Source organism: Sprattus sprattus (genome assembly GCF_963457725.1).
Source record: "Sprattus sprattus genome assembly, chromosome: 11".
Taxonomy (NCBI): Eukaryota; Metazoa; Chordata; class Actinopteri; order Clupeiformes; family Clupeidae; genus Sprattus; species Sprattus sprattus.
In genome coordinates this window covers 7,339,445-7,411,533 of record NC_137909.1, presented here as the reverse complement: position 1 = coordinate 7,411,533, position 72,089 = coordinate 7,339,445, and the positions used below count along the sequence as shown (strand labels likewise).

General features: G+C 42.9%; 3 protein-coding genes across 3 annotated transcripts; 2 read left to right on the top strand and 1 right to left on the bottom strand.

The window, feature by feature from the left end:
* The first annotated feature begins 14,952 nt into the window (after nucleotides 1–14,952).
* fgfr1b (fibroblast growth factor receptor 1b) lies at nucleotides 14,953–36,101 on the top strand. Its single transcript, XM_080847673.1, has 17 exons — nucleotides 14,953–15,468; nucleotides 20,603–20,801; nucleotides 26,658–26,744; nucleotides 26,959–27,131; nucleotides 27,747–27,870; nucleotides 28,103–28,293; nucleotides 29,317–29,461; nucleotides 31,553–31,743; nucleotides 32,082–32,227; nucleotides 32,341–32,462; nucleotides 32,652–32,762; nucleotides 32,875–33,065; nucleotides 33,318–33,440; nucleotides 33,623–33,693; nucleotides 33,932–34,069; nucleotides 34,331–34,436; nucleotides 34,757–36,101. The coding sequence occupies exons 2-17, from the start codon at nucleotides 20,663–20,665 to the stop codon at nucleotides 34,931–34,933; spliced, it is 2,235 nt and encodes a 744-aa protein (XP_080703799.1). The 5' UTR covers nucleotides 14,953–15,468; nucleotides 20,603–20,662; the 3' UTR covers nucleotides 34,934–36,101.
* A 19,274-nt stretch (nucleotides 36,102–55,375) lies between these two features.
* Nucleotides 55,376–56,779, bottom strand: stc1l (stanniocalcin 1, like; the record flags this gene model as incomplete). The annotated part of the gene is made up of 4 exons (XM_080847341.1): nucleotides 55,376–55,664; nucleotides 55,942–56,153; nucleotides 56,304–56,446; nucleotides 56,668–56,779. The coding sequence occupies 4 exons, from the start codon at nucleotides 56,777–56,779 to the stop codon at nucleotides 55,376–55,378; spliced, it is 756 nt and encodes a 251-aa protein (XP_080703467.1).
* Nucleotides 56,780–60,400: 3,621 nt separating this feature from the next.
* Nucleotides 60,401–70,291, top strand: rhobtb2b (Rho related BTB domain containing 2b; the record flags this gene model as incomplete). Its single annotated transcript, XM_080848134.1, has 10 exons — nucleotides 60,401–60,423; nucleotides 61,312–61,513; nucleotides 61,656–61,759; nucleotides 65,601–65,786; nucleotides 65,948–66,897; nucleotides 67,362–67,480; nucleotides 68,431–68,581; nucleotides 68,900–68,988; nucleotides 69,842–69,947; nucleotides 70,068–70,291. 10 exons carry the CDS (start codon nucleotides 60,401–60,403, stop codon nucleotides 70,289–70,291), a joined length of 2,154 nt encoding a protein of 717 aa, XP_080704260.1.
* Between the last annotated feature and the right edge of the window lie 1,798 nt (nucleotides 70,292–72,089).

Here is a 72,089-nt window from a genome sequence, read left to right as displayed (position 1 = left end):
AAAATGGCTCAACACACCATCTGCAGTCATGGACTTGTCTACGTCATGAAATGTATATGAATGTTAACACCCTCTAATCAGCACCTCTGATGTTAACAATGTTAACGCCCTCTAAACAGATCCCCCCAAGTGTCCTCCACTTTTTAGCATTGTTCAAAATGATGCAGTGCATGGAGCTGGGGGTGCACTTACACTTTAAATACACAAGTCATTTTGTCCTGTCAGGGGGGAGATTGTTTTGGAAGGAGACGGAAACTACATATACAAATGCACAGAACTGTGCAGGTGCAAACGTTGGAGTTAGAAGTTGAAGTGCGGAAACCGATAATAGATATGATATCTTTCTGTGTACACGGAATTAAGTCGACACATTTGAGTTTAGAGGAGGCTTCAGATGGGTGAATGTAGTTGAGAAGTCGAAAGTTTCTGCCACCCCTGGAAACAACAGTCAAGGCTGTTATACTCCAATACTGAGCTATCAATTAAGAACCATGAGTCAAACAGCTGCACCACCTTCTGAACCCATGGAAACCCCAGGGCGGGCCCATAATTAGCCTGGGGTCAGCCATACTCAGCAGTTAACTTGGTGTTACTCATCTCAGAGCAAACATGGAAGAATGCAAAGCAAAAGTTTGCTGGTAAAGTGAAATGGCCATGGTGCAGTGTGTAGGGGGACCATAGATGAAACTAGGTACACACAGTCGTTGTCTTGACCTAATGATGCCTTAGGTGAACAGACAATATTGGGCACTCCTTACTGTACTCTGGGGAGCAGATGGGTTTGGAGGGGAGTACAAACCAGAATATATCACACACAGACACATACACACACACACACACACACACACACAAACACACACACACACACATAGACACACACGGGGAAACACAACAGAACTGCACAATAGCATACACTTCTGATGGTTTAAGGTAATGTCTATCTGATATTTTGTTTTACCTCCGCATCCGCTATTTCATTCTCCCACTACCATATACTGTAAACAAAGCTTTCAATTGCCAATACAGCATTTCACATGTAAACATACCACCACCAGATGAGCACCTGAGCATTAGCAAATCTTCCCAGGCTTGACAGCATCACAATAGGGCTCAACAATGGAGGGCTTGTTCCACAGCAGCACAGAGCAGAGCGAGAGAGCCTCGTCTCTTTGTGATAATGGCTGTCAGAGAAGCTTTCAATAAAGTGGCCTGTTTCACAGTCACAGCCTGCCGGCCTGTCTCCTGGCTGGCTTTGCCACACTCTGAGAAATTCATTGTATCACACGCGCACACACACACACACACACACACACACACACACAAACAAACACACACACACACACACACACACACACACACACACACACACACACACACACACACACAAACAAACACACACACACACACACACACACACACACACACACACACACACACACACAAACACACACACACACACACACACACGCACACACACACACACACACGCACACACACGCACACACACACACACACACACACACACACACGCACACACGCACACACACACACACGCACGCACACGCACACGCACGCACACACACACACACTGGCACACACACACACACACACGCACACACGCACGCACGCACGCACGCACGCACACACGCACACACGCACACACGCACACACGCGCACACTCGCACACTCGCACGCCCGCCCTGAATCACTCTGGGGAAATTTAACCAGACCTCGGCTTTCATGAAAACACACCATAAACCCTCCCTGTGTCGCTCTTACTGTGGTTGCAGTTTTATGATTTGCTAAATTTAACACAAACTATTTTTCTTCTTCTCCCCAGACCAATATATTATCATGGATGAAAAACAAAGGCTTGGCTCAGGATGACGTCCCATACATTTCTGCAAAATGTACCTGTATACCTGCATTTTATGGCTCTGTGACATTAGTTCAAGAACACTACTAACTCTTTGCGTTGGGTTTCATGTAATCATACAGCCATTGGGGATTGGACCAGTGGTGCTTCTACGCATCTGTCATGTACTGCGGGTGTCTGATTAGCCTTGCCTGAAAAGCCACACATGTGTGTCCCAAAGAGCGGTGGGGAGCTGGCTTTCTCCCTGGTGCTGCCTGGAGCCCTTCCACCCCTAACAGAGTGGGGTGGGGGCATGGAGGGGTGGGCAGCCCACATCTGGAGCATGTGGCACCAGACACCACACTGGGCCGCAGGGGGAGAGGGGATGGGGTGGTTGATCAGAGATTGGGGTGCTGGGTGTTAAATGGCTCTCAACAGAAACATAGATATTTAAATACATTGGGATGTTTACAGTAAGTCTCTGTGTAACTAAACTTGCATGGAATATCCAATCCCATTTCCCTCATGTTCCCTCTCTTGGTTCTGTGGTGGGGCGTGGAGGAGCCTCTTTGTAAACACACAAATCTTCTCATCTGACAGGCCTTGTCAAGCCATCTCCCACCGTCCCACAGCATAGCCTCTACGTGCAGCAGACCAGCACACTGCCTCTATCATTCATGGCCATAACAGACCTGCCTCAGTGGAAGCAAGTGAGATTGTTGATGTGGGCACAGGCGTGATCATTTCATCTCTTACTTGTGCATTATATGACAGGATATCATCTCTAACTTGTGCATTATATGACAGGATATGATAACAAGGGCTGATTTATGCATTTTGCTGTTGCAAAAAAGGTGATAGGATGGAAGAAGTGAACAAGTGAGCATTTAAGGCCAAACCGCTGCTTAACTCCCATCTTGGAAAATCTCTGCCCTGATGCTATATGGGATGTGTGCACAGAATAACAACTCCCCTTTTCTAAATTTGTATGCGCCGCAATCAAATAGTTTTAACACAATTGCATACATACTCATTTAATCTATATCTATATATAATCTTATGTTTACATTATATAAGTTGTTAGTAGGTCTGAATCATTTAATCCTCAGCAGCCAAAGGGACTTCCTGTCCCCTGTAGGTGCCGGGGGTGGGGGGCATATTGTGTGTTTATGCCCAGGAAGGACTGTGGTGTGTTTGTTTGTCCAAAGCTCCCCCTGAGAAGTGGGTCCCTCCTTGAACAATAAACAGTGTTGATTGTCTGTGCAGACCAGCGCCCTGGTCTCCCAGCCCCGGCAATTTTGAGGTGCCCAGTGGTCTGCCCGTGTGCCCGCAAAGTCCTTCCTCAATTTGTCACCGGCACTAATCAGGGACTGCTTATAGGGGCCTACAGAAGAGAACCCTGCTGTCTGAACTGGTCCAAAGGTAAATTTGGAATCTCGCACTATAGACATTCTAATACACAAATTCTTATACCTTGCGTAGATTCATGCAGTAGATCTTGTCAAACACTGCTTAAGAGGTGTGTGTTCATTCTCTGACTTCATGCATTTTTGATCTGGTTTGGTTGGAATGAACTGTGCATAGATCACAGGGCAAGGCCTAATCACACATCTTCAGTGGTCATGTGTTTGCATGCAACAGGATATGCAGGAAAGGGGTAAAGAGAACACTGAATTACTATTGTTGATGGTTGCACCCACACATACTACACATATTGTAGAGTGATCCTACTGAAGGTCTACTAAATGTTCATGATGTGTCTTGCTGACTGCATATTGTAATGACAAAGTGAGAACTACAGACAAGAAGAGAATGGCATTGTGTTTTCAGTTCAAATATATATTAAATAAACATTATATTGACCTTTGAGCAGTAGCTGACTGCTTGAGGCCCCACTCCTCAGACAGGGGAAGCGCTGTGGTCCTGTCAGTGGCTGATGGTGAAATCCAGCCCCAGCAGGATCTGACCGGCGCAGCTTGCCGCAGGAAGGATGGAAAGTTAAAAATACGGACACATGGACAGCTCCATGGGCACGCAGCTCCTCCAGCTGCGCCTCAAGTGTTGCACATCCAGAAACCACAGACCCAGACCCTGAGGCTGACCCAGCCCAGCCCCGTGGCCCTGCCCGGCCTCAGCCTCAGCCCCAGCCTCGTGAGTCTCTCCACCCTGCACATGGCAGGCAGGGCAAGACCTCAAACGCGGGCAGCCCAATATCATGCCTTGAGCTCGTTTGCGAGCTGTGCAGAATAACAGAGCAATTACAGCGGGTGCCGCATTCCCTTCGCTTGCCACAAGGAATGAAGACAGAGCTGGCAACCTGCAGTGTCAGAGGAGGTGTCGTCTGCTGCTCAGAGCCTGTGGAGGCACTGATGTGTTCCAATTACATCATTTCTGAAAACTGAAATTACCTAATGAGCAGCTTTGCATGGCAACTGCGAATGTTTTTTGGCAAAATATTGGTAATATATCCTCATAACCAATTGAGCACACAATCCTGACCTCGGCACAACACCAACACCCCTACAGGCTTATTGCGAGGCAGGACCAAACAAGATCATCCGGACTTAAGGACTGGAACCACAGACCTACGTTCCTATGCTCCCTTTGTTCTTCAAGGTCTTCATTTTGTTTACTGGTGAACCACACAAGATTATGAATATGCAGTAACCCCTTGACGGGGGAAGCGTGTTATTTTCAGGAGATTTGCAACCCCGGTGAACTTTTGGGGGTAATGATAGACTCTTGGTTGAGAATTGAGCAAAAAATACACGGCAGTGCTTGCTATTTAAAGGAAGACCCTGAATGCGGTGGCGATGCATTCCCACATGATCTGCCAGGGCCTTGCTGTGCATTTCTCTGTGTGTGGTATGGTTTGAATAACCAAGATGATAGTCAGTGCCGATGTTTCAGTTGAATCTCCCAAGCATTACCCTTGCCTGGCAGAAGGAGGCGGAGGATGGCTCAGAGCAGGCGGAGGACATGAAAAACTGGTTGTCACTTAGGGGTTAAGAGACTGCAAACTGACATCACTGGCGTGATTTCTTGACCATGTGCAAAGCATACCACAATCATGAGCCAATTAATTGCTGAGGACTGGAGGACAAAATAAGGATACAAAATAAGGATTGAATTGTCCTAGGAATATGTCCAGTCACTTCTGTTATATTGCAACACCGAATACGTGATATTGCTCAAATGCATCACAGAAAGTGGAGAGATTGCCTCATGGTAACCTTGTTTGGACAGACACCTACACACACACACACACACACACACACATCCCATCCTGTTTCCACATTTCCAGTGCATCACTGGTCATCTTCAGTCCTGTTTCAACACACTTGCCTGCATTGTTGTGTGCACCATTGAACCCTCATACACCATCAAGGTAGCACCCACACTTTTATTGCCCATATGGATGCTTTGAGTCATTTCACCTTAACCTCAACAGTGATAAGAGTCCTATAATGGTACACAGTACTGGTTCGACAATACAATTATCTTCACACTATTGAACATATTTGACTTCTGAATATTCCTGTGACAATAATAATGTACTTTCACATTGTATTGATCAATAGTTTGAATCCTATGACTACTTGGGTTGGTTGGTAAAGTATGGAGTTGTCATTAAATGATACCTAAAATAAAGCACTGCAGCTCCAGGGCATGTTATGTTATAAAAATGACAGGAAGGAAACCATCAGACTACCCAGGCTAATCCTCCAGTAGTGAGAAAGTTAGTTTTGGATTCTAGCCTGAAGTAGCTTAGATAACTTCAAAATAAACCATATTTCACCACCACTGTTTAAGATATGAACTAATAAAAGGTCAGATGGACACCTTCACCTCATAAGCACTGTTCCTTTTTTCAAAGGATATTTTTACAGGTCAATCCTCAACCACCATCAAACTTACCACAAGGCTATTTCTGGCTCTTGGTGGAATCTATGGCTTCAAAGTACAATTTAACCCCAACACTGCTCTTAACCATTTTCCATGACACATCACACGTTATTGGTTTTCTTCATACCCTGTTGATATTCAAAACACACACATTTAACCAGAATTGAGAGAGGACCGGGACTGTGCGCTCAGCACCTAAAGTCTCCGGCCTTTTATTGTTGGCCCATTGTGGGCATCTGTGTTTGAGCGGAGACATCTATTTTAAAGCTGTCTGAATGATCCCTCATGGCGAATGCAGAGGTATTTACTAAAAGAACAAATGGTTTCCATTTAAATAACACCATGCAATAACGCAGTGGGGCTTGAAAAAAACATCCTCTTTCTCATCTCTTTCAAACTGAGTTTAGTTCATCCGTGTAAAAGTAAGTTAGAGACACCACAAGCCAAGGAATCTTGATGCCATTTCATCTGGCAAACTTTATTTGGACAGAAAAAGCTGAATGTTCCAGTCTTAGACAGCCCTAAAACCCACTTCCTTCTCAGGAAGTTGTAGTTAGGGCTCATCTGGATATTCAGAAAATGAACCGTGGTCAGACAGCTCTAGCCTGGCCAGCTATGAGGAATGGTGTGACGAGGCTTTGTGTGCTCAACTGTGGACGTCTTTAAACAATTGACACATGTATAGTTCAGCAAATGTGCCGACTACATGTTCCTGAAGTATGTAGACAGGGTATTGTGAAAATGAAAATAGTCTTAAAGTAGCTTGTTTATTGTCACCTTCTCTCAAATACACTGTGCCAAAAGGTCTTCAAAGGAGGAAAGATGACTCAGGAATTACTTTTTTCCTAAATTTGCCTGACCTTTAATCTAAAGCATTGTTTTCATTGGAGGTAACACAATTGTGAAATATCTATTTTGAAATGTTACTAGCTAAAATGAAATACTGTAATTGTATTAAATAAAAAATGTAATTGATAGAAATGTTTTTCTCGTTGTCTTTTTTTCTTTTGATTTAGCATAAAACAAAGCCCAATGGTTCACTGATGTCTGTAATCATAGGGCTAGAGCATTCTATTTCTTTAGTTCTGTTCTATTATTTCTTCAAACCCAGACTCACATATGCCATAGTACACAGAATTCACAACACTATACCTTTTAACTTGGTCACTCTGTGAATGTTGGTCTAGGCTACTTGCTTAGCTTTATAAGCTCTGCTTTTAGATGCGTAGTGCCTCCACCTAACTGATCACATGTGCTCTTGGACAGAAGAAGCTAGGTTAATGCCAAGTCAGTCAATGGTAGGTCACAAACATGATTTCATCCTGGCAAAAATGTTGTTGCCTGGATGTGTGGCCTTTTATATCCCCCAGTGGTCACATCTGTGGTGACACATGAACTCATCAAATCAAACAGATCATCCCTGCTGTTTCTGTTCAGAAATGATCAAAAGATCAAGACATGATGATATCAAATGATGCTGCCTTCTTTCATTTAGATCTGAAGATTGATATTAACGACTGAGTAACTGAAAAATAAATGATTCCAAGCCTGCAATTTCATCATCCTCACTGATGAAGATCACAGGATGTCAACCCTAACTTGACGTGAACGACAAAGAAGAAGGGAGTATCTGGACATCATCAACACTCTCGACCTGTTATTTGAAGGTCATTGTTGTGAAAAGATGCAAAGCATGTTATCATTATATTTCTGTGTCATTAATGTGCTTGAGTTACATTGCTGAACAACTCCTGCAGACAGTAGACATTACATCACACAGTTTTCAGACAAAGGTCAGGATTTCCATGAATGAAGAGGCGCATGAGCGATGTTTCTTTTTTTTTCTGGAAAAGACAGGAATGGTAAACGTCAGTGTAAGCTGTGGCTTGTGATGTAAATGTTCCCTTCCTTGTCATGTATGTGTATAACTATTATCTGGTGCAGATGTTCCCAAGAAGCCTTCTTCATAGAACCTAGGAGATATTTATGTGGAAAATTCACAGCTTTTCAAAGGAACATCTCTGACAGGATGGGTCCTTCCCATGCAGGCCGACATAGACTGTTGAATTGAATACAGACCCAGTCTCTGACGCCATTTTACTTTGTATGCCAATGTATCCTTGGTACTACCACCCATTTGCCCTCACATACTTTACACACATTTTAAAAGCAGATCTGTAAAAAGTCAAGTCCAGCAAGGGTCTTTTCTGGGTATAATCATGTAAGGATCCTGAGTCAAATTATACAGGGCAGGTATATTATCCATCTGTTATCCTTCTGCTTTGCCTGGTTTTCTGTGGCAGAGAAGTCACTCTTTCTTTGCTAATGCTAATGTACCCCAGGACACTGACACACATCTACCTCTAGAAGTACTGAGGAATGATAGGTTACCCAATATGTGTGTAAGGTAGAAAGTGGGCAACGGGTTAAGAGAGGGGAGTTTATATATAGAGGTAGAAATTAAGACTTCAAGGAGGTTGTTCATTTCAGGGAAACCAGATAGGCGGAGGCCCAGGCACAGAATGGAAAGGACTTCATTTATGGCCTGAATTGCCCACCTTGCCTTGGGTGTAAGTGAAGGGCAACAGGCTATAATTTGGCCGTGCTGTCTCATGCTGTTTTCCTCTGAATAAGACCTTTTAGTCATACTACTCTTACTGGATATTACGGAACTGTAAGCACTATTCCCCATAGAGCTAAGAAGTTTGATTAATGGTGCTAAATTTACCTAAGTGAGATTTCTTCACATGATTAGGTGCTATACCTCTTAGTTATCAGAAATACAGCGGATGACCTCAGATCAACAGCATTTTTTAAATTCTAATTTTAATTTCCAAACAAAACTGTATTATCCAGCAGTAATCCCAGTTCATTCCAAAATGTTTAAAAGTTTACTAAGGGGATCAAGTTTTTGATTTAAGTAAGGAAAGTAAATGTGAATACAGATCTCATTCAGTGCAGTAACAATTGGACGCATTAAACAACTGGATTGGACAAGACGCCTTTTGTAAGAGCTTAGATTCTCTAGAACACACAGTTCATTTACTGGTTTCTGCACAGATTCAGCATTTTCAGATCCTTTCGTCATTCTGCTGATAAAATATTTTGATGGTGTATGATATATGACCCAACCCTTCCGAAAAATGAATGGAGCCTGTCTAAACAGACAAGCAACAGAGTTAATGTTATATTCTACATATAAGCTTTAAAGCTTTTTATTGAAAATAATATATTCAGATCTATCCTCCACACTAATCAACAATAATTTGATTGGTAACTGTAATTGAATTGGATATTATGTTTCTCAGTAACTGTAATGGATTTCCATAACATTAATTTCGTCATTTAATTACATAACTCTGTTCCATGTAACTAGTTACTCCCCAACTCTGAACAAGCAAAACACAAAATATTGCGAATACATAACATATTCTGTTTGTATCACTCCACTTCACAGTGCTAACCTGCACCCAGCCTATGTCTTGCATGTCAATTTGTGCTATTATTATTGGTTATTGGTTATTGTGTATTATTATTATATCAGTATGGATATGATCATCTTTGATTCACTGTGATAGTACTCCCACTGCTGTGACTTTACTAAATCCTCATTGAGGTGCTAAAACAAAATACAAATACAATTCAACTCCTGTTTCTCCTTATGTGAACTGAGTGAGTGAAAGGACAGCTCAGTTGTCCCTATGTGATCATGAGGTCACACTTCTGGTTTGGTGTGGCAGTCTTGCATTAAAAGGGGAAAATGTGTCAGACAGAAAAAGAGAAAGCCAACCACACTGCCAACAACACTGCTTGTGTGGTAGAGATAAACACGCACTCATGAAGACCGGTGAGGCAGCGGGATTGGAACCGTGTGCAGAATGCTTCTGGCCTGGAACTTGGGTATGAATCATTTTAGTTATACACAGAAAAAGATGCTGAATTCCCTGTGCTATTGGTTAGAAACTCATAACGGCTAACCCTCTCCCTGTCACACACTCATACCCAACAACCTAGCCTTTGGCTTATAACACAACAGGGTGCACTACAGCCATTATAACTATACTATACAAAACTTAAAGACAACAACAGCAACAACAAATACACCATGAGCATTCCATCTATCGATACTTAAGAATCCTGAACAAGAAATACGGCACTTCACTGGGGTTTTTCAAGTGGGCACCTTCCTTCGTCAGTGTTTAGTTTACTAAGCCCACGACACCTCTAGAAGGCTCTAGTGTCCCAGACCCACCCCCCTTCATACTCACGATGGGTGAGACATCCCCACAACAACCATGACCAAATACCGGTCCAACCTGGTTCTTCAGCTATACTTAGGCCCATTTGCTGGTGGTTCTAAGTTTGATGAACTCCGCAGAACAAAGTAAGCAGATCTGAATATGGCATCTGGCAACCTTGTACACTGAAGTCTTTTTCTGCTATTGCCTTATGCTGGTATTTCACCAGTAAAGTCAAATGCAAGTTTGCTTTTATCTGGAGACATATTGTAAACAGATGCTGTTCAGTGACTGTGACGGGAGACACTTGTGTCTCGTGGCGCTGTGACATCCTTATGTCATTCCGTGTCTATATGGGTGTCTGCTTCTGCATAGGCTTAGTAGTCCTCCACCTCCCTCCATGCTGATGCCTGTCTCATCTCTCTCAGGGGGACAGTACACTAACACTTGTCAGATGGTGTCTGTCTTCAGAAGGCAGAAGGGGTGAGGCAGAAGTCTTGTGGAGTATTACTCTGCCACACAGACAGGCTGGCCTGGTGCTCGTCCAGGGCCTCCCTCGCAAGCCTAGGGTCATGGGAGGATACATCTAATAAACTTTCCACATTTGAAACCTCACCGACTAATCACCGACGTTGACATGTTCCTCTCGGTCTGTGGTAGGGGAATAAAACTGTGACAATTATAGTGGAGCTGGTAGAGAAGTTTAAGGGTTACGTGTCACATTTCAACACACACTCAAGTGGACGCTATACTGTATATAAAATTGCGTGGCACAAAAAATGTGGTCCTTGACAGTGAATGGACAAGTACGCGCATGCATTGTTATTCATTCTGGGGCAAAATGGGCAGCTGTCATAAAAGGGAATTTCCTTCTATTTAGGCCTCTCTTTGATATTCTGAACCCCTAATCTAGCTTCAAAGATTCTCTAGAACATTCTTCCTCCTTGTAAATGTCTCCCCTCCTAAGAAACTCAGGATGTGTTCTAGCTGATGGGTGAGCGAATTTTATGATTCAATGTGAATCACACAGTTCATTCACTGGTTTCTGCACTAATTCTGCATTTTCAGATCCTTTTGTCATTCTGCTGATACATTATTTTGATGGTGTAGGATATATGACCCAACCCTTCCGAAAAAGAAGTGAGATTTTTCACCCCAAATACGCTCCTAAAAATCAAAGTCCACCATATCCACAACAGTTTAATTATGAAATAGTTTCTTCCTAATTGTTTCATTATGGTAGATGGTGTTGGTTTCAATGCAGGCATAATGTCACTTAAAGCCATTTTGCCCCTAGATGCACTCAGCCTGCTCCTAAAGAAAATGTGGTTTGGTGGCAGATGGTAACTTGAACACCTCCCCACTGTTCCAGCAAGACATCTCCACTCCTCCATCTTCTTCTCAACGTTGCATCAGACATTCCGTGTGATTATTTTATTTTGGTTTGCATCTGGATGGGATGGGTTATACTGTATATACAAAATGTAATCTCAAGAGCATAACTTGCTTGCCAAAATGAATAAACAGCTTGTTATAAAATTGAAATTAAACTCATAACGATGGTATGCCGGTTATTTTCAGAGAAGCAAAACAAAGTTGTTGGAAAGCAGGAAGACATTTCATTCTCTAAAATGAAACATCTGGAACAGGGGAGGGAAACCACACCAAAAGTCATGTCGCCAGTGGTCAGTCACATGAGAGGACCTGGACCCTGTTGAAGCTGAATATTAGGGTGGCCATGACCTCCAACCCCACAGTAGCGTGCGCTCTAGTTTGTGGACGGGTGCAAATCTTATCCCACCACACCCTGACACTCAAGAAGCGCAGACAGGTAGTGACACCACTGTTGAGAGGAAATTAATCCTACCTACAAAATACTCATTGAAACAGCCACGGCTGCCCCAAGCCAAAAAAAGATTACCGGTCCTGACACTCACACGTAAGGCCATACCATGGAAGGTGCAGTGGACTGACACCTAGGCATTGTCTGGGGCTTGCGAGGGTCCTGGGGGCATGTTTATATTTCAAAATACCAGGCTTGCTTCACCCATGCTATGGTTTCGGTCTTGAACTTAAGACCTTTTATTTCTGCCAACATTGCGCATTTGCAACAGATTGTGCCGATTTATTGCTATGTGAGCAAATACATGTGTGAAATAGAGACTGGGAGGCTGTTCAACGCCCTAACACATCTATAAATACATTTAGTTTTACCTGTGTTTACGGCCATTTTAAAAAGGAATATTGCCCTTCCAGCTGGGCTTCGTGGCTGGCGCACACAAGAGGCATAAGCAGTCAATGTCACTGTTACCTTGAGTTAGACTTGTTTGAACGTCAGAGTGTGTTGTAGAACAACATATTTTAGCCAGCATTTGAACCCAGCTGTGGGAGCCAATAAATGTCCCTGAGCTGCTCTTGAAATGGAGATTGGGAGCTCATCCAAGGCTGTAGAGTTACAGGCGTTATTGATTTCAGGAAACCAAGAAGAAAAAGCTCTTATAATTACACTATACTGTGTCTCCCTTGACATAGTGTATCTGATCCTTGAATATGTAAACAAATAATAGAAATGTCCTTTGGAACCATGCACAGACATTTGTTTATTATTATTATTATCACATAAACTGAAAAACATAAATATTATGTACTTTTTTTATTGAAAAAAATCCTAATATTTAAATCCCCATTCCTCAAGATTATATCCAGCTTTTTCCGAACCAGTTCTACTTTCACTATGTTTAACCTTCTAGGGCTGACCAATCATGTGGACTTAACTGTGTCCAGCAGGGAGTGTCTTACCCATGCTGAACCTTAAGAAAGGGAATTCCTTTTATTATGAGCTCCTTTTAAGTTGTGCTGCTAACTAATGTATAGAGCTTGCAGCCGTTTAGAGCACACTCTTCTGACAGGTCTGCATTCTGACATGCAATTAATGACTCACACGTGCACAGCTTTCTCACAGGACTCAATGTAATTGGGGCCAGAGATCTCTCGAATGTTCATGCCATTAACGCAAATCCATGCTGCGGGCCTCCCAGTAACCCTCCTTCCATTCATTCCATGCACAGCCTGTCAGAAGTACAGAAAAGCTGATCAGCAGATGTGAGGTTACTGGCGTCTCCCAAACTGCCGACTAGGAGCTTTTTTTGCCTTCAAAGTCATCTATTCACCACATCAGACTCTATATAAAAAAACAGGTGGCTTACTTACTGTGTGGTGCTGATCCGCTAGTGTAGAGTACTTTAACAGATAACTAGACCTTGTCAAGTGGCAGTGTTAAAGAAGATTTAAAAAAAATCACCTTTCTAATTGTGGCTGTTGAAAGCAATGCAATCATCCGTCTGGGTGCCCTGTCATTCACCAGGATGGTTAGTACTGTATGGTACCTGATATCTTCTTCCTTAAGTTCAGGTTACTTTGCTGCTCCATTTGTTTTGGGTTTCACATGCTATGGCTCACCTCAGGACTCTCTGTATCGAGTCGTAAACACGAGCTGCTGGACCTAAAGGAAGTCCAAAACACTCACATTGGGGTGGGGAGGTGGTGGGGGGGTTCTGTCAGACCCAAATAGAGCTGCTAGATATGACCACAGGCATGGATATAGGGTTTGCACTGGAGGCTTTTTAATGCACGTTTCCTTTGAGCCAATCTTTCTCCAGCTGATTAGATCACATCTATTTTTGCCACTGCTTTGAACTTGCAATGCTGTTTTCTGGCATGGAGCACAATGGTTAATTCCCATAGTGGTCCCTGTATTAAAGCAATCTAAACAAAACTCTGACTTCCTAAAGTAGGGGGGTCTTTACCGTCAGCTCTGATAATAGCAGTTCTCTTTGAAATGATAGAAAATAAGAATGAATTGGCACTTCAAACCTCCTGAATACAAGCATACATAAGTACAAAGACTATTTAAACTGACAATGTGCACGTAAAACAAAGAGTTGTGGATAAAAATGATATCTGAATGTACTTCATGAATTCTTCTCAATGTAATTCAATGAATGTAGTATACTATAAATAATTCTTCATGCACTTACTGCATTCCATTCGCTGAAGTAGTAACCCAGCCTTTGTGGTAAAATGCTCTGTTCGGTATAAAAATAATTTTCAACAGAATGCAAAGTTCAGCATTAGCCTGCTGGATGGTTTTAATATAGTACCGACTGGCTTTCAAAAGGAACGGGGACACTATCTTTTCCTATAGCAGGCTATCATTTACAGGGTTAAACCCTCATTTCAGTAAATGCAAGACTGGTTATGGGTTTCAATCCATGTTGTGGGGAACTGTTTTATTTAGGGAAAGAGGAGACTCAATTAATGTCAGCAATTGGGTTACGTGCCACTTAGGGGATATTGATGAATTCAGGGTAATGAGTTGACTGTGCACTTATTGGACATAACCGTAAATGCACCCGTTAGTGTTTTTTGCAGTTCATAATTTTAACCTCCACAAGGCATCTGCATCAATTTACTAGAAGCTGTGGGGAATTGTTATTCCGGCGTTTAAAAAGGGTCAGGCAACTTCATTAAGGGTCAGACTTCCCTGTGTTTGAATGTAGTCCACCCTTGTGTCTCCGATATGTTCCTCATTGATGTTCTGACCTGAAAAGGCTAAATCATTTTAGGCCCAACATAGATACCGTCGATACATATAATCGATTTTTTTTTTAAATTAATGAATCAGTTTTTATTATCACATTCTTCATGGAATCAGCTTTGGAATTTTTCACAATTAAATGTGTATTTGGAGACGGTATACCAATACAGATGGCTGAGTAGGCCTACTGTCGCTGAGGTGTGGGTGGATGAGGACGAAGAGGGGGCCAGGTTAAAACTTGCTTCACTTTTGAACTCTTTCAAGTGGGAGGTTTCTTCGTGTATGCTAACAGCAGCGCCCTTCAGTGTATTACTCACACGGCCAGCCTGGAGCATGAGACAAGGTTGAAACGCAATCAAAGGTTGAAAGCGTAATAGTGAGGCTTGAAGACCAGCAATCATACACTTTTATTATGAGCTGTTAGTCTGTTTTGCAAGAAAAGAGACTGGTTTTAGCCCTGTTGAGAAAAAAATAACTTTTTTGCTCTATGAAGAGGGGGAACACGTCGCCATCCCCCTTCCAAGACAATAAAGCGGAGTTTTCCCACGGTTTTGTTAAGATGAGGTTCGTTGAAATGCGCATAGTTACAGTTTAATGCTCATTTATGCACTTTAATCCACTTACGGAACCTTTTGGGTTTATCAATTTACTCTCTAAGGGAAATACGCGAGTAGCCTAATGTTTGAACGGTGACTTTAGGTTTTACTCCGTTCTTCTCGATTTTCGTTATATGGACATTCCCGGAGGCATTGTGGCGCCCAGCATTTGCCACTCGAACTATTACGGGATTTAGGATTTGCTGCACTTTACAAGAACGCACAACGTTACTCTATCTCCAACTCATTGACAGAGAATATACGTGGATTTATTGGGTAAGTTCATTTGCGACTGTGTTCGATTTACAACGATGCTTACCATGGGGTTATTGTCACAAACACTTATTTTCGAATACTTAAAAAAAAGACGGACCTGTGCTAATGCGATGAGTTGCTATTGAGCTTTATGAGTCTCGTATTTGTTTGCCTTTCCTCTTCGAATGGATACGAAAACACACGGTCAAGATTGACGTTTTATCAACATACAATATTTTGGCTTATATTTATTCTGTGGGCGAAATACTTCCTAGTTCGCCTTCGATTTATGTACCCTACCCCATGACAACAAGTAAACGTTGTTGATATGTGCAACTCTGTTACACGAGTGTCGTGCTTAGTTAATATGGAGATACAGTATATATATGGTCCACAAACGCACAGTTTGCTTCCGAATTTGTTGCACATCTTTGGCTCTATCAGTTAGATCGTAATGAGGGAGCCTAATGAACAACTATGGTCGCTGGTGGATTTAGGGTGTGCATGTCTGCTGCATGTGGTCCCAGCGGTTTCCCCTAGACACATAAACATGCAAATTGATACAGTTCTGTTTATAAATGTATCTTGCCATGTTGATTTTAGAAGGCATGGAACGCTCTCAGCAGGTCCACACAAGATTGAGGTTTTAAAAAGTGTTTCAAATAAAACTTGGAGACTTCATCTTGTCGCAGGCTACAGCACTTGCTATCGGGGTCAAAGAGCTTATTTGGGGAATTATATTTGGCATAAAGTTATTTCTCTAATACTGCATTCGGATTGTGCTCCTTTCTTTAAATTTTCGAAATGAATGATGAAATTAAATCCAGCATCCTTGCAACTTGAGGAGCATAAGAATACCTCATTGTCTTGGCATTTGTGGTTATTTGCATACCAATGAACATGAAAATGGTCCCTGTGACGTTTTAAGGGGGTCGTCGATATGTAGACCTATTTGCTATAGTCTAGAAGAAATACACCCCAAAGTTGTTCGATTACTGATACATAATTTGATGATGGTCTCATGTACCGTTTTCTGTATTTCAGAACTCTGGTTGCCGTTTACATAGAATATTGGAGTGTCATTCAGTGCTCCACAGGTCTCGAACTAATTTAGTTATTGACTTCAATTCTCTATAAGCTATATTTCTGATGTTTAAACTTATTTTGGAGTGGTTGAGCTCTATCCAGCAGTGAATGCTTTCCTCATTGACAAACTGGTTGATTGGCCCAGTGCCGCTACACAGCGCATGGGATGAAATATGTACATGAGAAATGGTGAGAATTTTGGGGGACTTGCTTATGAGTGATTGGTGATTTCAGAAGGCAAAATTCTTTCTTTGTCTTCAGAGCTCTGGTAGCCTCAGGTTGGCATGAGGTGTTGGAAGTGTTGGCATGAGCCCCAGGCAGTTTCAGCACTGTTCAGTCTGTGAGTTTTAGCTAAGTGGCATACCCTTCCTTGGTATCTGGAAGGAGGCCAAATTGAATGACTAACTTTGCCTTGCACTGAAAGAGGAGCCCGCTCGGTTTCTGCACCTGGTCAGGCTAGGCTGCTCTCCCCATCCCCCGTCACCCCCTCCCCTTCCCCAGGTCAGTCACTGTGACTACCTCTGCCGGTTCCTGGGAGTGCCGATTCCCGCTAATGCTGCTTCAGTGTCATTTTCTGTGCTCTGATAAGACCAGAGGAATGGGATGCCATTCCTGAGCAAGCTCAGGGAGCTGTCTGTATAGTTCCAAGAGGGCGGTCTTACTCCTGCTGAAAGAAGATGTCTCTTACCTCAGTGGGCCACTGGAGTAATCATTGGTCCCCTTGGATATTGTTTGAGGGCTTTTGTAGATGGTCTGCACCAAGCACCATTTATGTATTTAGTTTGTCGATTATGTGTGTTAATTATTCCCATTAACCAGACAGATATAAAGTATGTGTTCAGTTGCATGTTCAGTAACATTGTCATTTATGCTGGATATGTTGAGCTTTACTTCATATCAGCTCTTAAGAGTTAAACTCTCAACCAATAGAAGGGGCCTTAAGCCTGGAGGTGCCATATAATGGGTGGCTTTAGGGGACTTCCATGGGAGTCTTAGCAGCTACAGGTGAAAGGCGACCGGATGAGTTATCGCAGACAAGGAGGATGGATGGGAAGAGACTAAGCAGAGACAGGCTCCCTGTCTCGGAAAACAAACACAGAGCTGAGGAATGTCATGCATGGATGCGGCAGTGCAGTAATTAAGAGCAAGGGCTTGGCTCACAGGGGGGTAGAGAGTAGGCCCAACCTTTAATTATCACAAAAGGCTTATTCACTGGCCTTACCCCCAGCTACCCCCACCCAAGCCAAGGTAGACAGAAGAGGGTTCAATGCGGTTGGGTTACAAAAATTGGGCAGTATGTAGGCCTAATATACTAATGGTTTTGTTAATGCTCAGTATTTTACTGCGTGTACATATATGGCATTTGAAGAATTGCCACAACTTCTAACTAATCCTTGTCTGATTTTGGTAACATGTAGACTGTGGTTTTTTTTGTAAGCCCTTCAGTTTTCTCCATTCCAGATTTTGTTCTGGTCTGTTACATAATTCAACCTTTCAATCACATCCCCACTGTAAAATCCCTCAGGTCTGGGACAGACATTTAAACGACTACTCATATATGAGCCAATAGGAGTAGTTCAAAACGTCTTGTTTCCATGGTTGTGAGGTACCTCCTGTGGTATTTTTTGCTCCACACAGGAAATAGACTTTGGCAAAGAGCCGTTCAGGTGGAGCTGACTGTGTTTCTATGACAGCAGGAACGGGAAGCCCGCTCTGAGTCGTGTGTATAGGTGAGGCACTCTGGAAAGGGACTTCAGGAGGGAGGGAATCTCATTCCGAGAAGAGGTATAAAGGGTTGTGGGGGAGAGTTGAATCTGCTTTCCAGAAACGACTGCCATTTGTAGGGGTTCACAGGACATGAGTAGCACTCCGCTCCAGTTTTTTTTAGCTGTTAGCCACTTGGTCCCAGGCCAGTCACGAATGAGAAAAATATTCCTGTTCACAAATGCTGGGCACAGACGGTCCTTTCCTAATCCCTCGTGTATGATGGTGAAATTCATCATCTTCCAGAAAGATCTCGCTCCTGCTGACGCCCATCGTGCCAGTTCACACTGGTGTTAAAACATAGGGAGAGAAACTGTGTGTGTGTGGGGCCAAGCAGCTGAGTGTGAGACACATCATTTGAGTTTAGGACATTTGGGAGAGGTAAACAAATCAAGGCTGGAAATAATCTGAAGTATGATTGTGCTCAGTCTCTGTTTGCCAAACCATTTATTGCCATTCCAATAATTTTGGTTAATGCAGTCTTGTTTTTGTTGAGACGTTTCTTATGTTGCCAGAAATGCATATAAGACAGTGAGATTTTACATTGGAAAGTCACAGCAGTAACTTTTTTTTCTCCATAAATCTTTGTGGAGGCTCTCATTAATTTAAGAGATTCTTAAAATGTACTGCTGGAGAGAGTTATGGGCACCTTCAGTGAAGTGAACTGCATTAATGATGTCTTCATAAACCTGCTGCACCCGGCCGCTTTGGCATTTTTCATCTAGGGTCAGAGCCCACATCGCCATTTTTATCACTGTGCAGGAAAACTCTGAAGGACGAAGACCCAAGTGTGATGAACACTTTGCCGTTGAGGCCGTAAAAATCAGGCCTCTGTAATGTATGGACACGCTTCATTCATCACTTTTACGAGTTCGTCTCAACAGGGATAGTGAAGCAGGGAAAGAGGAAGTTTATTTTTTACTTCTCTCTCCATTTAGAAGGAGTGGGGGGGTGGGCTGAGGCTCAAACGTGATGGGACATGAAGACATACGTCAATTGGGGCATGTCCCTAAACAGAGTTGACCTGAGGGTCCTGTATCTTTTTACAGCCACCCGCCTACACCATGAGTGCCACACAGTGCGCTGACATGAGTGTGACCTGTCTCAGCCCTGTTCACATGCAGTTAAGACCAGATATTTGGCCTTATGTAGACCTCCTCAGCATTCCTGTTCACTTTCCTAGAGAGATTTAGTTTCCCCCCAAATGTGGTTTCCAGAGACAAGAAAATAATATATAGAAATATTATTATAGATATAAGGATATAGGTACTCTGGGGAAAATAAGGGAAAGCATAACAAATGGATCTAATTAGAGTTGTGTGTGTCACTTTTTCTCAGGGGAGTTCTCAGAGGTAGGGGACAAGTGGGAGCAAATGGTAATTTGCCTAATGGTCGGAGGAGGGTGGCATTAAAAACAACTCTTGGATAGCGAGGGCTTTGTTGTGGGACGTTTGGTTTGGCCTGAGGCGTTGTTGGCCTCTGAAAGGAAACAAGTGGCATGCCCTAGGGGGGGACATTAACAAATGTGTGCTTCACACTTCGTAGACCACCTTTCAACGCCTACTCCCAGCTGCCCTTAGCAGCGCTGCTAACAGCTATTGGTTTATTAGCTGGCCCCAAGTTGGCCTACTCAGAGATCTTTCAAAACAGACTTATCTTTTAATCTTAACTCTTAAAATGTCTTATTTGTGAACAGGTTGTTGAAGCCTAAAACCACATCCCATTTCTTTCACCAGAGAGTGCTTTTTTATGCACAACAAATTGAAGCCACTTGTGCAGTCCTAGTGTGTATATTTTGGAGAAATGTACTGTAAAAACTCATTAATCTTCTTTGGCTTTAATAAGCACTGAAAGGCACTGTGGTTTAAGAGGAAGCATTAGTGCCCACCAGATGGAGTTTATAACTGGTTGCCTTTATGGTTTTAGCCAATCAGATGGATCTGGCCTTTGTACCCAGAGCTTTATGGATAGAAGGGCTGTTGTTGCTACTGGTTGTCAGTGGACGCTGTCAGGAGGAGACACTCACTGTGGCTGTCTCATGACCCTTCAAAGACCTTGAACTCACTGACTTTTGTCCATAAGCATTTTGAATTCAGTATGCTATTGTAGGCAGTGGGTGGGGGGGTCCGTCACTTTCAAACTGATACATTTTGAGATGAGGTGTGATCATAAACTATCATAGACATAGCAGGCGTAGCATAGCATTATTCTCTTAATAATCAAGAAGTCTAAATGTACATCTCTCTAATGAACTGATGTGGTCCCATTGGCTGTTTGATGCTTACGTGTTCTCTCCCCCTGACAGGTGACTCACCTGAAGCAGTTCAGATGGCCCTGTGCTGATCTGATGCCCCCAGCTGTCTGAATGCGTCGCCCGTGCCTAGCCTCTGCCAGCATAATGGGCACCCACAGAATGCTGCTGTCATGGAGTCTGCTCCTCCTGTGGGCCGTGCTGACCCAGCTGCCGACAGGGGCACAAGCTAGACCAGCCGTCACCGATCAAGGTACCTACTGACAGATCCCTGCACGCCTTAGGCCTCAGCCACTAGTGTGTGTGTGTGTGTGTGTGTGTGTGTGTGTGTGTGTGTGTGTGTGTGTGTGTGTGTGTGTGGTCAAGAATTGGGTTGTAGAGGTTGTACAAAGGGAGGAAGGGCATGGACATGCTATTACCTTTGCCCTGGAGTTTCTTCTTGTTTTCCTTGGGATTAGCCAGATGTGAATGTGTGGGGAATTGGGCTCTTAGAAAACAAATGCATTAACACACACACACACACACACACACACACACACACACACACACACACACACACACACACACACACGCACACACACACGCACAATTTAACAGAAGAATTTAAGGGTGCTTCAGGAATGACGTCTTTGTTTATCCTTCCTTCATTGGCTTCGTTTATCCACTTTATGATTTGGTTAAAATCCACTCTGGGGTTTAACTTTCTCTCATGTTGGATCAGAATCGTCTGGAAACTTGGAATTGGTGCGCTGGTTTCATTATCCCACGGCCCACTTGTTTAATTTTTCCACTTGTATAAGATGACAGTGTCTTTGTCAGCTCTTTCAATAAGTTTGGTCCAAACATGACTGTTCTCCAACAAGACAGTGAGACATTGAGCATGGCTCAGTTTCACAGCTAAGCCAAGATGAGGACATGTTATAGATATGGGTGCGTTTAGTACTGATATGTGTCAAATGAACATTCTTTTTTTTATAGCCTCCAGATTATTTTTGTTTTTGAGCAAGGGGGTTCTCGTGAATGATTTATGCCTGGCTCTCTCTTGAAATGGCTTTGGTCAAAAGTGATATGGAGTCGTTTGATGTGAAGCTAACAGAGGTCTCCGCCTTCTGCGGCAGCCATCTTGGCGGCTCCAGGTTCTCTCTGTTGCCAGCTCTGTTTTGATGTGGAGTTAACAAGCATGGCTGGAACTCATCAGGCCCCTTTACGCTTTCACGTTCCAGATGCTAATCACTTGCAGTTTTTCTTTTTTCCCTGGTCTTTTCCTTTTTTCTCTCACACGTTCTTTGGCTTTTGTTGTTGTGCATGCTTTCTGAGAAGTTGGACTGGGTCTCTGCTTGCCTCCCATGATGTTTGAATTACACAGGCTATATAGTCTTTGAACGACAGACTTGAAAGGATGAGCTCAGTATGTGAAAGGGTCTCAACCTCATGAAATAATGCCTCAGATTCACTGTGTGAGCTCGCAGTGCACACCCTGCTTTTCCATGAATGCCTTTTCCATGTAGCCTTTTCTTAGCAAGACAGACCCAATTAGCATGATAGTGGCTCCACAGTATGGTGATGGGGGACTGTACTCCCAAAGTCTTCGCTCTTACTCACATTTTATTTGTCATTCAAATTTAAGGGTTAATCGTTGGTTGATGAGTACAGCCCAGCAAGGATCGCCATGACTGAAATTGCTTGCAATTAAGAAACTTTACTGAGCGTAATTGCTTAAACAGAGCCAAGAGAATTATACCCTGTGCTTAAGTGCCAGTGTCTCTCCCAGTCCACTCTGGTTTGGTCTGGGTTGGAAGGGTATTTTCTGGTCTGTGTTTGAAGGGTGCCTATACTCGGGGGTGAGTACACAAGCACACAAGTGTGTTTGTATGTGGAAGCTGAATGAAGGTCTTTATCATAGGTTGTTCGTATGGAAGTGTAGGAATCTGGCTGTGTCTTTTGTGGAAGATGGGAGTGTGGGGGAGGGTCTTCTCCAGTGCACTTCCCTTTGTATTGTTCAGGTATTTGGTGTCAGGCAGGGAAGAGCTATCTGCCAGGGAAACTATAAATTAACGTACCAGTGGCAAGAAAAAAAAGGGAACACAACAAAAAAGGTTGGGTCTCCACCCTCAGGCTGATGTTCACCTTGGAGATCATGTTTCTGGGAATCATGGGAGTTCTCTCCGGCAGAATGAGCAAAGGGACGGGGATTGATGGTCGGCCTGAGCCAAGGGAGCAGCCCGGCTAGTTATCACGGCGATCTGTTTTCCGAGAGCCCAGGGAGTAGTCCAGCTCGATAGTCTGAGGAAGGATAGTCTTTCTCTGGGATAGCCCAGCGTGATACCGCCTTTTTTCACCCGTCACTTATGTGAAATTTGTGGTGGTAATTCACACAGCGTATCGGCACATTGAAAGGAAATGCTGGCTCACATCACCTCATGGCACACACACACACACACACCAGGTCACACCGCTTGAGTGACAGAGCACCCTAATTTCATGACTTGTGGGTTGGCAGGGAAAGAACCCAGCCGCGGACTTTCCACGTTTCCCTTTTGATTTGTTTTTCCTCTCTTTCGTTCTCTCTCTATCTCCCTCCTTCCTTTCTCCTGCCTGCTTTTACAGCAGTGTTGAATACTTTTCAGCAAGAGGCCTGCAAGCTGCAGTCTGGCAGTGCACTGCAGTATTTACTGCTCAGGCAGGAAATCCCAACAGCAATCCACTAGGCCGATTGCTTCCTCTGTGGAACCTTGGCCAAGTTCGATGCCGAACACCAAATCTGGTAGATTAACTACACCGTCACACACAATTGAACTAGCTGCATTTTGCAGTAGAGCGCAGTTTGTGCAGCCAGTCTGAAAATATAAAGTGTCACAAAGGGACTGTGAGCAGAAAAAAACATGGCAGGCATAACTCTGGGAGGTTTTGTGAGAAGAGTTTTAGGAAATCAGATGGTCTGAATTATCCCTGCTGAATAGGGACTGAAACTCAATCCTCTTTCTTTTCAGAGCTTGGCTAGTTCAGACCTGCAGTTTTAGGATGAACCTCAGGCAGGGGTGACGTGATGTTTGTCTGTGAATTTGAGCAGAATATTTTGGTTGGTCAGGCTGGCTCTGAAATGACATGCCAGCCCAAATAAAAACCTGACTCCTTTCAGACCGAACTCCCCTCTTTTTCCTTCCATGAAAGCATTTTTTTTTAGCTTCACACATGCAACCATCTGTTTTTCAGCTACATTTTTTTCTTTCTTTGTCAAAAGTCCTCATGTACATAATACCTTTTTGTCTTGCAATCCCGCAACATCCTGTTTTATTTCAGCGCACAAAAACATCTAAATTGAACTTGGGCTTGTTTCTTCAAATTATGGCGGGATTCCAGAAGCAAAAGCTGCTCTCAATTTCCGACCCTTATGCCACTCCATCTCAAGATTTTATGCCCTTCCCCTTGCATCATGCTCACCCCCAGTGTGTTGTTGACTGGTTCCAATTTTGAAAAGGGAACAGTTCGTGTTTGTTGTTCATGGTTGCTCTGTCTTGCTCAAAGTCCAGTGGTCTGTGCTTATGTTCAGAGATATGCTCTGAATACAGGCCTACACAGGCTGACTGAGAAGCTTGCTGCCAATTCTCACCCTTAATTACAATGCTTTGTATGTAATTTATGAAGAGGGGCTGTGCCATTGGATCCTTAAAAGTCAGATCCCATAGTATTGATGTTTGCTACCAAAGTAGGGTAAGATTGTGAGAGACTTTGGGAAGATGCATTTGTTGTATTCTCAGGAGTAAAGAGATGCATTTGAACATTCTGTTTTTTAGTCGGATGAGTGAAAGGATATAATCACAAGAGGTTTTAGCAAAGTAAATCCAACAAGATCACACGAAACACACTGATGCTGACTCTACTAGGGCTGTGTAGGCCCAAGCATGCGCACTCCCATCACTGATTTCTCTGCTCTGATAAGTCACTGGAATGTTTACCAGCAGTTCTATCAGGAAAAACTTCTGGAGGAAACGAGGTAGTATACTCTAGATTAACCCAAGGATGGAAAGGGTTTGTATGGGGGTTGGATTGGGGGGGGGGGGTGGGGGTGGTGTACACACTGTTTCCAGATCAGATCTAAATTTGAATTGGGAGAGACGTGCCCTCACTCAGCTCACTCTCTTCCTAGCCTCCTGCACTTCACTCAGGGTTTGGTTTTAAGCAGAAAGCTGATCCTACCCCCCTCAGCCCTTTTTCCTGCTGGGATTAAGGGGCCTGTGATCCAGGAAATACCTCCACTTGGCTCAAGTAGGGTTTCCATGACAACTGGCAGTGGGGCCTGCTGTTACAGGCCTCCATGCTTGTCTTTAAACACCCCCTCCCCTGGCTACTCCACCAGCCCCCTTCATTCGCCACAGGACCCTCCTGCATTGTTACAGACATTTTGTTAAGACAAAAGGAAGGGGAGTGGTTTGTTTGACAATTACGATGACCTTTGGCAGGATGGCTGTTTTGGTTTTGAATGAGTATTTTAAGGGGGGAAAAGTTGTGTGTATAGCATCAGAGCTTCTCTGGCTATTGTGTTTAGATGAAGAGACCAACTTCATTTCAATCTCAAATGGCTTTAATGAATAGGAGAAGTTAATCTTTAAACTGTTTCCTTTTCCCATTCAAAGTGCCTACAGTTGTGTTTCACCTTTTTCACTGACTTATGCTCCTCTGAAGTTTTTCTCCATTGTTTAAGATAAACCCAATGACTGAATTTGATTATGTTATGAATTTGGGACTTAATGATGTAGAGATGGATACATTTCAGAATGTATTTGATGGAGGGATGCATTTGTTTGTTCTCTCTGGCTCATGTGTGTTGTTCAGGGGAATCTTCTGGTCGGTGGTGGCTCTTTATTGTCTGGTGCACACTTTTATTTGGTGGCGTTTTTTCCTGTTTAGGGTTTTCCTCACTTGAGTTGCCATTGTCCCGCTAGTCTTGGAAAAAATACAACATCTTTTTTTCTTTCCTCGTCCCCAAAGCCCCAGACACCCAATGCATGCCATCTTTTGTTGTTGTTTCATCTACCACCAGTCCAGTCGGAGGTGAAAATGGAGCCGTACATGTTGTTCCCCGGGGAGCGCTTAGTGCTGCCGTGCCTTGGGCACGAGGAGGCGCAGCAGGAGGTCAGGTGGACCAAGCAGGGGGCACCCTTAGCGAGCGGAGATCGAATGCTGCTCCGCGCCGGCCAGCTGGAGATTGAGGCGGTGGTGCAGTCTGACTCGGGCCTGTACAGCTGCTTTATCCTTGGCCCTCTGGCCAACCACAGCGCCTTTTTCTCAGTGAACGTCACAGGTACGTGCCACACATGCGGGTGTAGGTATGTGTCAATGACCCCTGTGGAGCTAAGCCCATGAACAAGGTCACAAGGTCACAGATTGTGAAAGTCCGAGTGAGCTAAGCCCTTGAGCGGTTTCCTTCCCCCAACTGAAACGAGTCCTATGTTTGGTTAGGAATCTCACTTCAAGGTTCACTAGCCATAAATGGTATTTGCAAGGAATGCATTTGCCAGATATGCTGATTGCTTGTGTCAAGGCACCATCCCTAGCCCGGAGCCTGTGCACATGGGGCTCGGAGCCCCACACATGCACTCTTGAATCCAGGCCTGCTGAAGCCTCTGGCAGGCATCTGCTCATGAATCGCCTCACAGTAGGGCAGTGTGATGAGCAGCGCCTTGGAAGAGAAGCCTCCACGGTGACTCATGGTGTCTGAGTTTGTGTACGCCACTGACGCAAGTGGACAGTGGTCAGGGCCAGGCCTTCTCCACTGAGGCCACAGCTGGGAGAGGCAGGAAGACTTTGAAGGATATGTTTTTTGAACTGTGTGGCATAGCAAATATCTAATCAAAAGATCCTTAAATTAACATTTAATGTTTGTATTTTGTTATTTTTACACAAAGTATACACACATCTTTTAAACACCGTTATTTAGTGTTTAAAGATGATTATCAATATGGGAATTAAGTAAGATGCTTTGACCTTGCAAACCTATGTGTCATATGTGTATATTGTTGTAATGAGTGTCATAAATTTGAGAATGGAGGGTACTGAAAAAGAGGATACGTCTTCACTAAACACTTAATGCTTTTCTCATTATCTGCAGCTGATGCAGTGGCCTCCTCTGAAGATGAGGACGATGATGAATCTTCCTCTGAAGAGAACAAACTATCAAGCAGCCAGAAACTTCTACGTAAGTCTAAATGCACAAGCACATCTTTGTGGGTACTCATGTATAGAAAATATGTAAGTGTGTGAATGTATGTGAATCCCAGCTATGTAGTTCGTCATATGGCATTAGAAGCTATGAGTCATTTATTCATGTAAACGCTCCTGTTGCCTAACGTCCTATTCTCCTGCACGTCTCCTCTCATCCTCTCATCCTCTCATCCTGTCCTGTTCTTCAGCTATGGCGCCGAGGTGGTCTCAGCCTGAGAAAATGGAGAAGAAGCTACATGCTGTCCCTGCAAGCAAAACGGTCAAGTTCCGGTGCCAGGCAGAGGGCAACCCCACGCCTGGTCTCCGCTGGCTAAAGAACGGCAAAGACTTCAAACGGGACCAACGCATCGGTGGCTTCAAGGTGAGTGACCAACCTCTGCTCTCATCTCTTCATCTGACCAAGTCCTGACCAGCCCTAACCAATACTTAAAGCCATCTTATCAGCTTCATGCTGAACATTCAATCACAATCTGGATGTGTGTGTGTGTGTGTGTGTATGTGTGTGTGTGTGTGTGTGTGTCGGGCGGGGGGGGGGGATGGGGGGGGGGGGGGGAGGAGGGAGGGGTGGCTTACAACCAGGCCATGAGGAGAGAAGCTGACACCTCCCAGCACAATGGGCAGGTGTGAGCTCCGAAATGGGAATGCCCCCAGGGGAGCCACCTGAGCAGGCCCCCGCCACCCCACCCTCGTTTAAAATGTGCACACAAACACAACCGCAGGCTTGGGTTACGGGTTACTCTCCTCCCGTCAGCCCTACGAGGAAAGCCGTCACAGGTTATCATGGATTGCTGTTCTGGAAGGAAACGAGCACTGTGTGGTGAAAGGGGCATTTTCTTTTTTAGATAAACAGACAAAGGGATTTATGGCGTAGCAAAATGTCGTCATGAATGTGTTGTTTACTCTCCCACATTTATTATGTTTAACCAGTGCTTTCAGCATCTGCTAACTGCCTACATTTCCCTTCTCACCCCCTTAGCTAAGGGAGCACATGTGGACCATTATCATGGAGTCGGTGGTGCCCTCAGACAAGGGCAACTACACATGTGTGGTGGAGAACAAGCATGGCATGATCAACCACACCTACCAGCTGGATGTAGTAGGTCAGTTCAAACTTATTATTTACTCTTTTTGAACTTTATAAATAGTGACACTAATGCCTTGGCCAGAACAACAACTGCAACTGAGTGTGTGGAAGGTAATGCATGCTGGACAAGGACAGCTGACACCATCCACTTAAGTGAACATCGTTCAAGTGGACCTATTGGATTTCTGGAAATGGGTTTGGATTATGTTTCTCTCTTCACCTCTCGACTTGTACGCCACTCTCCACAGAGCGCTCCCCTCACAGGCCCATCCTGTACGCAGGGCTGCCGGCTAACCGCACGGCGGTGGTTGGCAGCGACGTGGAGTTTGTGTGTAAGGTGTTCAGTGACCCACAGCCCCACATCCAGTGGCTCAAGCACATCGAGGTGAATGGGAGTCGAGTGGGGCCCGATGGCCTGCCCTTTGTTCGCATTCTCAAGGTAAGAAACAGTCAATTTTGTTTGGAGGGGGCTTTAAATGAAACTCTTGACAGTCTTTCTCAATGAATTGCATCAATAAACAGAAAGTCATAAAATATGATGCCTGGCAAATGTTTTATCATAAAATGATTAGTCCATTTGTGTTCGCTTTAAGTCTGAAGTGTGAATGAGTATGATACCAATAATAACTTACAGAGGTAAAATATTGAATAATGATTGTGATTCCTATGAGATCCATTTCGGTCATGAGAAAACCTCCTTTTTCATGGCTGCTTTTATCTTGTGGTCCCCAGCACTCGGGGGTCAATAGCTCGGACACCCAGGTGCTGACCCTCTACAATATCACTGAGGAGGAGGGTGGCGAGTATATATGCAAAGTGTCCAATTATATAGGAGAGGCTAATCAGTCGGCCTGGCTTACTGTCCTCAAGCATGAGGCTCAAGGTAAACGTCTCAGATGGGCCGTCGCCGGCAAATACACAGGCCTGGATGAGCATGAGTGTATTTCTCCCTATCTCTCAGTTCCTTCCCCTTGGATTCTCTAACTATGCCATGGAACCTCCCAGCAGACTTAGCAAGAAGGCTTCAGCAAGGGGCTGTTGCTGAATGAAAGTTCTAGGTTGCTGATGGAGAGTTCCATGTAGCCCATCTCTGGCGCGTGTGGAGATGGAGGTGGTTGTGGGTTGGTGGTGGACAGGTGTGCTTCCTCCTTCTTTAGGCGGTGACGCGGCAGTGCAGTGCAGCGCATCAGATGTTTTTTTGGGGGTGTTCTTTTTTTTTTTGGTGAGGGTGCTCCTTCTGCTCCTGCTTTCTGAAGCCACTCGTGTTCCCTCTGAGTTGAGGGGATTGGGACTGGAGATCGGGTCTTGGGGAGGTCCGGTGGATCTTGGCCATCCCTCCTCCCCCCCTGGAGCGGCCCTTTCTCCAGTGTCCTTTACAGGGCTGCCCCTCTTTTCCAGTCTCTTCCTTTCCTCCTCCTGACATTATGGGTGTCTGGGGTTCTGCCTCTCTGTTCTCTTACAGGCTGCGGGGGTAAATACCACGGATAAGGAGATGGAAGTCCTTCTGCTGAAGAATGTCTCCTTTGAGGACGCTGGAGAGTATACTTGCTTGGCGGGCAATTCTATCGGGCTCTCGCATCACTCTGCATGGTTGACTGTTGTCAAAGGTATCGGTGCTTTCCTGTCCTCCTTAGATCTACTTCTGTGGCTTTCTCTTCATTTCTTTTATTCTGGATCTTTACCTCAGTGATTGTTCTCTCGTGTCAGACACTTGTGCTGTAGTAAAACCTAGTTTGTGCTAGATAACTCATTTGCTGAAGATAACCCTGCCACACACAAATTGAATGTATTTGCTTGGACCTGACTGCTCTGAATCTTTGCCATTCACCGAGACAGGCCTACCATGAAACAAACCTGATAATGTGTGCCACTAAACGTGCAAACAATCATAGACTTCCATAATTTTACAAGTTTTTCTATCACATTAAGCCCACAAAGAAACAATTTGACTTCTAAAACAGATCAATGATTGGACCCCCAGACCGGGCCCGGTACAGTGACGGCTGTGTCTGACACCCAATGCTCTTTTTCCTCTATCCTGTTTCGTTTGTCTTTTTGGTGTAGCTTTGACTCATAAGTGAACACATTCACTGCTTGCCAGTATTATAAATGAAACAACATTATATAAAACATTATATTTAAACATTATATTTTAACCACAAATACAAACAGGTAATTTTAAAATAGCTCTGTAGACTTCCATTAGTACTTCCATTATGGATGCTATTTTTACCATTGTGACGTTGGCATTGCAGTTGAAGTGTTGTTTTCCTGCCTTCTTATTAATACTGATGGCATTTTATTACTGTGAAATGCCCTATCACTCCATTCATGATGTTTAAGCTGATCATTTACATCTGTGATGTCAACCTCCTGGTTGGTCCACACATGAACACAATGATAAGGCTTCTCGCCATCTTCCAAACACAAGTGTGACCACTTGTGTGATTTTTCTCTGAATGAAATTATTGCTAATTATTGCTAAATTACTAAATGCTAATTTATGTTGATTCCTCATGTCTTAACCTTGTCCCGTATTCAAAGTGTTATCCTGTGTTATCCTGTGTTATCCTGTGTTATCCTGTGTTATCCTGTGTTTGCCTGTGTTTGCCTGCGTGTGTGTTAGCCTGCGTATGTGTTAGCATGCGTGTGTGTGTGTGTGTGTGTGTGTGTGTGTGTGTGTGGGTGTGTGTGTGTGTGTGCGCGATTGATCTAAGCCTCTTTATTGCAACCACCGCACAGCCCATCCAAAGGCTCTCTCAGTAGACCTGCGTTTGATGTGTTTTGGTGTAGCTTTGACTCATAAGTGAACACATTCACTGCTTGCCAGTATTATAAATGAAACAACATTATATAAAACATTATATTTAAACATTATATTTTAACCAAAAATACAAACAGGTAATTTTAAAATAGCTCTCTAGACTTCCATTAGTACTTCCATTATGGATGCTATTTTTACCATTGTGACGTTGGCATTGCAGTTGAAGTGTTGTTTTCCTGCCTTCTTATTAATACTGATGGCATTTTATTACTGTGAAATGCCCTATCACTCCATTCATGATGTTTAAGCCTGCGTATGTGTTAGCATGCGTGTGTGTGTGTGTGTGTGTGTGTGTGTGTGTGTGTGTGTGTGTGTGGGTGTGTGTGTGTGTGCGCGATTGATCTAAGCCTCTTTATTGCAACCACCGCACAGCCCATCCAAAGGCTCTCTCAGTAGACCTGCGTTTGATGTAAAAGAATAGAGGCATGTGCTTGTAGGCCTGTGCCATTGTGGCCGCCCAGGGTGTTTTGGCGCAGACGGGCCCGTTTCATGCTTGTGCAGGGCACGGCTGCAGCCTCACACCGGCGGAGAATGTGGGGCGAAATCCTACGCCACAAAGGGGCCATTATGGAGCCACAATAGGAGTTTGTCCTCTCTGCTCAGTGCCAATAGTGTCAAATGCACTGGTTGGAAATAAAGCAGGGGCCCTTGTTAGTGTGTGTGTGTCTATGTGTGCATGCATGCGTGTGTGTTTGTTCTTGTACACTTCCGACAAATGGGTGGCAGCTGAATGGTTGACACAACGATCTAAATAAACTTTGAGTTGTCCCTGGGTAAACAGATCTGTCACACCTGGCGGCTCTGGTGGTGTTTATATGTGCCCCGGTGTGGGCTCGCCATCTGACCTTTTGACCTCCTTGAACCCTGTTCCCAGCCATGCCCCCCACTGACGTGGCCAGCCAGACCTATCTGGAGGTCCTGATCTACTGCGTGGGCTTCTTCCTCATCTCCATCATGGCCGGGGTGGCCACCATCGTCAAGCTTCGCAGCTCCTCCAAGAAGAGCGAGTTCAACGGGCAGCTGGCCGTCCACAAGCTGGCCAAGAGCATGCCCCTCCGCAAGCAGGTAACAGAAAGTAGATAAGGGGTTTGAAGCTCTACTCATTAACAGCTCTTTCTGTACCGCTCAGGCTGAACGCACTGGACTAATACGCTGAGCTGAAGCCTTAATGGAGGACGATGTGCAATAAGCAAACATCCTGAGCCTCTCTTAGCTGGATTATTTTGGTATTTTTTATTTAATTCACTACATGATCCCAATAGCCTCTGCTTTCTGCCTTCAAAGCACACCCTTGAGCAGGACATGGCTTGGCCTTCCTTTCCCTCTCTCTTACTCAATTCTGGTTTTCATTCATCCCAAACCCGTGAGTGCAGTAAGACTGACCTCTCCCTCTCCGCCTGCAGGTGTCTGTGGACTCCAGTTCCTCTCTGCACTCCGGGGCGATGCTGGTGCGCCCCTCACGCCTCTCCTCCAGCGGAACCACCTTGCTGCCGGGGGTGACTGAGTACGAGCTCCCCCAGGACCCACGCTGGGAGTTTACCAGGGACAGGTAAAGGCCTCTTCACAACACCCGCTCACCGCTTAGCGGTGTGACAGTCAGAGAGTCAAATCAGAGCATCTCTGTACACATACTTACTCTTGTCTCTGTTGTTGTCTTCCCAGGCTGGCTCTTGGGAAACCCCTGGGAGAGGGCTGTTTTGGGCAAGTGGTCATGGGGGAGACCCTGGGGCTGGACAAGGAGAAGCCCAACCGTCTGGCCAAAGTGGCTGTCAAGATGCTGAAATGTGAGTTATGGGGGAGTTTTACTCAGCTAAATGTATTACTCTAGACTTTTTAGACAATATTTTTTTTTTAAGTGCCATTGTCTGTGAGAAGACAGAATGTTTTTTATTACACTTTAGATATTTGAACCTCATACAACAAAACCTCAACCACACAGTACTGGTTGCTATAACATGGAATTTTTATTTCAGCTGATGCCACAGAGAAAGATCTCTCAGATCTCATCTCAGAGATGGAGATGATGAAGATCATTGGGAAACACAAGAACATTATCAACCTGCTGGGAGCATGCACACAGGATGGTGAGAGAGCTCTATGACCTTTACTATGAATAAGAATAATTCTCCACTAGACCTAATGTCCATGTTCTACGGGGCATTCGCAATCATCTCATGCTATCCATCGTTATTCCAGGGCCTCTGTACGTGATTGTGGAGTACGCCTCCAAAGGGAATCTTCGGGAATACCTGCGTGAGCGACGACCTGCTGGCATGGAGTACTGCTACAACCCTGACGAGGTGTCATTGGAGAGCATGTGCATCAAAGACCTAGTGTCCTGTGCCTATCAGGTGGCTCGGGGCATGGAGTACCTGTCATCCAAAAAGGTGAGGGTTGTGTGTCAACTGTTAGTGCTGTCTTTGGCCTGTTTTAGTTAGCTTGGGTTTAGCCTTGTCTTAGAGCCACCTTGATTCATGGAACATGGGAGTCGAGGGAATATTCCGGTAAAATCTGTTATTGAAAAAGCTTGTGAATGCTTAGCAGCTGGCCTTACTGTGTGTGTGTGTGTGTGTGTGTGTGTGTGTGTGTGTGTGTGTGTGTGTGTGTGTGTGTGTGTGTGTGTGTGTGTTGTACATTAGTGTATTCACAGAGATCTCGCTGCCCGGAATGTCCTGGTCACAGAAGACAATGTAATGAAGATAGCAGACTTTGGCCTGGCCAGAGACATCCACCACATAGATTACTACAAGAAGACGACAAATGTGAGTGTTGTAATCATCATTTACAGATGAAAGCGTTATTATGTGTTGGAGGAAATTAGGATATATTTATAATAATTTCAGTGCTTGACAGTACTGTTTGAGATGATATATCATTATGGGTCACTGGGCTATGCTGTGTTGATGTGAGGGAATGCTAACATAAACGTCCTTCCACTTCCTAGGGTCGCCTGCCTGTAAAATGGATGGCCCCCGAAGCTTTGTTTGACCGGATCTACACCCACCAGAGTGATGTGTGAGTCATCAGTACAACTCAATTGATTAATTCATTCCTCCCAGGGTTTGTTTACTAAGTTGGTAGAATGCCAGATTTGCCTGGGAGAGGTACAAGAAAGTGTTTAATGTCAAATGTATCACTCATTTGAGACTACTATAGATTTGTCTGGAAAGAGTGTCCACTTTATTTCTGTCGAGTAAATTCACCCAAATCTAAATCTCTCATGTTTCATCATTACCCGTGGTTGGTGTGTCAGGTGGTCTTTTGGGGTGCTGCTGTGGGAGATCTTCACCCTGGGTGGGTCCCCGTATCCTGGGGTGCCTGTGGAGGAACTCTTCAAGCTCCTGAAGGAAGGCCATCGCATGGACCGGCCGACGACCTGCCCGCAGGAGCTGTAGGTTTCACAGCATGGCACAACATTTAGTCTCTCTTATTTGTATAGCTTTCCCTTCAAGAGTATTTCAATAAATATTAGGTTAATTATCATCTGTATATTTGGTCGGGTTCTTGTTTGTTAGTTTTTTTCCGCCGGGCTTTACCAAATATGTTTGTGTTTCCATTAGCAACTGTTTTCTTTCCTAGTCTCTACCTCAGAGTACTAAAACAGTGTTCGCAGTATTGGCTGAGATAAATGGGACTTTCTTCTCCTCCTCAGGTACCTAATGATGAAAGATTGCTGGCATGCTGTTCCTACTTACAGACCCACATTCAAACAGCTGGTAGAAGACCTAGACCGCATCCTGTCCATGACATCCAACCAGGTGATGACACTGGGCCTACTCATACACACGTTTGTAGATATTGGCTGAGATGTCATAGATATTGGCATTCACTCTGCAAATCTTGGCTCTGACTTTGGATTTACTGGAATCCGCTCTGAGAAAACACACTACCTACCATAAATAAAAATGCTGACAGCACCGTATGGTCAACCTACGTTTGGCAAAATGAGACTCTATGGAAGTCAGGAGATCTTTCCCCCTCCCTTTTTATGTTTGTGGTATTTGAGCCCCAGTGACAGTTTGTATTTCACACTGGCTCACTAAAGCAATGCTGCCCTTGTTTGTGATTTCATTCGTAGGAGTACCTGGACCTGTCAGAGTGTCTGGATCCGTATTCCCACGTCGTCATGGATACCCGTAGTTCCACGTGTTCCTCCGAGGCAGACTCCGTCTTCTCCCAAGATGCCGGGGCCGAAGAGCCCTGCCTTCCGGTTCCCCACTCCCAAAACTCCAGCCGGGCCTTCAGGAAGCACTGAGGGCCCTTCTGAAAATGCCACAGGAATTTCCCATTTCTACCAGGTTTCATGTTAATCTCCAGCCAAAGGTCCAGAGACACAGAGACGGTCACTCTCAGTCTGGCATCTGATGCAGAGGAAAGACTCATAGCTAAAGCAATGCCTCATGGAAAATCAGACTGAAGGTCTGCTCACTGCTTTCATTAAGCAGCTTTTCAGCAGTTAAAATACCTCGTCCCACCACGTTACAACAAGGGTGCGCATCTGACCGATTAAGCTTGGGTATGGACAAGTGGCCAATGTCAGCTGTGTGAGGAATGAGTGATGATGACTTAGCGACTGGACGAGCAGCTGGAGATCTTGGCTGGACTGTTACGACTCTGAGGGGGAGCCAGGGCCTCTAGGCAGGAAGTGTTCTACATATTCAGCTGACATTGTTGCTCTGCCTTTGCATTTTAAACACATTCATCTTTTTGGCCTCGTAGAAACACCCTTGCACTTGTAAGTGGGGGTTTGACGTGGAGACTCTGGAAGGCACCAGAAATGGGGTAGACTTATAAAGGAAAGGACATCTCGCCTAAACGGAATGGAGCCCAACATTGTTATTTTGCAGAAACTTCAGGCTCCCCATGGCATTCGAGAAGAGACTTTAGTCGAAAGATCACCCTACCTTTTATAAAGAGTAATTGTATGCCGTTTTTTCCTTAATATTTGAGACCAAACCTCAGAAAGAAAGAAGTCTTCTATAATACATTACCCAACAGCCCTGGCTGTCTGTAAATACAGTTAAATTGTATAAATATTATTATATATATATGTACACTTGTTTCTTTTTAATTATTTTTGTATGAGGTCTCTCATTTCTAACGCAGTCAATGAAATATAGTTTTGAAAGGAGAAAGTTAGTTGGGGTGAGGGTTCCCAGAGAGCGAGAGAGAGAATAAGCTAATGTTGATCCAGGCCAGTTTGTATTAATAGGTGTTGAGCTTGTAATTCCTTATGATACCTTGTGCATATATTTTGTTGCGGAATAAACTTGTGCCAGTAACGTAAAATGGACTATATTTGCAGGTCATTACCATGAACATATGATACACAATGAGCAATGTAGATTGTTAAAAGACCCATATCTCATTAAAGAATGTAATTAAAAACATACCAAGTGCATCTGATTAATCCTCAACTTCTCTTTTAATGATGCATACTACATACCTGTACATAGTGTCCTAGTGCTTTCTGTTCCATAGGCCAAAGTTAAGAACCGTTTGAAAATGATATCAAGAATTTATATCTAAATGTGTCCTCTGGTAGGATGTGCATTTACTGGCAGTTGGTGTTGACAATCATCTTAACCCGATGTTTCCACCTGTCAACACAGGTTTAAACTCTCGATGAAGGGCACAACTGGTTAATGATTGTCGGAGGACTGAGGACAATGAAATTCTAAGATTATATGGACTCCAATGGTGATAACATCTTATTGTTTAATAATATGCCATAGTGTTAATGTTTATATAGTGGCTGTGCAATTATGTACAACTCAACCAAGCATGATGGCAAACACCTCTATTAAAGGAATATTAATAACACAACTGAAATTGGACTTTGCCCCATTGAGTGTGTTTGACTTGCGGGTCTTTAGGGTGTTTATTTTAGGTGGTGCAGGTGGAACAGAAACGGCTGGTGATCCAAACGTGCTGTCTGTCCAGAGGTAGGCTCGGGACAGCAGAGAGGGCTAGGACAGTTGTGAAGAGTTGCTGACTTCAGAGCGAATGTCCAGCCCTGTAGAGTGCCTGTGAGTTTTGTTGTGAGGGCGCGTGATTAATGGTGGAAAGAGAGTGTTCTTCACCCACACCAGTGTGCCATCAATCACGAGCAGGGCGTTTGGGCTCCACAGGCCATCAAGCGTCCCCACGCCAGAGGCAGACAAATCACCTGCGCCTCGCTCTTGCTCTTGCTCTGGCTCCAGCTCCTGCCCCTGACAAGTTCAAACTGCTTGCTGACTCATGTAAGCCAGCAGGACAGCTGAAGTGCTCTGGAAGCAGGTTTTGCCAATCGACTGGGGAGGACACCAGTGCGTCACGAAACGAACAATAAAAAATTTACAAATTCTGGGGTTCTGCAGGGATTTCAGTTTATTAGCCGTCTTTTGCACGTGCATTTGACATTCTGCAACCCAAACATTTACCCAGCCATAAAACAACAGAGACAAATGAGACTTAGTGGGAACGCCCTATGTGTTCAACCACAGAGTGTGCATTGTCCTGCTGACACTGGGAAAGCACAGACATGAGCCTGGTGGAGCTTCATCAAATTCCAGGCTCATGAACATGTTGCGAGGCTAAGACAGGACTCTGTGGAGTGCCCTGTATTCCGAACACTTGTGAAAAACCCCTGAGTTGCTCCTGTTTCTGGGAGGACAACAGCATAATTGTATTAATTCCTGGAAATGGGTTAAAGGCTGTTAAAAGTAGCATATGCCTGGGTTTGCCTGCCATTAGATGCCCAGTAAAACTCTATGTATAGGCTGCACACCTGGCTTTATGAGGGGTTAATGGGCCGTGAGGTGCAATTAAGTGCTTTCCATTATCACCTCAGACAGATGGCCAAGGAAGGCCTTGTGTACATACAGGGCCTCAAGTGCCACTTTGCGACACCTTTTTTTAGTCGTGGCTGAGTTTCTCTGACAAACATTTGTCCAAACACATGCAATTGTTTGGGTTTCATAAATCCGTTGGGAGTCCAGGTGCTAAGTTTGGCCAGCAAACACGACACCTAGTCACGTTGGTCCATATGGCTCTTTGCTAATGTTTTGTTTGCTTTCTCTAGCTCTTGCTGTGAGCTTAGCCTTAAGATTCAGTTGACCTTCATGACACTTCTGCCCGGCTGCCTGTTGTCTTCATTTTCAGATAAAATTAAGAAATTCACTTTTTTCCTTTCTAAATAAGGCATTTTAGTGCCTTAGGGATTGCAACACAGGCTGGTGAGGCAACTGTCTGTCTTTTTTTCCTTAAACATCAAAAGGAATATATTTACACATAGCGATATTTGAATTTCTAAACTTGTGCCTGGTTTGGCTGCTTGACAGTGGAGAGGACATGTGTTTTTTCTGTGTCACGTCTCTATGAGCCTGGGGGTGGCTGGAGCAATGACATCAGCCTGCCGTACGTGCCGCTGTCCATCAACCACAGTGCGAGCAGGATACGTGTAAAGCCCATAAAGGAAAGGGTGTTCCCTAACTCACAACGGACGCCTAAGGAAGGGAGCTGATGGGTGGTGGTCGCGTTGGATAAGATTTGATCTGGAACATTCCAGCTTTATCTGACGATGCTTTACTCCTTGTCCCAGTGTCCCAGTTTCTCCACAAGGTGGCGCTTTTATCATCATTGTATCACCATCGCCACTCTGAAAACACACACCATGGCACATGATCATGGGGAGAGACATTTACCAGATGAAACACTGGCGTAAGGAACAGCAACCTATATTTGTAATTCCAATGAAAATAGCTTCATTCTGCACACATAATATATAAAATTGTGTTTCCAATTTTTACTTCAAACGATATTAAGACCTAAAGATATATTACATCACACCATACTGACATAACATGTACTGTGTCATTATGATGAAACATTGTATATTTTCTTGGTATTCCATTCTATCTGCTGCTCCTCCACAATCGCCACCAGCATTTTGCATTTGAGAACTCTTGCTACCATGTCAATGACGCATGAGTAATGCCAGTGTGTGAGTGGGTCGGCACCCCTGTCTGCGTGCCCAGCGATGTGAGACTGGAAGGGGGCTGTGCTGCACAAACACCTCCTGCCTGACAGTGGAGGTGAGCCAAGGGCCCAGACCTGTCAGCCATGACGACGCTTGAGCTGAGCACCTTTAAGCACAGTGAGCCTTTTTTCAGTGCTTCCTCAGTTCCAAACAAACTGAACACACTTGGCAGCATATTCTCAAAGTACATAATGCAGAGCTGTATAAAGCTGAAGCATAAAGTAACCATATTCGTTTATTTTATAGACCATAAAAAAATCATTTTATAAGGCCAACTGGATTTAATCATTTAAGGTTGATGTATCAGGATTGGAAGACATTATGTCTTTTTATGGGGAGCTAGCACTAGAAAACCAGTACTGGAGAGCAGGATGCTAGGGTTTTGTTGTCTTATTTCTTCCCTACTGGTTCATTTGTGAAATGATGAATGTTGAAGCTATGTGGTTCTGTTGATGTACAAACCAGACAAAGACAGTTATTCCCTTTGTATCAACCCTCTCTGGCTACCTCTCTCTCTACCTCCTACTTCTCTTTCTTGATAAATGACACAGGATCCTGTGATTGGACAGTTTTGTTGGATAATTTGAATAGTGGGAGTTTGTTTATTTTGTCCTTTTCATATTTTCTGTTCCTCGGGAGTCTTGTTGGGAAAACCCAAATCGCTTTCCAAAGACCAAACCTGCTATCCAATAGTGGGTTTCTTGATTTTCTGTTTGTTTGAAATGGTCGATAATGAAACTCCTTCTCAACCTCTAAAAAGCAATTCTGTACCCTCAGGATTTTGAAATACAGTGAGCTTTTCTTTCCACGTTACATGTTTTTATTTTCTGTGGTTCACAGCCCACTGAAGGGCATACATCACCTGCATCAGCCTTTAAAATTTTGTTTTGAAAGGTGTGTTTTATCTCTGTGGTCAACCACCTGCCAGATTGGGCAGACCTGTAAATAACTGAGCCTGCATGTTTGAAGGGGTGTACATCTGTCTTTAGTGTTTGCAGAAAGACAAGCAAGAGTCTGCTGCTGCCAGGCGGAGCAAGAATAACCGGCCTTGCCATGTGCTCCTTCTGCTCCATCTACAGGTGGTTGAGGACATTTGGGGAGGGTTATTCTTTTTTAAGAAAGACTGTTTTGGCGGCCCCATGAGGTTTTGTAGGGATTTGCCCCAAAGCACTTTCTGGTTATTTTCCTACATAGGTTTGTGCACAAATCAAATCACATATTGTTTTTTTCTTTAAAGCAGGGTAGGTATTTAATTTTAGAATTATTTGTGTTGTATTCTTGAAATTGTCTTAACATTCCGATAGTAATGAATACATGACATGCTCTGACAACAAAAAGAAAATAATCAGTCATCTGTGGTAAGCTGCAGGGCTGTATAAAGCCTGTCCAATCATTTCACTCGTCCCGGATGAAATGATTGAATGGCCTGCCTGCCTGTCTACCTACCTACACAGACTCTGCTCATGCACCCATGGCACTTGACCGGAGTCCTCCACAAGGCTAAGCAGGCATATTGCTATCAAAGCTGGTGGACTAGACACACAAGAATGGCAGAGAAAGTGCAGCCAAAATGCTCTGTTCCACCTATACCTACACCAGCTTGTACTGCTTAACAAAGCAAGAAAAAAAAACTAAAGTAGAAACAGAAGTGCAAGGGCTGTCCCACTAGGCCTCCATATGAAACAAACACAAACTCCACACGTGACACAAACTAAAAAGTAAAGTCTGAAACGTTGGTTTAAGCGTGGCCAACCAACAATGCATCCTCCTCTCAGTCTGACAGTGAGCCGTCCTCTTAGCCACAGAAGCCCGTGGGTAGCAAAGGAGGGAAGGACGAAACGGTCTGAAGCCAAGGTTGACAGGGAGGGGAAACTAGGCAGTTGTTGGTTTGTAATTGATGGTGTTAGTTGATGAGCTATATCTTAGCTCAACCCCAGGAGATCAATGTAGTGAGCTACTTAAGGCCTATCTCTAACTTGCCTTTCTTAGGCAAAATTCTTGAGAAGGTTGTTTATAGGCAACTTTGCACCTTTCTGTCTCAAAATTCCCTATTTGATGCCTTTCAATCTGGGTTTAGGGTAAAACATAGCACAGAGACTGCTCTAGTCAGAGTTGTAAATGACCTTCGACTTGCGACTGACAATCAAAAAATATCGATTCTCGTTCTCCTCGATTTAAGCGCTGCATTTGATACAATTGATCATGCTATTCTTCTTCAACGTCTTCAGCACTCAGTTGGCCTCCAGGGTACAGCTCTTGATTGGATCTCATCCTATTTAAACGGGAGATCCTTTTCTGTTTCTATAAATAGCCTGTCTTCTGATGTAAGGCCCATCTTATATGGGGTTCCTCAGGGGTCAATTCTTGGTCCTTTGCTTTTTAATTAGTGTGCTTGCCCGAAGGGAAGCACAGTATTGTTATCGTCAAGTTTTCTTTATTTATTTATTCCGTACGTTTTTCTTGCAGCTAACTACTCCTCGCCCGATTGAGCTAGAGACGCCATTCAAACACCAAAATGTCCGGCCCGATCCGGTGCAAGCTGCTATGACTTTTCGTGGCGATACTCTTTGCCACTCCTTTTTTATCCCTCTTTTTCATCCCCTTTTTCTCTCATTGACTAACATGGGGAAGGTTGAGCCATTGTGACGTCACGCACTCAAGCCAACTGACATTAGATCAGTTGACATAGGAGAAGCTCTCTTAAATGCCAGAAGTGGTTAGATAGAGAGTGCAAAATATTAAAACGAATGTAGTGGCAACAGTTTCAGGTACAGTTTATACACCCGCTCTAACAGTGTTAACCAGTATGAAAGTAACGTGGGTTTTATTAAGGCATAGCGTGTGTAATGTGTAGCTATTTCATTCCGTTTGTTAACCTTTCCGGCTGTCTGTATACCAGCAGCAGAGCGGAGCATTTCACTCCCCTGCAATCTCGGAATGAAATAGCTACACAATACACACGCTATGCTTTAATACAATTCACGTTTTACGAGACACCAACAGAGGCACAACCGACAAGTCTTACCATTGAAGATCTTTGACGTTCGGTCTGAAACTTCATCCAGCCATCCAGGTTAATCCAAGTTGTTATGGAGAACGACAGTTGCATCAATCATATTTCATTAAAACTTCACACTTCTTACATTGGACATATCCACCAGCCTAATTAGAATCTGCATTGTCTACTGAGCAGAAAATTCTCCATACAGTAGATTTCCCTTCGTTTAGTATCATTTTAAACTTTCCAGATGACTGTATTGCCCTCGCTCGTCAAGTGATACGTGTCCAGAAACAAGGCTCCTTTGACTGGATAGCCAGAGCTAGCATAACTGCCATTGAAATCCAATGGTAATGCTACCTAGCTAGGTATGCTAATTGTCGGTATCCATCGTTAACTCGTTAATCGTTAACCATCATGTCACTGGCTTTAATTTAAGAATGGCATGTTAGTAGTACATTTAGTAGTACATTTAATATCAGTACACTTGATTCATTACTGCTGATGTGTTACTTATATATGTTACTTATTAGCAGCTAGCTACCTAGCTAGCCACTGTGTTCCGATGTGTTTTCAGTTAGCGTTAGCGGCAAGCTAGTTGCTGTAATAGTTGAGTTGAGCTTCAGTTAAGACGCTGCGTACCGTACTTCATCATCACATTCGATTATTTATTACAAACAAATTCGAATTCAGCTGTAGGCATGAGATCTGTATCTTGGAGACTAATTGCATCCACAATGTAAGTACTGCAAGCTAGACTACTATGCAGTTGACACAACACAGGAGGTCCCTGGGCCTGAGAAGGGAAGGGAATGAGTTTAATGTGGCTATAATATGGAATTTTAAATGTGCCTAAAACTAGACTAAATTGTAATGAGTTTTCGAAAACTAGACTGAAACTAAGAAGGATAACTATGACTAAATGTGACTAAAACTAATATGCATTTTTGTCTTAAGACTGAATCTAAAAATAGCTGCCAAAATGAACACTGAGATAGGGGACCCCTTAATCTGCAATTCATGGTTGCTAGCTCTAATCAGATGTACTACCTAGGCTTATAAGAGAAGACTAACTTTGTATGGCAACGAACACCAATAACTAGAACTAATTTGACAGACTATAAACCAATGTGATACACGTGCTCTCTATCTATACAGTAAAAGTGTTGCTTACGTTTGATACTACACCTACAGACTAACTCTAACTGCATTAAGTCTAACATATAGGCCTATCTTACAATAAACTTTAAGTAAAGCTGGCTATGTAACCGCATTCATTCTAATATTGTTGCAGAGATGTTTCCTTTTACCAAGATAGCAATTTCAACAATTCACTTAGCTCAGTAAGTCAGTATAACGAAACTCTGAGATACCCTCATATGTCTAAACGTCAGTGGAGCCAAAATATAATGGTTGAGCTTGGTTGCTTGCTAAAATATATTGGAAGAAGGCCCCACTACACTGATTGAGTAGATGTAAATACATGTTAATTCATAGGCACTTGTTCTCTCTGTCACAGAGCAAGCACACTCTCGCAGTTCGTTCACGAAACGCATTCTAGTTTGTACATGTTACCACTTGGATCTATCATTCGGCAACACAACATCTCCTACCATTCATATGCTGATGATACCCAACTTTACTTATCCATCTCCTCTGATGACCCCAGTCCGGTAAATTACCTCACTCGTTGTATCTCCGACATTAAAAATTGGATGGCCCAAAATTTTCTACGGCTAAATGATGCCATTTTAACCTCCCTCTGGGCAAAACCATGTGAGAATGTAAAACATTTAGGTGTGACTCTTGATGCAGATCTTAATTTTCAAAAGCATATATCTAACATTACTAAAACAGCCTTTTACCACCTTAGAAATATTTCTAAAGTCCGTGGCTTCCTGTCTTTACAGGATTCTGAAAAATTAGTTCATGCATTCATCTCAAGTCGGTTAGATTACTGCAACGCACTCTATGCTGGTCTAACAAAACAGATGTTAAATAAACTTCAACTTATCCAAAATGCAGCTGCTAGAATAGTCACTAGAACTTCAAAATTCAATCATATCACCCCTGTTCTTAAATCACTTCACTGGCTCCCTGTGCAGCAAAGAATTGAGTTTAAAATACTCCTTCTTGTGTATAAATCACTAAACGGTCTTGCCCCACCCTATATTTCCGATCTGATTTCTCTTTATGATCCATCGCGTTGCCTAAGATCCTCCAATAAATGTCTTCTCACGACCCCAAGAATTAACACCAATGCGGCACACAGTGCCTTTAGCTACTGTGCCCCAACCCTCTGGAATAGCCTACCTTTGAAGTTAAGGTCATCTCACTCAGTGCTCTCTTTCAAAAAGGGAATTAAAACTTTTTTATTTTCTACAGCCTATTCATGACTAAAGGTTTTTTTTTAGTTTTTAACACTTCTTTTATTGTTTTTTATCTTATTGTTTTTTTTAATTTTGTTAATTTTCTTTTATTTCATGTATATACATATATATATATATATATATATATATATATATATATATATATATATATATATATATATATACATATATATTTTGCTAAGTGTATTTGTTTGTCTGTTTATTTTAGATAATTGAATGTTTTCTCTGCACAAAGCACATTGTGTCTATGTATACCATATGAAATGTGCTATATAAATAAACTTGAACTTGAACTTATGTAGCTAATGTATTAGTTACACGAGTACTGTAGTTATGTGTGCACGTACTGTACCTTGTATGTAATCTATCTGTGTGAATGTTTGCAGCTGTTGAGTAAGTTCAACTCAATTCAATTCAATTCAATTCAATTCAATTCAATTCAATTCAATTCAATTCAATTCAATTCAATTCAATTCAATTCCATTCAATTCCATTCAATTTTATTTCTATAGCGCCATAACAATTGCCTCTCAAGTGACATTTGAGGGTAATTATCCTGTTGGTCTACATTGGTTTTGAACGGGAAGTTTTACAAATGTGATGATGTAGCTTATTTGTGTATTTTTGTAGGTGTGAGAGTGAGACATGAGGTTATTGGATGAGCAATGACATGATTTGAGGTGCTCTTCTCCTCAACTCTGAACGCTCTCTCTCTCTCTCTCTCTCTCTCTCTGTCTGTCTCTCTCTCTCTCCGTGGACTCATACTACAGTAAGCAGGAGTGTGTGTTTTGGAGGAGTGGCTTGGGAGGGGTCTGAAGGAAGGGGCTGTTTTTAAATCTATATTACTCTTGCTGGTGTCTCCACAATCGCCTACCCTACCTTTAGTTTCATGATTATGTTTATACCAGTTTTTGGAGCTGTTTCAACCCCCATGGTTTTCATGATATCGATTCCATTGCAAAGATAACAGGTCCATCAAAATGTGTACTGTGCTTGTACTCAACTAATGTATGTGTCTGCTGTTTTTGTCTTAATTGACATTTTGAATTGCTTATTTTCCTGTGAAAATGAATGGGGGAATGTTGGTGGTGTAGTCACAATCAACCCGGATCCGATTTCCAGCCAGGATGCCTTTGTAAGTAAGTTTGGACAAAAGAGTCTGCTTAATACTCGACCGTATAATACTGATAAACAGGTGGTCACTATAATTGGTTGGTTATAGATGAAGGAAATTGACCAAATGTTTCCGCAGAGCTGGATTGGTCTGTCTTCTTGTTGCAATATACCCTGGAGGTGCAGGTTAGTGAAAACTTTTGTATTTGAGTGATAAGACTTTTTATATAAGGCCATGAGATTTATTGTGAGCTTGTAATCTAGTATGCTTTAAAAACAGCCTTTGACTACATGTTTTAAAGGGTAACATTATTTGTTGTTAGAATGCTAGCGACCACTTAGTGAAAGCTAATGGGGATCCAAATGAAGAATAAATGATTGAACTTTGAACAAAGCATGAGCACAATATTAGAATATGGCAAATGAACATGATCATTCACATGTAAAATATAGGTTTTCGGATCTCCAGCTGAACATAGTTGCCATTAATAACTAGTCTAGTACATGTTACAGCAACAAATGGTGGTTTGTATGAACAGGGTGGCTTTGGATGGAAATAACATGCATTCATCGCCCACCTATCTTCAAACTACACATGCACACATGCTGTGTTTAGCAAAATATACAACAACACAACAATACATTGCTCTTATAAAATGTATTGATGAATATAAGGCTGTATTTTGGAGACACAGAGAATGCACACATGTGATAGGTGTGCAACACTGGCCCTGCAGAGGGTATTCTGACTAATGCTGTAATGAACTGATAAAGATGTCTCTTTGCATCATTAAATGTGGTTAGAATCGCTGCAACTTGCCGATTTGTCTACTGTCTATCCTACTCCTCTCTATTCCTAATATTCGAAAAACCCCGGACACCTTACATTTTTTAATCATTTAAAGGATTCAAACTCAGACTTTATCTCTTGATCGAGAAATTCGCCATCAGGATTTGAGGCCATCTTCAAACACTTTCTAAAAACAACAGCTGGATTTAACCTACAGCCTACTACTGGATTAAACCTCCGACTCTCGTCTTTATTGACGCATTCGTCATCCGCATTAAGAAGAATCTCTCTGCCGGACTATCACTTAAATCCAGGTAACCCTTAGGGGAGCTAAAAAAAAACTTTTCTTGTCAACTTTTTTTTTGCGGTGGAAAACACCTGCAATTACTATAACTGCCAACTCACAGGTTAGCGGAAGGCGCTGTCGTTCTTTTAACAGAAGGCAGAAGAAGAATTTTATCCTACAAACATTAGGTTTTTTGCTTCTTCCTGTGAGCTCGGAGTTGTATAGATCACTAAACTAAATGTATCACTACTTGTCCTCATTTGGACTCTGAACAGCTAGCAAGTCTAGCAAACAAACACCAGGTAAAGCTTAACGTTTGTCGCGAGTCACCGCGACATTGTAGCAAACAAAACACATTAACGCAAGTTTTGCCTGCCATCTGACATCACCACGATGCCTCCCGTCAGTGGTGCACCTGGATGCGACTCCTGCCTCCTACTCATCCAGCAGATAGTAGAACTCGAAGTCAGGTTAGCGACGCTCTACCAGATCAAGCTGGATGAGCAGTTCATTGACTCCATTGTCTCCGTGGGTCCTCATCACACACACACACACACACTGGACATCTCAATCCCTCTCCACCCTGCATGCACACAAACCCAGAACACACACTGATGGGCACCCAGCCCACCCTGCCTGTGAACTCCACTCCTCACCAGCCATGGAGAACAACAGGCAAAAGCAAGCGGGATCGAAGACGCTCAGGACGACACACTGAGCCAGGCCCACCCCTGCAACTGAGGAACCGCTACACTGCACTGATGGATCAGGAGGAGCCTCCTGGGCCTGATGACTCCCCTCCTCAGCCCGCCCCGAAACGCCCCTGCAGACCAGCTCCAGAGCAACACCAGCATCGCCCACGCCGCCCTGCTCCCCATTCTGGGCCCTCAACACAGTCATCATCCCCTCAACGACTTCTCCCGCTGGATGTGACAACCACCACTCTGGTCATCGGCAGCTCCATGGTCCGAGATGTCCACATCCCCCCTTCGACAAGCGGCCCCTGCAAGGTCCACTGCTTCCCCGGAGCCAGGGTCCGTGACATTCAGCGTAGACTCCCCAGCATCCTCGCTGGCTACACCAAGGTTAGCACCATAGTTGTACACATAGGTACAAACGACATCAGGGCAAGACAGTCAGAAGCCCTGAGGGCAGACTTCAAAGCACTCCTCACCACCCTCGCAGACACAGGAAGACGGATCGTCATCTCTGGGCCTCTCCCGACCTACCAGAGAGGTGTGGAGAGATGGTCCAGACTGTTCGAACTCCACACCTGGCTGCAAGCGACCTGCGCCTCATCAGGCACTAGCTTTGTTAATAACTTTGACTTGTTCTGGGAGAGGCCCAGCCTACTGAAGCATGATGGCCTCCACCCGAACCGGAGCGGAGCCAGTGTGCTGTCAGACAACATAAGGACCACCCTAAGGAACTGACATCCTGTAGAAAACATCACAGACTCATGCCCCCCAGGTAGTAACTCTAACACTTTCTATGAAAATGATTCTGAATCTGTCAATGTTTTCTACAGAGCATTATATGATTCCACTACCTCAGAACAGGCTGCTTCATATAATTTTATGGCATGCACCTATAATCCTATTCCAGTTTTAATCTCTACTCGACGCCTAATTAAAAACAAAGGCCATAGTTACAACAATAAAAATAGAAGCCCAGCAAATATTCTATCTATACCCCGGCAATGTTCCCTCTAAGCTGCGCGCGCGCGCAATCGCGCAGGCCAGTCGAAGTGGCCGCGCACATTTTTTAGTGGCCGCGCACATTTTTCAGACGGCACAAATATTTTTTTTTAGGGGTTAAAAATCTGAGCATCAAAGTGGATGTAGGCTAGGTAATAAACATTTAAAATACTGACATGTCTGACAACCAAGCGGGATGTGCGTTAGAATGTTTACATACAAAGTATCCTTTAGCTCTCTTGGCGGGCTCTGCTCAGCAGTTATAGGCTACCATGGCGAAAAGAAAGGCAGAGCAGGTGCCGCAGAAAAAGGTCTGCCTAACGTTTAAACATGAGTGGATAGATGAAATAGTCCAAACTGAGGTAGGATAAAACTTTCAGACATATTTACATATGAAGAAAGGAGTGGCGTGATCTGCAAATTCTGCTCGGAGGCAAACGCGAAAAGAGAGTTCGCTGGTGGGAAAACATGCAGTAAACACAAGTGACATTATTCTGTTTGTCCGTAAAATTTGTGAGCACCTGGATGCCCGCTTCCCTGAAAATTAGCTGAGTTGGCTGCCTTTGAGCCGGATACATTGGGTCGTGCAGTTAGTGAATTTGATCATGGTCTGAATGACGTGACCAATCTGGCGAAAAGGTTCGAAGCGCTTCTGGAGGAAGCATAAATGCGGTCCCGGGAGGCATTTGTCAACAATACAACGAATTCAAGTTCATGGTTAATGAAAAAAGTAAAAGCGGGCTGCTTAAGTCATTTTCTGATATTTTAACCTGGTCGCTGAAAAGTGAGCTTTTTCCAGATCTGGTACAACTTCTTGTCATTTGTGGCACATTCCAAGCATCTAGCGCCGACTGTGAACGCGGTTTCAGTCTAATAAATATCTAAGACAAAATTGTGAGGCGAGAGAAGATTTGAGGAAGACATTTCCAATATTTTCAATTAGACTTATTAGGTCTTATAGATCTAAGTGATCTTGATTACTGCAACAACAATTTGACATATGTTTAGTCAGAAAGATGTGTCTTCCATAGGCCTGCAGACAAGATGAGCCACACAGCCAGATAGGCCTACCTCCCTCAATGAAATTCAAATGACTTGTTTTGTAGCCTAGTTTGTTACAAACCACTCCGGTTATTACATTATTTATAAAGGCTATGAAAAATACACCATAATTACTATATTTCTTGTAAAGCACTGCATTAGCATTTTTCTTTAAATGAAGTTCCACTTAAATGTTTTACCTGCTGAGAAATGACTAAACACCTTGGATACTTTTATTTTGTAAAATATATATATATAAATATCAGTATCATTCATAACCAGTGAACCAGTCATAACCTCCCTAAACCTTATTTATTTTCAACCAAAGATCCTTTAAGTTCAACTAAACTGACTGGTAAAACACCATCAATAAAACGTTCCAAAGCCCAGCCATTATAAAGGATATTGAATAAATATCAACCTTGTAGACATATTGATGCATTTGCTGTCATCTCTTTGAAAACCTATTGCTAACGCAGGCTCGTGGGCGTTTTCGGCAGGTCGCGTGGTTTAAGAAATGCTCACAGTGCTGAAAAGTGCGCTCAGAATAAAAAATATTTGCTCAGTGCTGAAAAAAATTAGAGGGAACATTGTACCCCGGCATATTCCTCCTTCCTGTGACCCACTATATCCAGAAAATATTTCAATGGCAATACTAAATGTTAGGTCACTATCAGGCAAAACATTTCTCATTAATGATCTTATATGTGAACATAAATTAGACTGTATGTTTTTAACAGAAACCTGGCTAAACATAAATGGGTCTGCAGCTCTTATTGAAGCGTCCCCTCCCAATTACAGCTTTTTTAAGTCCATTAGAAATGGTAAAAAAGGGGGCGGGACAGCCACCATAGCCACGGATGCCCTGTGCTGCAGGAGCATCTCCTTCGATGAGTTTGCCTCATTTGAATATCATGCCATAGTTCTTAAGTGCCAGCCTCCTGTTCTGTCAGTAACTGTGTATAGGCCACCCAAGCAATGTCCCACTTTTCTAACAGACTTTTCAGAACTACTCTCCATTATCCACACAAACTACGATAAGATTATTATCACTGGCGATTTTAACATACATATTGATAATGGGAACGACTCAAAGGCCCGAGATTTTATGAATCTCTTAAATTCCATGGACTTTACCCAACACATCACTGAACCCACTCACAACCGTGGCCACACCCTTGATCTAGTTATTACAAAGGGTCTTATGACTGTTATATCGTCTATCTGTGACCTTGCTCTTTCAGACCACTTTTGTATTTTCTTTACAGCACTGGTACCTAAAGTTAAAAATAGTGCCGAAAGTTTTATTAAGAAACGCTATCTTAACTCTGCAGCAGCTGAAAATTTCAAAATAATGATAACTAGACAAGACATAACTAAAACAAAAACGCCAGAGGCGGGGCCATCATGTGTTAATGATCTAGTAACTACTCTAAATACAAAATTAAGGACAGCACTTGACTCTGTAGCACCATTGAAACAAAAAAAGGTTTTAACCAAACAAAAAGCTCCATGGAGAAATGAGGAAATTATTAAACTTAAGAGATCCTGCAGAAGGTCTGAGCGTACATGGAGAAAGACCAAGCTACAGGTCCACCCTGATATTTTTAAGGATCAACTCTCAGTTTTTAATAAAGCTATAAAAAATGCTAGGAAGGATCATTTCTCTAAGTTGATATCTATAAACTCTAACAATTCCAGAGTCCTCTTTTCAACAATAGATAGCCTTATAAACCCTGCACCCAAAGTAGATGATAGTCTTTTTTCCACCTCCAAATGTGAGGAATTTGCAGCATTTTTCAGAGATAAGATAACAAACATTAGAAATAATATTGCTCAAGAAATTCCAAATGTTTTGTTTTCCGATCCCCCTCCACCATGCTGTACCAGTATTAGCTTTTTTGCACTGACTGATATAGAAACGCTGAACAAAGTAGTGTCACAAATGAAGCCGTCTACATGCTCTCTTGATCCCATTCCCACCAAATTTTTTAAGACCATCTCTGACTCTGTGTCTAAGGACATTCTAGCCATTATTAACTGTTCCTTGCTTACAGGTGTTTTCCCATCAGAACTTAAAACTGCCCTGGTGAGACCACTGTTGAAAAAAAGCAGTTTAGACTCTTCTGTTCTAAACAATTATAGACCAATCTCCAACCTTCCTTTTCTTAGCAAAATCCTAGAAAAAATTGTCTTTAAACAGTTCAATATTTTCCTAGATGCTAATTGTGTCTTTGACACTTTTCAATCTGGTTTTCGATCCTATCATAGCACAGAAACGGCATTAGTCAAGGTTGTAAATGATCTCAGGATTAATGCTGACTCCAAAAAGCTATCTGTCCTGGCCCTTCTGGATCTTAGTGCAGCCTTTGATACTGTTGATCATGATATCCTTATTGACAGACTTGAAAATTGGGTTGGCCTCGCTGGTCCAGTCCTAAACTGGTTTAGGACCTATCTAACAGGCAGGGAATACTTTGTTGCCCTCGGAGACCACAGCTCCAAAAACATTTCTATGACCTGTGGGGTCCCTCAAGGATCCATTTTAGGGCCCTTACTTTTCAGTCTTTACATGCTACCCCTTGGTAGTGTAATAAGGAGGCACTACATCGACTATCATAGTTACGCGGATGACACCCAGCTCTATATTTCTGTAACACCCAACAACTACAGCTCTATTGATTGCTTGGTAAATTGCATTTCTGATATAAATGTATGGATGTCACAAAACTTTCTCCAGCTCAACCAAGATAAAACAGAGGTATTAGTCATTGGTGAAAGAAATGAAAGAGATAAACTATCTGCACATTTAAAAACACTAGCACTTAACACCAAACACCAAGCCAGAAACCTAGGTGTCATATTAGACTCAGATCTCAATTTTGAAACCCACATCAAAAATATAATTAAAACATCTTTTTATCACTTAAGAAACATTGCTAAGGTGCAACCGTTTCTCGCTCAGGCTGACACCGAAAGACTGATGCACGCGTTTATCACAAGCAGGCTAGACTACTGTAACTCTCTTTTGTCTGGTCTACCAAAAAAAGCCATTAGTCAACTACAAACCATACAGAATGCAGCAGCGCGAGTCCTCACTAAAACAAGACGGAGAGCGCACATCACACCAGTATTAAAAACCCTGCACTGGTTACCTGTTAGTTCTAGAATAGATTTCAAGATTCTCCTACTAGTCTATAAATCACTCCATAGTCAAGCACCTGAATATATAACAGACATGCTCTCAAGGTACACACCCAGTAGAACCCTGAGGTCCTCCGGCACTGATCTCCTAATAGTACCAAAAGCCAGGACTAAGAGACATGGGAGAGCAGCTTTTAGCTTCTATGCCCCCAGCCTTTGGAATACTCTGCCAGAATACCTAAGAATGGCTGAAACGGTTGATACATTTAAACATACACTCAAGACATACCTCTTTGATCTGGCTTATCACTCACTGTAAAAATGTATTAATTTAACATATTTGAAACATTTATTTATTTACGAATCCGTGTCTCTTTACAAGTGTTTGTAACCCCCAATTAAGTACCGCTACATCAAATGTGTTTCCTGTTTGCCGAGTGGATGCATGTACGGCCCCGGCAAACAGAACACAATAGAAAACAAAATGCCCTGTTGTCATGTGATGCTCTGTTGTCATGTGATGCTCTGTTGTCATGTGATGCTCTGTTGTCATGTGATGCTCTGTTGTCATGTGATGCCCTGTTGACATGTGATGCCCTGTTGACATGCGTTATGTGATGCCCTGATGTCATGTGATGCCCTGTTATCATGTAAAATGTATCTATTTTACATTTATGGAACGTTTACTTATTTATCTATCTATGTCTCTTTACAAGTATTTGTAACCCCCCCCCCCCCCCCCCTTTATTTCCCTTCTTTCCTACTGTGAGGCGCATTGTGTTACCTTTGCGTATGAAATGCGCCGTACAAATAAAGTTTGATTTGATTTGATTTGATTTGTTCTTGTATAGTCGGTTCAACACAATTTTGTCACTATTGAATTATTTTTTTATTGCACTGCTTTCGTTTCCATGCTGTTCCGTAGTCGAAGTGATCTGCTTCTGCTTCTGAGCAATCACACTTCATATTTTCTTGTCAAAGTAAAATCAAGAGTATGAAGTAAAACAGAGCAATGGGAGATGGCTTTAAGCCTGAATCAGTTTTGACTATGTAATGCTGTTCATTACAGTAAACGTAAGTCAGCTCACATGTCAAAACAATTCAACTGGCACACTGTTTCCCTGTAATACACAATGTATCTACAGAATAAACACACAGTGTGTGTCTATCTACAAAATCTACAAAAATACCCCAATAGGTGGCCCACAAGCCTTTTTATAATGCATGTATTATTTAACTAAGATCAGCTGCTCAAGACACAAAGGATGAAAATGGTTATAGTATTAAGAAGATGCTTTAGTCCAAAGTGACCTACAAAAGTGACAGAATGTCATTGGGCCACTGGTGTTAGAGAATCGCTGGCCTGTGCCTTGTTAGATTATATTGATTGCTAATCCAACAGGTGGTTGGACAGTCAAACCTCCAAAGGGTCAGAGTGTTAGTGTCCCACCCTTGCATGGGTTACGGTATGTAACGGCTGACTACTGCTGCGGTGCAGTCACATCTGTAGTGTGTACAGTGTATCTGTATTTCAACACTGTGAGGTACCAAATGGTGATGTGATTGTGAGGTGCATCTTAATTATGTGTGCTTGCGCAGTTGCCAGAGATGGGGATGTGTAAAATATACCAGGGTCTCCTGTGTAGAACTAGTGTTGTTCATATATCCTGACAACTCAATTACTCTGTGCTGAGTCAAATACTTACAGAGCATTTTGAAGTTTAATTATGAGATCATGTGCATCATCCGGAATGTAAGGTATGGATTTATTAGTGGTACTGGTAATCCCCTATTTGTATTTGTCCACAGAGGTTCACTGCTCTTTAGCTATACTTTGAACTTGTGCACAAGTTGTACATTTCACTCTTAAATCAAGAATTTTGATTAATCACTGTTAAGTATAGGGTTTATCTTCTTTCAAATAAGACTAGTAAGGAAGCCCTCCATCCATTCTATGAACCTAAACAAGATCATGGAGCATGCTGCCACCTAATGGATAGCCTGCAGATTGGAGCATATGATTTGGTCTGTTGATGAAGTCGGATTTTCAAACAATCCCTCTTGTTCCTTTTCCTGACCCAGTTTTAAGAAATGTCAGTACAATTTTTAGTCAACAAGGCTGTCACTGTTGTGATGAAGCTTTCAGTGCCTTTGTGGTGCAGCAGAATCCCTTAGACTTTGGTAATAGAACAGTTTTTCCCCTACCAAACAAAAAGGCTGTGTATTAAAAGGCTCTCCTAACCTTGAATTCTCACCTTGAAGGTTTAGCAATAATTGTGCTCTGTGAAGAAGGCAAGAAGTCTGCTGTGCTAGGAGATTCTCCTTAACATGAACAAATGTTTACACACTACGTACTTTAAGCAATTCTGTTTATTACTTTTTTCCCCCAGAAAGCAGTTGTCCCACTTTAAGTGAAATCGGCACTTTACACTGAACAAGAAAAGAAAAGAGAACCGAATGAATCATCATTCAGCTCTTCAATAACCATTCTCGTTGTTGACAATAAATCACGGTTAGATTCTATCAAAGAAAAAAACCCACACACTAAACTGTTATGCGATGTTGCCCAACAACATAAAGTGGAATCATTTCTAAGCAATAACAACTCTCAACATGTACAAAACCCATGACCAGCATGGAGTTGCACATCCTTGCTTTTGACTGACATAGATGTGATGCCCCTCAATTTCAGTTCCACTGCCGAGATAAAGTTGTGCCAACAACAATATAATAGAATGGCATAAATTACATTTGGTAAGAAAATAAATAATAGAATACTTAATTAGTAAGCACATTTAAATATGTTCCTGATTGTTGTTTGAAAACAGATCAGGTAATAAGTATATCCACAGCCATGTTTTACTATCGGGGAATCAAACGCAAATGAATGCATCCACTTTATACAGTAAAGTGCTCTATGTTGACGTACCTTCACAGATGTTGTGCAGATTCAAATTATATATTAAAGATAGTAATATTCAGAAGCACCTCATCTGTACTTGAAAGTCGTATTAATACATATTCAGTCGTTTTTTGTAAGTGGGGAGATTGCAGCAGATGTGTGCACAGTGAGAAAAGTGAGAAACTGCATTCTGTGAATGTATGATTGCAAGTATGTGTATTAAAGCATGCATATGAGATGTGTGAGTGTGTGTGCATCCAGTGGCCTTGTGTATGCATCTTATGGAGGCCTACACCATCACATGCCTTCCTCAGAGTTAAGGACTCTCTTCGATGGAGCGCTTCTTAGCAAACAGGTGAGTGGGGTCCCGAGTACGCAGGCTGGGCTGGATCTTGAACATGGGGGCCATGGCCCAGCGGAAGCCTCCGCGCCCCTCCATCCCCGCGTGGCCGGTGGCAGCAGCTTCAGAGGCGCAGGGCTTGTTCTGAAGCAGCTGAAAGAGGGTGTACATGTCAGGTCCCAGTCTGGACACCAGACCAGTTCGGACTGTTGCCACGGTTTCTTCGTCGCACTCCATCAGGCTTTGCAGGAGAGTGCTGTAATACCTAACACAGACACAGACAGATGTAATCACTGACAGGTTTCTTTTCTGGTACAATTCCAATTCATCAACCAATTTGTAATAAGTGGTAAGTAATCTGTAATAAAAACTGACCCCACAGTTAGGTCCTAGTCTTTGTAGAGACTATTGTTTTTCGTGCCTTTATAATTAGTGTATTTGTGCTACCTTTAAGTACCTGAAGAACTTTAATATCTTTAATATCTATGGAGAAACCATAATTTGAGTTAATCCTTCAAAAAAGATCTCAGGTAAGGAAGTACCTGTTTGGGAAGTGCATGGGCACCTGGACCACCTCTCCAATGGCGTCTGGGTTGGTGCTAGCAACCTTGCAGATATCCAGCTTGCTGTAGCAATCCTCTTGAACTTCAGCAATCATTTTTTGGAAGGAAGGGCAATGGCGGATGGACTGGAAGACCTTGGAAGTGATGCCATTGGCCATACACTTCAGGCTTTCCTTCACAAAAGTCTTACCCTGCAGAAGAGGACCAAAAATATCAGATATCCGCCATCAGCTCCCCTTGTGAAACACATAGCACACTACCTTCCAAGACAGGTAAACTATTGGTTGGTAACACATAACAAATATTTCTTCTCCTAACAACAAACTTCAATTTGTATATACCTGTGTGTTGAAAACAGAAGCGGCACTAAGGAGGTTGTTGCAGATTTCGTGCAGGCCATCCGTATCACAGGTAGAATTCTCCAAACAGGCAAAGGTGCTGCACCCCACCTGTAGAGCGCCGTTGAGGCAGCGGGCTACATCAGCTGAAAACGAGAGAGACCAATTGAGAAAGTGTGTCTGACAGAAAAAGACATAAATGCGGAACCTGGTAATTACACACTTCAATCGCAATTGAGCTCGTTTTAAAGGTGAAATTGGGCATTCCAGTCCGGAATGGAACAAGCATATACATGGTTGCTTGAAAGGGGTAGTCGCCCTAGTGAACCAGAGGAAAGACAGTATGTTAAGGCTAAAGAACACTTACATGGACTGTTGGATGAAAAACGCGCTCTTCTTGGTGAGCTTTCTCCTTGGTCCATGTCAAAGGCAGATGCGGCCAGGACAAGAAACAGGAGAAACACACTTTTGTGTAGCATTTTGTAAAATAGTGAGGTCTCAACTCCACACGCTGATAAAATAGATGTTACGAGCCTGTCGAGAGGTTTGAAACTGTCTAGAAAACGCCCTTGTTTCGCTTCTGAAGGCGAGACAATACTGGACTGGGAACAAACTGTTGTTTTTATAGCATCTCTGCGGCAGTGATTACTTTAGAATTCAGTCATGCATATAACTCGGTCTCCAATCAGAGCATTCCAACCTGGAGAGGGTTTTTTCAAATGACAGTTTCCACATCAAAACTTTCCGTGCACTCATATTTATTCATGATATTAGCATTCTGCTGCTATTTTAGTCGTCCTAGAAAAAATATTTGTGAAGAGGAAAGAGTAAAAATCAGATCCTGGAAACACCTTTAAACACTTTAAACTTCTATAGCTACTCATCATGTAGCTTAGTTGATGGATAGACTACTTGAGGAAATTAACTTTTCGTGTCTGTAATACACATTTAAACACACCAATTTATCAATGATATAAAGTTACCAGGGCCTCATCCTTCTGGTAAAGGTGCAGTTAACGAATACAACTCAATGGTCAAAACAACATAACAGTCCTTATTCATCCCTCTAGGTCTAAAATTATGAGAACTATTTGGAGTTTCCCCACCTCGTCAGTTTCCTTGAGACAACGTGACAAGGATACACAGACAGACTGACACATATGTACTCGTTGACATTACAATTTTCAACATGAGAAAGCCATCTCCTAATGAATCCCAAATGACTATGCGTCTGAAGGAGAGATTATTTGAAGTATCTAGGAATGAAGACTGTACGGCTCCTCTCTGTCTTATCCCCAGGGGCAGTTAGCTGATATGATTTATTCGACTTAATTCTTTCGAAGAATAGGCTATCAGATCAGATGAGTGTTTATTCAGGACCTCGATGTTTTTGTTTGTCTGTTTTTTCGCAGTGTCAAAGGATTCTCTGCACTTTTAGAGAAAACTTAATATTTGCCTGAATCTCTTCGCCCCCTATAAGATGTTCCTCAAATCTCCACTTGGATAAAAAAAAAAAAACCTGAATCTTTGTAAACTAAAATATTCAGGGTTTTGTCAAAGTTGATCATAGACAATGTGAAGCCTATTACAGAGGCTGAGAAAATGAAAGATAATGCGACCATTAATTAGTATTGTTATCAGTGAGAAATGTGCTTCATATACCTTTCCATACATTTGAATACACAATTCCATTACATTTGTAGTGTTGTGTGCCTCCTCACTGTTTGCATCTTTATCCATGGAAAATCTTGTCAAAATTGGAGGAAGTGGACTGGTTTCCATAATGAACTTCATTACCATAAACACCTAGCTTTCCTAAGGGGTTAGCTGATAATGATCAAAGTGCTTGGTTGTTTTAGGACAAGCGACTGCTATTTTCATTTAATTACCCTTGTTCCCACACTTCTACACACAGACTTTGTGGACAGCTGCATTTGGTGGATAATTCACAGAAGCTACCCTACTCATTTCCTGAGTTGAACGTCTTAAATAACAGTTAAACTAAACACAGGGGGACTTGGAAAATCTATTTTCACACTACTGCAGGCATAAGGTTTCAAGACAATACATTCAATCCACTGACACTGTAAGGATTTGCTAGGATTTGATGATTGGAGATGTATTTAATAAAATGACTGAAACTCAGTCATTGACAAATAAAACAGGATAAGTATACATTTGAATCTATTTGCATTATGAGGCATCAAAAGCTACATGAAAGACTATCTCAGAAGTTCATGTGAATGTGTTTACACTGCTATAAAGACCCAGTAAGGTCAAAACATGGCATATTTGGCTCAATAATGACTACAAATATGTTCTAGTGTATGTTTCAGTGTCCTTTGCAGCTGTTCTGGTCATGTTAACACTATACTAAGCACTTAAGCGGAATGAGCTGTGAATTAAGATGTGAGAACCTACAACTGTCTTGAGTGGTAAAAAAAAAAATCTTATCCACAACTAATTGTTAACAGGCAGTTGTTAGCAGACACGATTAGACAAAAGATGAGGTTGCGTACTTCACAAGCTATGCTTCTTTAAGGTAATTTTCATCTCCACAGAGCACCATAAATGCAATGAATCACTAAGCCAAGACAATTTAGGCTTATTTAGTGCTAATCTTATGCACTTGATGACTTACCTTAATTTTTTAACATTTCATTATTCATGTAGACTGAGGAGGACAATGACAATTGTTGGTGTTCATATTGAAATATTGAAACATTGGCGCAGATATTGGCTTAGGAGATTCTGCTGGCTATAACAGGGTATTACAATTTGCAATTTAGCAAACAATTGTGAAATATTGTGTGGTGTATAAACAACATACCTGTAAGATGGTTTCATTTATGATTTATTTGATCATGATACCATTATGGTCTGACACTATATACAATAATTGCCTTATAATAAGCAACAACAGGTTATTTAAAAGCATAGCTGATACAGTCTACAAAGGACTGACAGTGAGAGGTTACTGTCAATACAGGTTTTGAATATATAGGCTCAATTTGTGCTCAAGGAGTACCTAAATTGGACCAAAAAAAGAACATCATAGGCTGGTCCCCTAAAGGTTACTGTAGGCCTAATGTCACTAAACGTTCTGCAAACTATAAGTTGTTGCATGTTTTTTTTAATTTTTTTTTATAAAATATCCTCAGACCAATCATTATAATAATAATAATAATAATAATAATAATAATGTATATGTATGTTTTACTGTGGTATCAGAATAACATTATTATTATTATTATTATAATTATTGGTCTGAGGATGCTAAAAAAAAAAAAAAAAAACATGCAACAACTTAGTTTGCAGAACGTTTAGTGACATTACAGTTACCTTTGCACTTTATGATCTGGCTTAGGCCTGCTGGCATTTACATTTATTTTGTTATTTGGTATAGTGGTAGCTAATTACTCATTTCCAATATGTCCGTGAGATATACTCCAACATACTCCAAAGCTTTACACAAGTTTGTGAACCATGCTTAGCCCAAGCGGATGCTCAAGCTTCTGTCATTGGTGGGTGTTTATTTCTCACATGATGGGTTTGGGGGAATACTCTGTGAGACATCAAAGACAGATACACCGATTTTCATATGCCGACCTTAAAGCATAAGCATTACTAAACTGACACATTTCATGAAGACAGAAACCTATGAGCTGTAAGGGTTTCAAAAGCTCATGCGTCAGAAGGATCCCTGAACCCCACTGCCTAGCGGTTGGTAGGCTGAGAGTGAGTGGGCAATGAGCATGGGCAAAACATTGCGGAAGCTGCGACGGAGGCACCTGAAAATCGCCCGACCCAGAGTCCATGTCGACGACTCTAGCGAAAAACTGGCCTGTTCTCTGTAGTCTGTTACCGCTTCGTTCTGGACAAGGGAATTTAGCCATAAGATGTCGTTGCGTCACAAAATGAGCTAGTTTGAGAGACTCGCTTCAATTAGGCTACTGCTGCGGGAGAACGCTTACATAAGCTACTGTATCTCCCTCGCTCTTCTGCCGGGAAAATGAAGTGGAACCCCAGCTTGCTTCAGGTGCAAGCTGCATCCAATGGGAACCTCTTCTTCTTTTCAGTCTCAAACGTTGACCACCCCGATGCAGCACTTCACTTCGTTACGGTAAGACCTAATGTGAAGATATGTATGTTGTTCTGTTTAATTCAAGCAGTGCTTCCCATTATAACGACATTTTCGCTCTTAGTTACAGTGTATTGAAGTGGTCACGTAGGATGTTACATAAGTTGTGTAGTTACACATTATCAGCATCGACCAGAACGTTTGTTGCTGTGTTCAACTGCACCAGAAACAGAAGAAAATGTGTGTGTTTACATAATAACTTACATAGCTTACAAATGGAGAGTGATTTGGAATTCTGAATCATGTCCTGTATACAGGATATGTCGTTCCAGTCTCAACTATCTTTGGATGTCATTAATTAAACCCTGTTTGATGAGTTTGTACTATCTGCCACTGAGCGAAACACCCACCTACAAACAAACAAACAAACAAACAAACAAACAAACACACACACACACACACACACACACACACACACACACACACACACACACACACACACACACACACACACACACACACACACACACACACACTCACTCACTCACTCACTCACTCACTCACTCACTCACTCACTCACTCACTCACTCACACACACACACACACACACACACACACACACACACACACACACACACACACACACACACACACACACACACACACACACACACACACACACACACACACACACACACACACACACACACACACACAGACAGAGAGAAAAAGAGAGAGAAAGAGAGAGAGAGAGAGAGAGAATATAGATAATATTCCTAGCCTTGATTTAACCATAACAAATAAATCCTCACGGGATCACTACTGTATAGGTTTCTGCTATAGAATCCATAGGTGGATAGATACTGGTAAACACTAAGATAAAATGGCAGGTGTCTGTATGTATTAAACATAAAGCTACTGCTTCTCCAGGTCCCAGTTTACCACTTCTGACATGGACTATGAGAGACCAAACGTTGAGACCATCAAATGTGTAGTGGTCGGGGACAATGCGGTGGGAAAAACCCGCCTGATTTGTGCCCGAGCCTGCAATGCCACTCTGACTCAGTACCAGCTGCTTGCCACTCATGTGCCTACAGTGTGGGCTATTGACCAGTACCGAGTGTGTCAGGAGGTGAGTCTGCCACAGCTGCCAAACACTGTCATGGATCCCTAGAGATTATGGATTGTATTTGCCTAATGACGTTGGGCACAAATAAAATCTCTCTCTCTCTCTCTCTCTCTCTCTCTCTCTCTCTCTCTCTCTCTCTCTGTAGGTGTTGGAGCGTTCTAGAGATGTGGTGGATGATGTCAGTGTGTCTCTGCGTCTGTGGGACACCTTTGGAGACCATCACAAAGACCGTCGCTTTGCATACGGAAGGTATGGAGGAAATGGCTGCCTGGTTGTCCAAAAAGCTGCTCCTGAATTAGCTCAAAAGGTTTACACCAGCAAATGATAGATGCTGCACCAAGACAAGGATACAATCTTGAGAGCTCAGTGTAGAGAAGCACGGTGATGTTATGTATTTGAAACTGCTTTGGGTCTAAATCACTGGGGTAACTATCGACAATCCAATTAGGTGCAGCGCAGTGGTCCATAGGGTGGGGGGGAGGTTGGATTATTATTATTATTATGATTATTATTTGTTGCTGTTTTGCTATTGAAGGTGGACCCTCTTGTGCATTCATTTCACACAGCCTTTAAAGTAACTATTCAATGATAACACTAGTAGTACTTGCAACTGTGAAAGTCTATACCACCCTGTAGAACCTGATAATGTAATAATTTCCTGATAACGTAATAACCCTGATAATGTAATAAAAAATCCCTCATAAGTCCCTAAAAGATGTAATAAAACCTGATAATGTAATAATATCCCAATAATGTATTAAAGTGCATTTCCCAATAATGTAACAATCGCCATACCAATAATGTAATAAAATGTTACATTAATTGGAAGTTATTACATTATCAGGTTAGCCTCAATTTTGCAGAACCTGATAATGTAATAAATTCCTGATATTGTAAAAACTTTGGTCAGTGCTGAAATGTTGGGACACCAGTTATTCAGACCAAGTAGTGATGCTGTGTAGACAACCACCCACTATTGTTTTGCTCATATTTTGATCCCAATGGTATAGGCCTTTAGCCTCGCAAGCCAAACCTGTACAGCAAGAAGCTGTACAACGGTCTGGCACAACACGATTTTCAGTGTGGGCAGGATTAACGGTTGTCTGTTAAGTTGCCTCTGCACGCAATGCCATGCAATAGGAATGGCGCTACAACCAATCCGAGCGACTAACGAATGACAAAAGACGATTTGATTGGCCTGGTACAATATGTGCCCATTAGCTGCCGGTCTATAACATACCAAAATGTTCTTATTTTTTCTCTATAAGTTGATTACCACTGAATATCCCTTTCACCATTGTAAAAATTGTGCATTCGCAATCATATAAAATATATACTGTATCTGCTAATAGTGAAGCAGCAGGTCTCTGGACAGCTTCACTGTTTGGACCTCTGAAACTGAAGACCTGATGCTACAGCACCAACCAAAGTTATTACAATATCAGGTAATTATTACATTATCAGGTTCTGCAAAATTATTGGGAAATGCACTTTATTACATTATCGGGGTATTATTACATTATCAGGTTTTATTACATGTTTTAGGGACTTATGAAGGAATTTGTATTACATTATCGGGAGTTATTACATTATCAGGTTCTACACACCCTCCCAACTTGTGTATAGCACTTACGGTATGAGTCATACCTATACCTATTTTTATGTCTTGTTATTTGTCCTTGTACTGTTCCAAAACGGCATGTTTACTGTTTCGCAGTCTTCCCATAGGCCAGCATCTGTGGTGTTTTTTCCACTGGTCCGCAAGGCCGCTAATTGTACATCAAATTTTACATAATTATTTAATGTGATGTCATGCTCCATTCATAGCGTAATGGGTTTGGTGGCGGTTTACCAGATGGGTGACCCAATGTTGAATTCTGTGCACAGCCATGCACTCAGCCGTAACCTGAGATGATTTCTCTGCATTTTCTGGGGCTACTGCACAGCATCATTCCCCAGTGTGCAATGGAGAGGGCATGACATCAGTTTCTTCCGAATCCTCTTCTCATGATTCATCAGAGAGTTCTCAACAGCCCTTTCCTAGAGGGCCCTTTCTGGGCTGGGTCAGGTGGTTTCCCCACGGCCGTGGCAGTGGTGAGAACCTGGGCCGATTATCTGGAGTATGTTTTGACTGTTTCTCGCTGTCAGGCACTCCCTATTTCAAAGCGTTTATGCCCTCTTTCTCTATGGTAGCATGATCAGTCGAGGCTATACAATTAAATTGGCGAGACTCTTTAAAGGGGTCTTGGAGCCCACTGTGGCAGACCCCTACCTCTGTGTGGCTATATGGCCTCACCACCAGAAGCTCTTGTGCTTTGCATTTCAGGGATCTGTTTATCAGTGTTCCAGACTGCATTTTGGTCGCACCTGCTCCAAGTGTGTGGATGCGGCTCTGGAGTCATTAAGCAGAGAGGGCCTGAGAGTTTTGCATTACCTGTTTGACTGGCTGCTTGTAGCCAGCTCCCCAGCCCAGGTCATGTGTCAGCTGTACAGAGCTTGATCCTCCATATGTCAGGATTAAGGGTTGTGATAGACTGGGAGAAGAGTATGGTGGTCCCAGTCAAGATGGCCGCCTTCTTAGGGCTGAATCTGGATGTAATATCGGGTTGTGCATGCCTCTCCAATGAGTAGCAAAAGGCGCTGTGAGAGCTGACACAATGCCCGGAGGATGTCAGCTCGAACAAGTTTGTCTTCGCTGGGCATGATGGTGGCGGAGCATGTGGCGGTGGTACACGCTTCCACATGCGTCTCCTGCAAATGTGTTTCCGTCTGTTGAAGCTGGATCCAAGAGTTGGATGATTTTGCTGCCTTGGTCTGTGAGATGGAGACTGGTTTAGTGGCAAAAACGATGGCAGACCAAACTCTGTAGATGGTCGTATTTGTACATACAATTTGTTTGTTTGACTTTTTTTTCGCTTTGATTTTTTAAAAAGTTGCTGAGAAATAAACACTCTGCAATGTAAAAACCCTGTTATTGTAACTGAAAAATACATCTGAGGGGATTTGCGAGGTGTCTTAGCCAGCTATCTAATGTTGGCATACTACTACCCACTAGGTAAGCAGCGATGTATTGACGGATTGACGGAGACGGATAGTTACACAATTTGGGATGTGCACGTCAGGCCACGGAAAGGTGCTCGGAGAGGGTTTGCAATGACGGAGAGGGCTCTCTGTGTCTAATATGTTCCAAGGGGCAACCTTGGCAGGGAAATGGTGCCCATGTCTTGCACAACTGCTGTGGGCTCGGCTAGGACATCCTGTTGCTGATCTTTTTACCTTCAAGGAGAATGCCATTTGGTGTTTCATCCGGGCAGAAGACAACCCTCCTCTGGGCGTCAACGCCTGGGCCCTGACAATGTTTTTTTCAGACCCTCTTTTTTGCGACGGTAAAGAGTGCTTTTCAGTTAAGACAACTACAGCGGGTTATAGTGCTACAATGTGATCTCTCTGTGGTTCTTAAAGGCGCCCGAGGCACCATTAGAGGCTTGGGACTCTTTTTTACATGTAGTAAGTTTCACTCCATACCATTACATATCGACATTCAAGGAGGAGCAAAGATGAGACGTCGTTGGGTGGTGAGAACTGATAGAAAATCGCGCTGCCAGCGCCGCCGGTGGGGAGAGGCCATTTTTTTTCAAATCTTTATTTTTTGGTGGCACCAATAAATAAAGGGCTACTCTCTTGCGGCTAGTTTTAGCGCTCTTTTTAACGCCCAAAGTATCAAATAATGATGCAAATGTGCTAATATTGTGAAGTAAATGTCAATATCATAAAGATTGTCTTATCCAGATTATTTCCATTTTGATGCCCTAATGTTGCTTTGGGCGCCTTTAACAGTCAATGGTTTAACATCCCCCGCCTCATGTGTCTGCAGAGGATGGCAGATTGAACCTTCTTTGCCTTGTGAGGACTTTGACCAATTATGTGCATTACGTATACATAGAAATAGCTGGATCACATGTTTGTTGTAGGATTCTCTACAACATTAATCAGTTGAATGAATCTCTACAATTTATGTCAAGAATCAAAATATTAATTGAATTTTAAAAAGGTTCTGACTGTTCTGCTCTTTACTTCCTCCTCACTGCAGGTCAGATGTGGTGGTACTGTGCTTCTCTATAGCAAACCCGAACTCTCTTTTTCATGTCAAAACCATGTGGTACCCAGAAATCAAGCACTTCTGCCCTCGCGCTCCTGTTATTTTGGTGGGGTGCCAACTGGACTTGCGCTACGCAGATATAGAGGCAGTGAATAGAGCTCGGCGGCCTCTAGCCAGGTGAGATTCTTTTTATAATAATTAGTGATTCCTTTTTTTTAAATTGATAACATCATTGATAGAATGCATTCATATGTTGCTCATATATACTCATAGTTGTGGTCAGCAAATTAGTTTTAATATATGTTAATCAAATATGGCACCATATATGCCTCTTGTAGACCAATCAAATCAAACGAGATCCTTGCGCCAGAAAAAGGGCGTGAGGTGGCCAAAGAGTTGGGGGTGCCGTACTACGAGACCAGTGTGGTGGCCCAGTTCGGTGTGAAGGATGTGTTTGACAATGCCATCCGTTCAGCACTCATCACGCGACGCCATCTGCAGTTCTGGAAGTCGCATCTACGCAACGTGCAGAGGCCCCTGCTGCAAGCACCCTTCCTTCCCCCGAAACCGCCACCGCCCCTCATCACTGTTCCTGCGCCCCCCTCCACCCCGGATGAACACCCTGCCCGCCTGTTGGAAGACCCACTGTGCGCAGACGTGGTGTTGGTCTTGCAAGAACACCAGCGTATATTTGCCCATAAGGTGTACCTGTCCACTGCTTCATCCAAGTTCTACGACCTGTTCTTGGCAGACATACGGGCAGAGGGGGAGGCTGTGCAGCAGCCATCAGGGCGGGAGCCCCCAGCGCGGGCTGCCAGCTTCGATGCGTGTGAGAGTGGAGAGGAGGGAGGCCGTGTGGCCCTCAGGGCCTGCATCAGTGACGGGACCCTGATCGGAGGAGACTCGGATAGAGACCAGGAGGCAGGACACTTAGGCCGGTTGCCATCATCCTGGGGGCGGGCCTTTGTTGGCATCCAGAGGGAGGTGGTGGATGACCCCATCACTCACATGGCTCGGCCAATGACTGTAGTGTGCATGGACCCGTCGGTGCTGGCCGGCCCCTTCCGTGTGGTTCTGCGCTACCTGTACACAGGTCAGTTGGACGAACATGAACGAGAACTCATGCACATCGCACATATCGCTGAGCTGCTGGAGGTGTTTGACCTGCGCATGATGGTGGCCAACATTCTCAATAATGAGGCCTTCATGAACCAAGAAATAACCAAGGCTTTCCACGTAAGACGGACTAATCGGGTGAGGGAGTGCCTGGCCAAAGGGACCTTTTCAGGTGATTAATAATCTTCATGACTAATAATGGCTCAGTTTAAGATATCTACAGTGATGTTTTGACTAAAACAATATTAAGACCACATACCTTAAATGTAACGTGTTACCTACAATTCATACAATTTTAGATATATCTGAATGAATCTTATGACAGGATGTGTACAGAGAATACAGAGACATAAAAATTCCATGCACATCAACTCAAAATTGCATTGCATTGTAATTGCATTAAAACACAATGAAGGATAATACTCAATTGAAATTATATTGTGAATGTCTTGAATTACATTCTGACTAGCCACTGGTGTGTAGTGTCATCAAAAGCTAAAATGGCTTGCCATTGACAGTTTTCTGTCTGATTTCCGCCTCAGTAAACAGGGGCCCAAAAAGCAGGAGGTTGGGAAACACAAACTATTTGCTGTAAGAGCTGACTGGTTGCTGCTGGTTGCACTGTCTGTGTTGTAGACGTGGTGTTCAAGCTGGATGACGGTACAGTTCAAGCACACAAACCACTCCTGATATCCAGCTGTGACTGGATGGCAGCCATGTTTGGGGGTCCTTTTGTAGAGAGCTGCACCAAGGAGGTGGGCACGCACAGAAATGTTATTCTTCACAACAAGACACGCACAGAAATGTTATTCTTCACAACAAGACACGCACAGAAATGTTATTCTTCACAACAAGACACGCACAGAAATGTTATTCTTCACAACAAGACACGCACAGAAATGTTATTATTCACAACAAGACACGCACAGAAATGTTATTCTTCACAACAAGACACGCACAGAAATGTTATTCTTCACAACAAGACACGCACAGAAATGTTATTCTTCACAACAAGACACGCACAGAAATGTTATTCTTCACAACAAGACACGCACAGAAATGTTATTCTTCACAACAAGACACGCACAGAAATGTTATTCTTCACAACAAGACACGCACAGAAATGTTATTCTTCACAACAAGACACGCACAGAAATGTTATTCTTCACAACAAGACACGCACAGAAATGTTATTATTCACAACAAGACACGCACAGAAATGTATATTTCTCATTAAAATGCAGAGCCAACAGAACACTGAACACCACAGCAGGGTCTATTATTGCATATTGATACGTCGATGGCAATGTAGATCTTTTCCTGAAGAACTAAATGATGTGTCTATCTGACCATGGCTGGGTTTGCATGCATGATTGTGTTCTGCTGCGGTTGGTATGGGAGGGAATTTCATAGTAAATCAGCAGCAAAGTGGTGGCTCAGGCTCATGTTGTTATGGAAGCCACATTGAGTGCAGGCTGCAATTTGTGGTCTGTCATAAAATGCTGCATGAGTACATTTTATTGGAGGATATTGAAAGTGTCAGTGAAGCACATGTTGCACGTGAGCTGTTAAAGAATAGAAAGAGCTGTAACCACGGGCTAGACGGGGCATAGGTGAAACGGTTTTCTACACGTTAAATGGCATGACAGTGTTTGCATCCCAATGAAGAAGTGCATGACAGTGTTGGTGTCTCCTGTACCCGTAGGTGCTCTTCCCCAACACCACACGCAGCAGCATGCAGGCGGTGCTGGAGTACTTGTACACCGGACGCTTCTGCTCCAGGCCTGATCTGGACGCCATGGAGCTCATCGTCCTGGCCAACCGCCTCTGCTTGCCTCACCTGGTGGCCCTCACAGGTAATCCCCACAGCATAAGCACATCTCACCCTGATGTGCACGGCATAGCACCGCATCACAAATACAATACATTTGAGCTCACTATGACCCCTTCAGACAGTTACTTCAATAAAGTATTAGGATGTTAGTCATTGTACATGTATGGCTTCTTGCCCAGAAACCAGTTCAATGTTTAATGCGATAGTGATTGTGATTAAAACGATCTGAGCACTTCTTGGCTAATGCTATTAGATATTGTATTGTGCCAAGTATCAGCTTGAAAAGTTCCAATGTGAAGGGATGTATATAACCCTAGATGTATAATGAATGTCCCCACAGAGCGGTACACAGTGACTGTCCTGAAAGAGGCGGCCTCCACTGGAACAGACATTGATGGAGACGTGCTGCTCTACCTGGAGATGGCCCAGGTAAAATTATTATCTTTCCCTCCGCTCTCTGCTTTATTTCCCCCCTTCAAAAGTAAATATTTTATTTAGCAAGAATACACAATAACGGTCCTGTTGTGAAATATCTTATTTACCAAAGAGGGAGCGTGAACATATGACCAGGATTTCACACCTAATCTTTTTGTGGGAAACAGCATCCGTGTTACAACAGACTTATAACAGTGCAGAATCCACTGACTGTAATTAGAAAGCTGAAATATTTGGCACCGATGATTCTACTGGCATAATTTACCAGCTAAACGAGCATTGAGTTTAGCTCTAGGAACCTCGACAGTGGTATCCAATCTCACAGGTCCGGTGCTTTAATTCCTGCTTGGTGAACTGGAGGAGGGGGGGGTGTGTTCTCTTTGGGCTAGTGCAGCGCCCGCTCTTGTGACGGCTCATGTGGTTTCATTTGTCACGCCTCACTGCCAGTGCTGACTCATGCTCCCGTTGACTCAGCTGTGGCCAAGGGATAATCAGATGCAGGGTAGGAAATGCGTACGCAAAGAAGACTGGAACAAAAATGTTTAATTAATTTGTTTCGATTTGCAACCGGTGGGATGCCTTTCCCCAGGATGTTTTCAAGGAATCTTTTGGAACTGTTTTTTTATAGATTGCCGTTTTCGAGTTTAATGAAAGGAAGGGTCTGAGTTCCTTTTCATTGGGTTTTTTATGATTCATTCTCAAAGCTGCTACAAATCTGGAAACCAAAGCATTTGTTTTCATCCTGGGAAAGTAATTCCATCTGCTGAGGGTCAAGTCAGACCATGGTAGCATCTCCCTAAAGGAGAACAGCTGGTGATTTCACCCATTCACTTCCTGTTGTCCCCAGTTCCATTGTGCCTACCAGCTCACCAATTGGTGCCTTCACCACATCTGCACCAACTACAACAACGTCTGCCGCAAGTTCCCCCGTGACATGAGGGCAAAGTCAGCAGGTACAGACACACAATGACATGCCTGAACAAAAAACACCCCTAAAAGCACCCCTCTTCTATTGAGCAGTATTAAAAAGAGCCTGATGATATAGTTTTGTGTGTGTGTGTTTGTATATTTAGAAAACCTGGACTACTTCGAAAAGCATCGCTGGCCTCCAGTTTGGTACCTTAAGGAGGATGACCACTATCAGAGGGCACGGAAAGAGCGCGAAAAAGAGGATTATCTGTACCTGAGACGGCAGGGTAAACGCAAGTGGGTTCTCTGGAACCTGCCCTCCTCTCCAACAAACCCATCTTCATCTTCCTCCTCTTCCTCTCCGTCCAGCTCCTCAGCCATTATCTGAACTCCTGCTGTAGTTGCTACCAGCTACCATTCTGAGCAGTGACAAAGACGGGAGGGGATGTAAGTGCATGCAGTCCAGGCACTGCCATCTTCTGTCCCAGAGCCCCATGTAAAGTGCTGTTTATCTACCACAGCTCTTCTCTAAAGGCCCAGTCGATGTCTTCTGCAATTCATACTGAAATGCTTGTCTGCCAGATGAGATGTGTGAGTTTTATTAGGGGAGGGTCAGTTTGACCTTACTCTTGCCCTTTTAAGAATTCAATTTGAATTCCGAGAACATTGCTGCATCTCATCCTTGGTATTTCAAATGAGATTAGGGATTATGTGTTATACCTTACAGCATTGATATTCCTTTCATGAAACTCATCTAAGCTCTCATGTAACAGAAGTAGCCTAGTATAATGATTGATTTTCAAGCCAATCCCCGCCCTATACAACTGAGAGTGGAAAAACAGACATACCCATGGATCTGAATACTGAAAGGTGCAACAATGAATTTGTAAGTGGCGCTTACCCACAAAAACACCCTTCTTGAAAACGGCATGGACAGAAACACTCAGCCTTGTACAATATTGTTTGCATGTAGAAAACCTTTATGAGTTGTCAGTTTCTGAACAGTGGAAGCAGTGGCAACACATGTTGCTTTACGCTTTGATAGCAGAGGTCTAATAAATCTAATAGAGGTATTGTTATTTTTCATAATGTATTTTTACTCAGATCATTTTTCAGTGACGAAATGACACTCGCTGACATTCTCATCTACAGTGAAGAATAGAGGGGCATCAAATCTGAGTAAAATTCCCAAAACTGTGGTATTTGTCCAGCCTGTCCAGCCTCACCTGTGATACACTGTATCAGTAAGGTAGGGATCCTCCATGCTTCTCTCTGCGGGCAGAGGTAAAGCTACTATTTCTTCCCTTTAGTTGTAGTCTTACACTGCCATTCAAAGTTATCCTTTACTATACTATACTTAGACAAATAATCACTTAATAATCCCAGGGTCTTGGTGCTGCCTAGGAGGGACCATTGACTACATTCCTTCTGGATTACCCTCTACAATTTGGTACATATATTCTAAATTCATGTCATGGTGGTACGTTAATCACTTTAATAAGTGTATAGGTGGACTACAGTCAGTTTGAGGAGAATTGCTTCATTGTAATACATCTATACATTCCTGTGTAACTGCTGTACTTTACGTCTCTGAGTGTACTTAAAATTATTGTATGGACTGCTGTCTCCTGTTGAGCACTGCACAAAAGTGAATATTGAGTGTTAAATGTGTACTTTGTAGACTGAGCAGAAGCAGAGTGAAATGCATGCTGCATATGTTCAGGTGTTTTCCTCTTTTTGTTCTGCAAAACCTTGCCAACATGTTGTGTGCAAATGATTACTTTGTATATATTATAAATGTAATCATGTTGTGGTGGCATTTGTGTCAGACATATCAGACATACCAGTCAAGACATCTGCATGGAAATATTTTCAGATTTGTGTCTATATGATGTATGATATATAAAATCTTTGTGTATAAAATCAGTACCTTGTTTTCCTTTAATAAGACGCCTTATAAACCGATATACTCGTTAGTTGGATATGATGGTACACATGAACAGGGTTATGGACAATTTTGTTAACAGGCAACATAAAGTTTAATAGCCATTAATCCAATCCAATGATTTCAACTGCTCTGAACCAGACATACAGGGCGTGATTCTTTGGCTTTACAATCATGGCACAGAGCTGCTTATCCTTTGCTGAATGTGAAACACACATTTGTTCCATTCCTGTGGTCTTTA

Excerpts from the sequence above, each read along its gene's own strand:
- fgfr1b (XM_080847673.1), top strand. The coding sequence starts at position 20,663 with ATGCGTCGCCCGTGCCTAGCCTCTGCCAGCATAATGGGCACCCACAGA. Across the intron at positions 27,871-28,102 it reads CTACCAGCTGGATGTAGTAG|AGCGCTCCCCTCACAGGCCC; the intron begins GTCAGTTCAAAC and ends CACTCTCCACAG. Across the intron at positions 29,462-31,552 it reads ATGGTTGACTGTTGTCAAAG|CCATGCCCCCCACTGACGTG; the intron begins GTATCGGTGCTT and ends CCCTGTTCCCAG.